Raw genomic sequence first — 60948 nt, forward strand, 5'->3', positions numbered from 1 at the left:
TATTCACAACTAATACTGACACACAATATTGATGGTGACACAAGATAAAGACTAGTTCACATAGGGTCCTGCTCATGTAAATGAAAGTTTTCTCACTCCTAATTCAAAGTGTAATATTTCAAATGACTATTGAGTGTGAAAGGTTACCACAAGGAGGAAACAAGCAGCTCCCTTCAGCCCGAGATGAAGAGGAAGGGAGAGGGGAGAGAGAGAGGCATTTTATTATTCCAAGGTGAAAGCTTTAAAACAGCATCCTAAATGTTACCCTGCTGTTCAAGATCATGAAAACCTTTAATTTCATGCAAATGAACAGCACGGAGCATGAAGCTTAATGTAAACGAATGCTCCTTTTGTACTAGTGTAGGTGCTGGAGGCGGGAGATCAGAGAGTAAGAGACCAAGAGGGAGAGTGGGAGAGAAAACGAGAGAGACATGGAGAGAGTGAGATGCAGGCCAGGAATAAAATTCCCAAGGATTCTTTAATTATGTAAATCCCTGCAGAAGGCTGTGTGCAATTATCCTGCTCCTTTGGCTGCCAGCTTCACTAATGTCTAACAAAATATCTGAGCTTGACATTTAGATGCGCTAATGCAAATGAGAATTAATTGTTCCTCCAAGACAAAGGGCAATCCAAAGATCACATCATTTTGATAAAAATAAAGGTCCAAAACTGGGTTTTCTAACACAAATCTTGTACAGAAGGTGAAGTGAAGCAGACTTTTCTAGATGGTTTATATATTTGGAAATACTGTAAAGTGTTGTTTGGGTATAATATCAAACATTAAAGGTTAATGAGTTTAAAATAATAATAATACATTTTAAAAAAGGTTAGGGTTACGTCCCTTTTAATCCTTAAACTACTGGTGAATGTTATGCATTTTGACAGAGGACACCTGAGTGAGTTTATCTTTAAAAAGTGATTCACACTGTAAAGTGCCTTTTGCTCGTGCCCTGCGAATTGCGGTTGCTATGTGTTTTCGGAGGGCTTCCTCTCCATTAATCTCTTTGGGTTACAGAGATGGATGCTCGTGCAGGTGTAGGGGCTCGGCTGTGTTCCCTAGTGAGCAGCTCAGTGCATGTGTCCCCACTGTGGGGGCCACACCTCCCATCTTTACCAGGCCAAGCAGGAGCACCATCCATCTCTACCTGCACTTTTCCGCTTGGCCCTGGGGACCTGCAGCAGACTAGGGAGGGGAACAGGAAGAATCAGCACCCTCAAAGGAAGAGCTTAGATCTTGGTATGCAAAGTATGTTAAACAGTAAGTGTAAAGGAAGGGAATTCTAACACTATTTTCTTTTGTTTTACATTATAAAACAAAAGAATATAGAAAACCAATTATTTAGGGAAGACATTTTTCTGGACACTAAATGTGATGCTTTGGCCATTCAGCTCACACATAAAACTTAAACGTATCCTATTTATCTAGTCAAGGCAAAATTTCTAATTTCCATTTAGTTTAACTTTGATGCTTGTTGTACTAGAAAGAAAGAAAGAAAGAAAGAAAACCTTTACTTGACACACTAAATAACTAAAAAAATTTATAAATGTATTAAAACTATATAGACTTTTTTAAGTGTCTATTTTTCCCTTTTAATATATAATTTTGTATTGATCCTATAGCGAAAATAAATAAATAAACAAATAAAATAAAAATATTAATAAAAAATACATTTTGTTTTTGTTTTTAAGGATACCATGCATAGTCCAGAGATAGACAGGCCTCCTGAAATGTCCCCCATCTTCTCTGGACCTTACAGCTCCTCACTGAGCTGTAGTGCAGCACAGAACATGAACGAAGAGAGAGATTAGTTGTAGAGGTAATGCAGGGCCGTAATGGTGCAATCAATCATCATTTTTAGGAGGAGGTAGAGGCAAGGATATACTCAATAATGTCAGAGGACCTTTCCTGTACACTCTCTGTGTTCAGTTGGAGAGTATGCAGCAAATAGGCCACACTGTCCCTCTCTCTGACTGCTGAAGTATTCACACCTTGACACTCACTGGACAAGGAGTATCCCATGAGACACCTGTGTGAGGATGACTTCTGTGCCTACAACCACTGAATGGATAACACACAGTTTAAAAGAATGGAGATCAAACTGGAATAATAATTGAGTGTATTCAATGAAGTTGGCATAAGTTATAGATATTATTCACAGATCATACTGTGAACAATTCATCAGTTTATTTATTTATTTATGTTTTGACCTTTTAAACGTTAATCAACTAATCATATCTGTGAAATTAAAATCAACAAATGTAATATATATATATATATATATATATATATATATATATATATATATATATATATATATATATATCCGTGAAACATTCAGTGAACACTCTGGTTGTGTATGCAGGATCACGATATGGAAGAAAAGATCTGTCAATATTTCAGTTTCATTGTGACTGTAAGTTTTAGAATTTTTTGTTGTTGGTTGTGTGTGTGTGTGTGTGTGTGTGTTTACTTACTTTATATTTATAAACTACATGTAATATTGATCCCCTTAAGAGACGGAGAACAAGAAAATTATTCAAATACATTATTTATGGTTGAAGTCTAAAGTTTACAAACACTTAAGCACATATAAACTGTTTTATAGACTCTTATTTAGAAAGTTTCATTTGTTTTCATCAAAAATGCAGCAAAAACAACAAAAAAAACAATAATAAAATAAACATTTAAAATAAAATGCATATATAAAATATATATAAAAAAGGGTTTATATTATACATTTTATAACAAAACACGGGTACCATAAAGATTCATTCATTCATTCATTTTTTCCAAAGATTTGACTACATATTTTCAATGCTATAATAATCATAGCATAAAAGATACAATAAAAACATGACCCCATAAAGCATCAAATATCATGACTTATAAAAGCTCAATTCATTGTAGTAGTGTGTGCAGCAGAGAACTGCCCACTCACAAGAGTCTCCACTCATCCTGTCATTTAGCCTCCTCTGAGCACTATTCACTCAAAGGTCAACAAATGCCCTGTGACAGCACACAGGCCCGTCCCTTCCTCCCCCTACAGCTCGGCCATTGGTCCAGCTCTCTGTTAGATCAAACACACCGCTCCCCGCGCGTGTGTCATCTGCCCTGCCTCCAGAGAGACTTCACTTAACAAGGCCGTAAAAGCGCGGCTCACAGCATTAGATGATTGTGCTTGTGCAGGGTATTGTGTCCAGGCTAGTTTCTGTCAAAGCGTGATGTCCTCGCTTTTGACGTTTTGGCTCCGTATGCCAAAATGTGAGTATATGAATGATATGGATGGGTGTCACAGGAAGTGAGGGACGGTGAGAGAGAGAGCATGAGTGAGACTGAGTTTATGTTTTGCTGAGTTTTTCAAATCGAGTGTCTTAAATCAAGTGTCTGAAGAATGGATTGCGGGTGCTGACCGTGAGAGCTTATCTGAGTTGTCTGTTAGACAGAGTAACTGTAACGCTGTTTGACACAGCAAACAGACAGCTGAGAGACAGTGCTGGAAGTGCAGTAAAAAAAAAAAAAGGTCCTGTGACCTTTTGTCATAATTTCATAGTCAATAAAAAATAAATAAAACAATTACAATTATATATATATATATATATATATATATATATATATATATATATATATATATATATAATTTATTTTAATTACGATAAAATAAATGTGTATTTATATATTTATTTACTTATTGTGTTATTATACTGTGCAATGTGTGCAATACCTGTACTGTAAATGACACTATGAAGATCAATAAAAAAAAAATACAAAAAAACTTTTTAACTGTACATAATATTTTTATATAAGCCTATATTATGTGTACCTTTTATCTATTATTATGGTTGTTTTAGTTTGTTTATGTATGTGTATGTGTATATGTATATGTATATGCATATGCATATGTGTATGTGTGTGTGTGTTCATTATTACTGTTATTATTATTCAAATGTATAAATCTTAAAAGTAGATATAATAATTAATATATATATATATTAAATTCTATTGTTCATTTTATTAGCAATAATATAAAAATTATTATTATTATTATTGTCGTTGTTGTTGTTTTTACTGTTGCTGTTGTTTGTTACCTTTGTGTAAAATAATATGTTGTGGTTGCCAGATCCCTGGGTTGCACTTCCTCTCCAGCTCTCGTTGTTTAGAAATCTGTCAGACTGCAGGTGCCTGTGGTGACATTCCCTCATTCCCTACCCTGACCTCCAGTATGCCCCCCCCCCCCCCCCTCCACACACACACACACACAGCTTCCTCTCCGGCCATCATGCCCTGTTCTCTTCTAACTTGAGTTGACACATCATAATAACTGTAAGTGGCCTCTCCTGTCCTGTGTCAGGCCTGCACAGATTAGTTCCTCTCCACCAAACCCAGGTCATTTTCTATCCCACTGCTGAATACATTTGGAGATCACACACTTTCTTTGCTGAAACTGTAAAGATTATCTAAACAGAGGCTTTCACCATTTCACTCAGGACAGATGTGTTGTGGAACAGTGATATTATGGTTTTGGCTGGAAGTGTGCAATTTTAAAAGTTTATAAACTGTAAATATTTTATATAGGCATATTATGTTTTATTATTTTCTAGGGCTAAACATAAACACACTGTTAACATAGAATTATATTAAAATAATAAAAATAAAACAAAATGCTGAACTATGTCTTATATTACATGAGAAGCTAAAAAATAGGCTTTTTTCCATTTGACTCAGTGGTTTTGGCACTAGATTTACACTAGATTCACAATTTCTAAAATGAAATTTGTAAATAAATTATTTAAAATATATACAATTAAATAGTCAATATACTTTTTTAATTAATAATTTAATAAAATCTTTAGATTATTGTTATTATTATTATTATTCATTTCTCTCCTTCCAGGATGGATGTGCTTTGGATTTGGAAGTTTTGACACAGGAAGTGTGAAACTAATTCAAAATTGTCTGATTTTGAATTAAATTAGTAAATAAATCAAATGTCTAATTTAGGAATATGTGTTTTATTAAATGTCATATATTTTCATAAATTAAATTTAAAATAAAACAAATATACATTTCATGAATTAAAAATATATTGTATTATTTTAATAAAGTTAAACATAAACACACTGTTAAAATAGCATTAAAAATGGCTATAATATATGACAAAAGAAGCTTTGAGAATAATCCCTTTCCTGAAAAAAAAAAAAAAAAAAGACAACACAAATGTGTAAAGATATGTTATATTTTGTACATGACATACTATATCTGTTCATGTTACATTATACAGAGTGTCAGTCAACTTACCTCTGGGGAGAAATGTTCCATCTCTCAAGTCTTTGTCATCTTCCCCCTCCGTGCCTCTGCTATAGTTACCCCTCAGATTAATAATGAATATAGTTAATCAGCATAGAGAGAGACAGTATAATTAAGTCACAGCTGGCAGAGGTAAGGTTAGGTGGCATTCCATTGGGTCACCACTGTTGTACCATGTGACCATGCCCCACTTCCTCTATGAAACCAATTCTTCAATTTCCGATTAGTCAGGCATTTGCAAAGCAATAACATATAAACCATTTCTTAAATATTTGTTTAAACGCTATGCGTGTCACACAATAAAACTAGAAATATGGATGGCTTCGGAAGCTGTATTAACAAACCTGGTCAAATATCTTTCATTCTTTATTCATCAACAAAGGGAGTTAATAAGGAACATTGAGTAATGTGAAAGGACAGCGTGAATAATTTTTTCGCTGGCTGCTAGATCCTATTTCATAAAGAGTGTGTTTGAATTTGTATGTACAGTGTATGCAATATTCATGATAAACTGAATATGTAAATGCGTAACCTTTATTTATGAGCCTGCAGTGTTATTCTGCTTTAAAGTATAGCTTTGGATGATAAGTAGATGCAAATGCTTATTAGGCGACTTCTAGTATGATTAATGAATAGCAAAGCTTAATTAGTACATTAATGAAGTAATAATTGTACCATGTGTTTGCAGTGCTTTATGTGGATCTGTGGAGGTTAACATATGCCCATCCAAAAACATGTTTACCTCTTTTGACTGATTTTGCTCATACCATGTGGCCGGGTTAAAATCTATGTTCTATCAGTAAAGGAATTTCCCCATTAAAATAATTAATATTTTCTGGCAAACACTGATAGATTTCTTTGCTCCTAAACTCAGTTTGACTTCATGAAGATCTGCATGTTTATTTTGATGACTCAATGGGGATCCAGCACACATAAGCTAATGTGTCTGAATCTTTTACACACCTATTTAATCCTAATGCTTCAGCCTCTTTCATTTCCTCAGCACGGCCCCGGAGAAATTACGAGAGCCGGTTGGAAATGCATTGCTCCTTAAACATTTTCACGTACAAACCAATATATGCTCTCATAAAGGTTTCGTAAAGACCTCAATTACATCAAAGGCAGTTTGTCCCACAGCATGTCTTGAGAGCCTCGCAGAGCCGTGTCAATGCTACCCCCTTGTGACTGGTTTAGTGCAGGAGCCATATACCAGCCTCTGTCAGAAGGAAAAGGAGAAAAAGATGGTATAAAAAGATGAGAATAGTCTTTTTTTTTCTAAATTTTGTATTCAGTTAAAATATACATATATGTATATACAATTCCAAAAACTGTGCGACATTGTGTTACGTTTCTACAAATGTTGCCCCAAAAGAATCGTTTTGTAAAATAGATTTGTCTAAAAAAAAGCTCACACCAAATGCCAAATGAGAGATAATTGTGTTATGCCACAGAATTGGTATATATGTATATAAACAATAGAATTGCAGCAGCTTCTCGCACAGATCTCTTTCATTAGGATGCAGGGACGTCATGCAACATGCTATGTTGACACACAGACAGGTATCTATGTCAGAAGCACGGGAGTGTGTTCTTTTCAGGCGGCACTTCCACCCGCTGTCCTTCTCCACGCAAATGGAAGGCACACAGTCTTTCATTGTGAGCAGTTGAAAAGACATAATTAGACATGGATATAATTCAGCGCTGCCGTGGAAGAGCTCACTTGTCAACCTAGGCAGCTGGAGAAGCACGCCACCCTTCAGAAGCGCAGCTTGCCAAAGGCCCCTGCTTTTATTCCCTGCAGTTTTGTCTACCTTCAAAGCACCCATCTTGGAATGAAAACTTAGCAGACTTTTCCCGTCTTGTGCCAATTGCGTTGCGGCGTCGGTGAATGCTTGATGCGTTCGTTGTGTTTCAACCTGCCGCGCAAAAGACAACAGCAATTGTGGCATAAGAAAAGCGCGATTTATACTGCGTGTATAAAATGACATATAGCGTATATTGATACATTAATTTATGTAGGGAACATGCAGTAACTCTTAATTTGTTATCCCCATCCTCATATATCAGGCCAAACTTAACATTTAGAGCTCTCGAACAAAGTGGCCATAATTTTCAGGCCCATCCTTACTCCATGACATGCTGATATGGGACGTCCAGTCAAGGCCATGCCGCTGTTCCTCTCTGACACTTCAAATGGGCCAGTGGCTCAGGATGTGTCAATCACAAAGGCGTGACACTGTCCAGCGTCTCCCATTGACTTTCTTTCAGCACCGTCAGCAGGGCCAGACCATTTCATTAAGAGCGTGACCTGCAAGGGCCTCCTGTAATGGACAGTTTGATTTGTGTCGGGCTGACAGGTCTCAATATGCTGCTAAATTTTATCTACTCAAGTATGTATATTATATGTGCCTGTCACTCCTATGGCCTGCCCCAGATTCCTGTTCTGTCCCTCCGATTCATTTGTTCTGTGTTTTGGACATCTCTTCCACTGTGATTCCATGGCACTGAATTGAAACATTTAAGATTTAAGTTTGTGAAAGATGCGGGTCAAAATATGTCTGATATCTTATAATGATAGAAAACAGTGGAACTGTGTTGAAAAGGGGATCTTTGAAGGGTTTAAACTCTCTGTTACTGTTTAGTGGCATCATTTATACAATACTCCAAATTAAAAGAACAATTCCAGCTAATTAAAGTGTTTGAGTTCTAATGAATGTTATGCCATTGAATCTCTATTCCCCCCCCCCTCTCTCTCTCTTCTCTCTCTCTCTCTCTCTCTCTCAGTCTTACTCTTTGCTTTTAAGAGTATGCACATGTGAATGACCTGCTACTTTTATTTATGGCTGATAATCCCCCAACTCTACCCCCTAAGGACACCGCCTGCCTGCAAAAATGACCAAAATACATATTTAGATTTATTTGTCAGCAACAGTCCAATAAAACATATCCACTGTATGCTGCTCTCAGGACTGGGGTCCCACGAGGAAGTGGCTAAGTGAAAAATGGGGGCCTTTCAAGTGTTAGGCGGAAAGAACATGAACAATGCTCAAAGCCTGGAGAAGAATAGTGTGCTGCCTAAGTGTTTCTAAGGAAGAGTGGTGAGAAGAAGAAAAGAGAAATGGAGAGATGTGGATTTTCACAATCGAAAAGCCTCAGAGTGCTTCTCTCTGAAGTCCCAGACACGGCGTGCCCATTGTTTCTTATTTCACATCATTTTCACCTAACTGTTTTCTCTCATTGCACTACGGCTTGACATATGTGAGCTAACTGAAGCCCATCTGAAATCTGTTTGAGTCGCATATGTGGACAATTTGAAATGAACCACACGGCCAAAGTGAATGAGGTTAAGGGTTTCACATTCTGTTGATCAATAAAAATAAAGTCACATAATGAAACAAGTTTTGCCTGTGTATGATCTCATAGCTTTTATTATGTGATTTTTATTATGCCCTTGCATGAAATTAAAGCCAGTTTTTGTGCGGAATCCCATCGTGTGCCACCCATGAATTCCTCTTGGTGTTTGTGGCAGAACATTGGTGTATCTAATGTGACTGCAAACCCAATGGAGAGCCAATAAACCAAGGTCGGACAGCCTGTGCTGGCAGGGGAACTCGCAGTGTGATGGCAGCCAGTTTGGTGGCCCTACTCATCCTCCGCACAATATCGCCCATTTTGTTCTTGGTTCTTTTGCTCTCTGACTTAACGAGAGGCAGCGCTGTTTGGAATATGGTCACCCGCAAATGTAAAAAAAGAATGATTTGGATCTGATGCTAATGGCGCTGGAGCAGCAAGCTCTCAAATCCAGCTGAAGGGTAAATGGGGTCTTTGTTGTTGTTGTTGTTCTTGCAGCTGTTCCTGTTGGCTCAGGTATGTTAAATCCACTAGCCAATTTTCATTGGCGTTTTCTCTTAAACTCAGAGATGATTGGCCTCCCAAGTGAGACCCCATATGTTATTCGACATAACGTCTCCATTCCCTCCATCAGGGAAAGAGGGTTATGTACGTAACCGAGACGTTTGACAGCCTACATCCTTCATAGATGGACGCTGCTGTGATTTAAGTTACAAACACATAAATACTCAGTACATATGTAAGCAAGACAGATAGTTGGGATTAGCAGAGTCTCACCTCTGTGTTCATTTGCTGTGCTTAAGAAGGCAGCTCTTGATGGGGCGCAGGTGTGGCCGCTCAGCCCGTGACGAGCAGGAGCAGGTGTGACTGCTCGGTTTCCAGGGCGACGCTGATGAGAGCTCGGGGCACGTGTCACACTATATATATATATATATATATATATATATTTATATATTATTCATATTTTATAAATAGATTGTATTTTATCTTTGAGAAATTATTGATAAACTATTTGTTTGTGAACTGATTATATTGTATTTGAAACTTTTGCTAACATGCAGGTGTGTAATGTTCCACAAACAGTAGCTGTGAACCAAAGTGTACATAATAAATTGCTTCTTAGCAAATACTTGCAGAGGAAGGTATGTAAAAACATTATTTAAAAAATACAAAACTATTTAAAAAAAATATATACAGTGCACTTTATTTATAAAACGATTTTGATATTCTATTAATTTTATGTGCTGGATAAAAAATGTAATTCATTACTGGCTGTAATTTTGTTCAAACTTTGAGTAGGCTTTCAAAAATATCATAAAAAAAGAAAAAGAAACACTTCTCTTCCATATGCAAAATGATCATGACTGAGATTCTTCACATCGAGAGAGAACTAAAAACTGCCTGTAGTCAAGCCATCTTCTCTGTGAACAAAGACACTCTGCCAAGCTGCTGTCACCTGAAACCATAAGAGTACCACAGAGTACCTTCTTATTTCAAGCTTAAGACTTTTAAAATCTGTTCAGCATCATTATCTCCAACCTGAAGAATCTTGTGGAGTTGTAGCCAAAACCATCTATGCCTCTTGAGGCTCACTGACTGAAATTATTGGTCACTCTCTCCTGCTATCTGTAATAAGTGTTGATCAAGAGGGATTATAAGAGGCGGCTAATGACAATGTGCAACTCGATGGTTCTGATAGATGGTCAATTCTAATGATCGGGTCAGGACGTTTATTGGATTTAAAGCAGTCTTGATGGGCCCTTCTTCGCCTTGCCAGGATAATTATCACATTCATGCATGATTTAGCACGACAGTGAGCAATATCAAGGGCCTTCCCTTTAATTTAATAATTTTGTTATCTCCGCATTTATGCAAGACTTAACAAAGGGATGTCAAATCAAGCAGATGAAAATCACTGTAATGGTGTGACAGAGCTAGCCAATAAGGAATGTGTTTAGTGATGTCACACAAGTCGAAGCAGAGACAACCCATCATGATTCCAAATATGATTAGGGCATGTACTGTATAACCAAAAGATTCAAGCTAAAGCAATTTGTCCGGTGTCAGATGAAGAAAATAAAAATTAAATTTAAAAAATATGTAATAAATATATAAAAAAAATATATGAACTCATCAATTGAAAAAAAATGAAAGTGGCTATAAAGAAATAAAAGTAATATTTACTTTTTGCATAAAACTTACTTTTTTCCAAAAAGTAATAAAATATATATTTAAAGGCAAAAAATGGTATATATAAACACTCAAATATATGTGACATTTGTCTTAAGTGTTTTTTATCATAATTCAGGTATTAAATCATCAGTTGAAGTAAAAGATGAAAAGCAGAAGAAAAAAAAATAATTTCTTTGCCTAATATTTTCATATTTTTATTTCAAATTTATATATTTACAAACAAACAAACAAAATATAATATATATATATATATATATATATATATATATATATATATATATATTATAAAAAATTACATGTAAAAACTTTGAAAATTAAAATTAATTACAAATCTAAAAGCAGCTCAGTATTTGTAAAATTCATTCTCTAAGGTCTTAGAGATCTTAATAGGAAACCTGGAGCTTCAATGAGCAGCTACCACAAGTCTGATCTCACAAAAAAAAAAAAAAAGAAAAAAAAAATCTTCTCCGGCCCTCAAGAGAAACCATTATTGTAAAGTTTTGTGTACTTCTCCAGTGTGCTCGGAAAAGGTCAGAGAAATATGCTGCACACCCCAGCAGAATCCAGCAAAAACCAACAAAACCAAACAGCACCATCCATATTTTAAACAACTGGCACTGAAGAGGGGGAGTTTTACACCTCCGTGCCAATTACTTCCCTCTCATAGCTCCTCTCTACTCTCTCAAAAATAAAAAAATAAAAAACTCCCTCTTTCATAATGAAGAGGCTGACAGGGAGTAAAGTGCAGTCGTTTTCCTCCAAATGTCCAGCTTTTTACTTTTTACACAGCTTGTACTGTATATTTACATATTATACACATATACATTTAAATACTGTAAATATCCTTTGTTATTGTTGTATATTTGTTTATCAGTTTATTTAACTTTCATAAAGTCAGCACTTTCTTTTCTCTGTCCATTACAGGTCCAGTCCAGCCGACTGCTGCTGAGTCTGACATTTTTGGACCTGTATAACTGTAGAAATGTCTTTCTATGTGTCATACAGACTCTCAGGTTTGACACTGAGTGAGTGAGCGGATGCATGGTGTCCTATTGACACCCGATCTGTTAACTTTGATTTTGACAGAGTAGTGAAGCGATGTTGGCTATCATAATAGAGATTTCTCCACCGATGTGAGTGATGGGGAACTTGACAGAGGAAGACATTCATCACAAATCAGAAATTTGGAGCCGGAATTGAATATCGAATATCAGAATCTCGCTTAACACATTCAGTCTGATGTCTTGAGCTTAAATGTGAAACCAGCATGAACACAAATTTGAATCACATAACACATGGTATCTTTGTCTTTCTCTCTCTCTCTCTCGCTCTCTTTCTCCCCCCCACCTCTGTAAAATGATAATCCGAGTCCGTCTGTCTGATAGACTGGAGTATGATTCAGAAAGACAGTGACTGACTGTACTTTCAATCTGTTTCAGCATGGGAGCAGTGGCCTATTATCTCAGCCATGTGAGACGCCCGCAGCATGAGAGAGCAGCCAATCAGCTGGCTCCAGTGGCAGGTTTGCTGGGAAAGTTATCAATAAGCGATTTTCTCTAGTCATTTAGGCTGTCACATTATGACAGGGCTGAAAATTAAGCTGGCAGATATTAATAATAATGGAAATAATACAATGCCGCAGGGAAGATATTGTGCGAGTTTAGGAAGAGGGTTACAGATAGTCTGAGTGAGTGGATTTGTGCGTATGTGTGGGAATGTTGTTTGCAGAGGTGGGTAGTAACGAGTTACATTTACTTCGTTACATTTACTTGAGTAATTTTTTGGGGTAACTAATACTTTTCGGAGTATATTTAAAGATGGGTACTTTATACTCTTACTTGAGTAAATTTTTGGGGAAGAATCTGTACTTTTACTTCGTTACTGTGGGCGACGCTCCTCTCGTTACTTTATCTTAATGCAATAAATGTTATAAATGCTTCAGTTTATTCCAAACGCGCCGTCTACTTTTCTCTGGGCAATGAGCGATGCCCATTCGTGAATGATTCATTCTTTTGAGTCAATTCTGTTCAAAGGCTTGATCAAACCAATTGGCAAACGAGTGAATTGGTTCATGAATCAGTTTGAATGATTCGTTCAGTTCCCTGCCGCACGCGCTGAGCGTCTGAAGTGGTTCACTCGGAGTTGTAACGTTTAACATCAGCAGCGTTGAAAACGTGGCTGGAACTGCATTGAATTGAAAGGAAATCTGCAAAGGCTATTATTTGCTAGTGATGGAGATCCTTATTAGGTGAACACCGTGTGTGCTGTCTGCTGTTTAACAGGTAATAACTTGGGCTACATTCGATTACAGTACACGATACCACTGTGAAATTTGTTTGTTGTACGTGTGTGGCTTATAACAGAGGGGAGTCAAGTTGAATGCAGCTTCCAAAAGACAAAAAATAGCCGATTAAGATTTTATAAATTTTAATACAATCACACCGGTCCGAGTACGTTCAGCAAGTCCAGCTGCTAAATTCAGATCTGTGATTGCTTGCTGGCGCTGAGCCAGAGACAGACGCGTTTTTACAGCGCTGCGCATTATAACCAATCACACATGATTCGTTTGAGCTTATTAAAGCATTGGCCAATCAGAGGTGTTCCGATGAGTCATCGCTAAAATGCCGGTGCTTCCTTCACTCACTCACTCACTGACTAAATACCTCTTTCTGGCGAATTCTCTCGTCAGAAACAACAAAGTGCAGATGTGTGTACGAATCTTTAATTAAGATATTGATTTCACAGTGTTAACAGTTTCAGTGATTTTAATGGGAGTTTCTGAGAGTGATTGAAATCTAGACTGTCAGTGAAAATTATCTTTAATAATGTAAATGTTATTTGCTCTCTTTCTGAACAATGAAAGATTAGTAGCAATATTTATATCACATTAACTTTCAATGTTAAATTCACATTTAATATAAAGTCAGTCGTATTAAAAATATGTTATGGCATGACACCTATATCTGTTACTTAAGTAAACAGACAGGGTTTTATAATAAATTACATAAATTGGAGTAAAGGCTGATGAAATATATACATTTATACACGCACACATAGATTACATACATTTTATCTATATATCTAAATAAAAATAGGCTCAGTATATATGACCCAAAGTAACTAGTAACTAACTACTTGAGTAGATTTTTTATCCGATACTCTTTTACTCTTACTCAAGTAACTATTCAAGACTAGTACTTTTACTTTTACTTGAGTAAATATTTCTAGAAGTACTTTTACTTTTACTTGAGTACAGTTTTTGGGTACTCTACCCACCTCTGGTTGTTTGTGAGTTTGTGCATGAATTTATATGAGACTGTATGCGTTTAAATGCAATGCAATGCTAATTGACAGACTATTTGTGATCATTGCTGTTGTGTGTGATAGATATTATATGCTGATTGAGGTCAAACTCACTCTGGATTTAACAGAAAAATAACAGAAAAAGCTGAGTAAAGCGTATATATTTATTTACTTTGTGACAAATATAGTGACAAATTGTGTACTTTGTAAAAAACAAAACAAAAAAACAATGGCCTTCATGTTACTAATAAAAAAGAACAAAGTTTCTATGCATTCAACCCTCTGGCATTTCTTAGTCATTGTGCTTTCAATCAGCATTTGTCTCTGTTTTGTTGATAGATTTACGGCTACCAAATGTAACAAATTTTGATTCAGTAATAGATTGCTATTTGGCACAGTTATGAGATACAATAAAGTAAAGCTTTCAGTGACAAAAATCCTGTACTAGTTGCCAGTTTGATATAATGGGGTCATTTTCAACCAAGACTTCTGAGGTGGCAATCCTAAACATATGGTGATTAAGCACAGTGGAAACACATTTTTGTTTCTTCCATTTATGTATTGTACACATTTTGTTACATTTCACAATTATTTTCAAATAAACAGCAAGTAACACATTGAATTAAATGCGAAATTTTGAAATAGAAAGACTGAAATAGTATTTTCTTGGAAAAAAAAAATCTCTGTGTGTGTGTGCTGAAAAACCATTCTAAATGCTAAACATTGCTTAACTTTATATTCCACATGCTAACCACAGTAGTTACTGACCTTCCGAGAGAAACAGGTGCACTCCAAAAACTGCTAGGAGTTCAAATAAAAGTTGGGTGCTTTGAACTGCTGACTGAGATGCTCTATGATGAAGAATTACAGGTGATAGCAGTAAGACCAGTAGTTGAAGGTAACTAGCGGTGGAGCAGATGGTTGGGGTTCATGTCTGGTTTATGAGGACGTCAGCGTTTTCCACGACTCTCCACTCCAGCAGGGTCTGTGTCACAGTCGCGAGCAAGACCCCCTCTCATAAGTCAGAGTACCGGGGGAATTGTCCCCCTGTGATATTAATGGCTGCCCTTGTGGCACAGGGCAAAAAGAACGGGGGACACTGGAGGGATTTAAGGGCAACATTGCAGTTTCCAGACTTAACTTTATACATAATTTAAGCGTAGAAACAAAGATCTGTAAAGTATTTATGTGCCTTGATCAGATATTTATACAATTGGATAGACACAGTTGGCTACTATTTATTTCTGTGATAATGCTAATGCTACAGCTACTGCTAACATTTGGGGGAGTAACGTTCAGATATGTGTTATCTCTTTATGAAAAAGAAGTACGCTTAACTGTATGAAATCTCCAGTAGTAGTGTACTCCAAAGTATTTTTTTTATTTACTTGCAGATAATATAATATACATTTAATAAAAGACCACTTAAGTGAAGAGAGTACAATTTTATGCAACACACTTAAGTTGTCTTTTAAAAAGTGAGCTTTGTAAAAAATAAAAAAAAGATAAAAAAAATACAAATACAAATAAAAATAAATTGTCAAGCTTTAAAGATGTACACTTTTTTTGATGTGTTGACTAACATATTAAACACATGTAAAGTACTTGATTGTATTTTTAACTGTAGTGTGTTAATTTGATATTACTTTTGAAGTTAACATTATTTAGGTACTTAACTTTACTTAATTGTAACTTCATCAAATGTATAACTGCACATATATTTAATCACACCACATACAGTTTTCAATATAAATTGTATTAAAGTATATTTTAGTTGACCATAAATTGTTGTCAGTACATTCAGTAGTACGCTTAACCATATTTCAAAGACAATAGAATTAATAATTAAATTGCATATAAAGATGTAAATCCTACTTAAGTGGGTCAAGTTCAACTATTTACATTTAATATGACTTTAAACCATAATATAAACTAAAACATTTTCCTTGAATTGTAAACAAGATGAAATTAAGTGTGCAAAAATTTTACATTCAGTTCACACTTAAGTATTTTCTTTTAAAGTATAATATTTCTATAACAAGAAATATATGAATTAGTATTAATTAAATATATTATTTCCTTAATAAATACTCTTTTTAAAAGTATACTAAAGTGTACTTCTTTTTCAGAAGGGTTGCTATCCAACTCCATAAACATTCTTCTTTCTTTCTTTCTTTCTTTCTTTCTTTCTTTCTTTCTTGTCATATTGCCGTCTGGATGACTGGCACCTGAACATGCCGTATTTGCAAATCAATAATATTTGTTTACAATACACCAGCCACGTAAAGCTATTAAACATCCACCTTTATATGCTCTGGTATCTTGATAGATGAGCATTATTGATTTCAGCATTCGCTAAAAATAATTGTCTATTTTCATAAGCGCAGAGCCTAAATGTATGAGGCTCATGAGACCAGAAAAACACAAATATTTAAAAGTGCACTTCATTTAAATGCTGATTTACAATTGGGATCCACTGCAGCTATGTTTCTATAGACCCACAATGGCTGACAAGCCATCTGACAGCTGACGCCAATCAGATAAGCCCTTACACAGGCTTGAACAGGAAGTGACACGAGTGGGAACGCAGTGACAGCTGCTTACTGGAGAGTAATAAACTGGCAAAATAATTCTGCATTGGACACACTTACCCAAGCAGAAGGAGCCTGAAAGGCAAGACAACATCTTGTGTCATCCATCTTCCTTAAACGGTGAAGCTGCGACAAAGTGAGAAGGAGAAATTATGATAAATGAAAAGATATATTTAGTCAATACCTGGTTTTCTCCTTCGTCAACCCCCCCGACAAGGGCCTGCTTGGAATGAAAGAAAATGAGAGGTAAAGCGCCTGTGGTCAAACACACACACACACACACACACACACTGTACACACACTAGGGTAAATGTATGGAATTAATTTCTGAGTCATCATGTAAAAGAGCTGAATCAAATTAACAGTGAACTGTAATCAGTTTTGAGAGCCATATTGCTTTAGTGATGAAAATGAACATGACAAGTCAACATCACTTTCTCCATCACATAGACAGACCACTCTTTCTTTGTTTCTTTCTTTCTTTGTTTCTTTCTTTCTTTTCCACTCACAAGGCAGTCTGCTCTTCCCCAAAATGCAGGCATCATTTATTTTACTGCCTCATTTGAATATGATGAATGCTAGAGTAGTTTCTGTTTTCACAATAAGCGTATAATTGTGAATCTTTCGATTCAGGTCCAATGAATCATTCTCCACACTGCCTCCTCTTGCCAGACATGATAGTTCATGAGGACTTTAAAAATGACGAGTGACGTATTTGTTGTTGTCATTCTTGTTGATATTTCTCATTATTCTAAACAATTAGCAAACTGAGTGATAAGAAAGCAATTAGAAAAGAAATCTGTTTACTGTATAATTGACCATTTGACACTGTAGCACCCCTCGTTTTAAATGCATTTAATGAACTGTGGACCTTTTACAGATGAAGCAACACTTACACAGACACACTAATAAATATATAGGCTACATTTTTTTATAATAATTATTTTATATATCATATTATTTCTATACTAATTGTATAAATGTGCATTTTGTGCAAATTACTACAACCCGAATTCCGGAAAAGTTGGGACGTTTTTTAAATTTTAATAAAATGAAAACTAAAGGAATTTCAAATCACATGAGCCAATATTTTATTCACAATAGAACATAGATAACGTAGCAAATGTTTAAACTGAGAAATTTTACACTTTTATCCACTTAATTAGCTCATTTAAAATTTAATGCCTGCTACAGGTCTCAAAAAAGTTGGCACGGGGGCAACAAATGGCTAAAAAAGCAAGCAGTTTTGAAAAGATTCAGCTGGGAGAACATCTAGTGATTAATTAAGTTAATTGATATCAGGTCTGTAACATGATTAGCTATAAAAGCTTTGTCTTAGAGAAGCAGAGTCTCTCAGAAGTAAAGATGGGCAGAGGCTCTCCAATCTGTGAAAGACTGCGTAAAAAAATTGTGGAAAACTTTAAAAACAATGTTCCTCAATGTCAAATTGCAAAGGCTTTGCAAATCTCATCATCTACAGTGCATAACATCATCAAAAGATTCAGAGAAACTGGAGAAATCTCTGTGCGTAAGGGACAAGACCGGAGACCTTTATTGGATGCCCGTGGTCTTCTGTCACGTCGGGGATTCAAGAAACACGGAGAGATCCAAATGCAGGTATGCGGTTTATTTAGGGGCAATCCAAAAAGCATAAACAGTCCAGGCAGGGTCAAAACCAGAATATCCAAACAACATGAAAACAGACAATAACACACGGCAAGGGCAAGACTACGGAAAGCATGAAACATACACAAGGACTCCGTGACACAGACTCAGACAGACCGGGTATAAATACACAAAAGGATAATGGGGAAACAGGAGACAGGTGGGGAACAATCAATTACCTAAACAAGGAGGAAGGTGACCAAATAAGGAGACAGGAAGTGATAAGGTGACAGACACCGTGAGAAAGGAGGACATCTAGTGGAAACCCAGGGACACAACCCAGACACTGTGACATCTTCGGGCTCTCAGACGACACTGCATCACTCATCGGCATGATTGTGTCAATGACATTACTAAATGGGCCCAGGAATACTTTCAGAAACCACTGTCGGTAAACACAATCCGCCGTGCCATCAGCAGATGCCAACTAAAGCTCTATCATGCAAAAAGGAAGCCATATGTGAACATGGTCCAGAAGCGCCGTCGTGTCCTGTGGGCCAAGGCTCATTTAAAATGGACTATTTCAAAGTGGAATAGTGTTTTATGGTCAGACGAGTCCAAATTTTACATTCTTGTTGGAAATCACGGACGCCGTGTCCTCCGGGCTAATGAGGAGGGAGACCTTCCAGCATGTTATCAGCGTTCAGTTCAAAAGCCAGCATCTCTGATGGTATGGGGGTGCATAAGTGCATACGGTATGGGCAGCTTGCATGTTTTGGAAGGCTCTGTGAATGCTGAAAGGTATATAAAGGTTTTAGAGCAACATATGCTTCCCTCCAAACAACGTCTATTTCAGGGAAGGCCTTGTTTATTTCAGCAGGACAATGCAAAACCACATACTGCAGCTATAACAACAGCATGGCTTCATCGTAGAAGAGTCCGGGTGCTAACCTGGCCTGCCTGCAGTCCAGATCTTTCACCTATAGAGAACATTTGGCGCATCATTAAACGAAAAATACGTCAAAGACGACCACGAACTCTTCAGCAGCTGGAAATCTATATAAGGCAAGAATGGGACCAAATTCCAACAGCAAAACTCCAGCAACTCATAGCCTCAATGCCCAGACGTCTTCAAACTGTTTTGAAAAGAAAAGGAGATGCTACACCATGGTAAACATGCCCCGTCCCAACTATTTTGAGACCTGTAGCAGAAATCAAAATTGAAATGAGCTCATTTTGTGCATAAAATTGTAAACTTTCTCAGTTTAAACATTTGCTATGTTATCTATGTTCTATTGTAAATAAAATATTGGCTCATGTGATTTGAAAGTCTTTTAGTTTTCATTTTATTCAAATTTAAAAAACGTCCCAACTTTTCCGGAATTCGGGTTGTACAAATTACTGTGAAAACAGCACAATTCTTTCTGGTGACTTATGCAGGGCTTCTTTAGTTACTGAGTCTGCTTGAACTCACCCCTGCAAACTCACGTTCATCTGCCTCCACTTTTGAATGCAAGACCCACATCTTAAAATCCAGTCGGCAACTGATGCATAGTACAATGTCCCAACCCACGCATTATTTTCTTTTTCCATGATGATCTGTTAAGCTCAGATGTACGTCACAAAAAGAAAAGATCTGTCTCAACTTCCAATACCATACAGCTTTAACAATGGCATTTCCCCTTCCTCAGAACATTTAGACATTAAACATCTATTTGTGATCATGACATAAACCAACACAGATCAGGTGCAAGACAAGGCAGCGTGCATGAAAGCACTTTTGATGTAATAATTCAGATTAATAACATATGACAATGCCAAAATTTGGCATAAAAAAAAGTTCCCCAGTTTCCTCAAAAAACTTTATCTACAACCAAAGAAGTAGGATGGTACTTGATCATGTTCGGATTAGCACTTTTCACTGCTCTGCAAAACTGCAGCAACAGGTCAAGCAGCTTAACGGTAAAGGATGATAAACGCTTGCTATTATGCCAGCCGCAGAGAGGAGAGCCAATTGAACTATGGGATGATGGAGGGAGAAAAGGCTAAAAAAAAAGTATGACATCGTCCAAAAAAAACAAAAAACACCAATATTGAACAGCATCATCGGCAGGGGCTATTATTTATCTCATGCCCGCCAAGTTGGCAAGCACATCTGGCGCCGGGTACTTAGTGCAATTATTTATGATTTCCTCCAAGATTTAAAAGCTCTTCGCCGGGTCTTGTAATGCAGTAACTGATTGCAGTGCTAATGTAATTAAGGGGAGATTATGATGTCCACGTGGCTCACCAGATGGTGGTATTCACAGCAATTGGGGGGAGGCACAACTGGCACACCGCTGCACAAGGGCAGTGAGGCGCAGCCAGTCGAAGAGAGACAGACCTCCTGCCACACGCTGGAGTGTGAGCGTGTGTATGTATGTGCGAATACGCGAGTTCTGTGTGTGCGATGTGTCCGTGTCAGTGTGTGTGTGACTGAGGCAAGGTTGGCAGTTGAATCTATCAGCAAACGAGTATCAGTGACCTTGTTAACTCAGGTTAAAATCAAACAATGAGGATGTCAGGAAATATTATGCGAGGTTCAGTCCGCATTAATTTTGATTCGAGTGGAGCCCTGATAAATGTAATTGAATCATTTTGCAGCAACATTCAAACCGTTTAGTCTCCTTAAGCATTATAACATTCGCGATGAAATGAACACCATAGCTCACCTGATTAAAGGCAATGGAGTTGGGATGGTTTATTCAATAATAGCAATAAGCAGAGGTGGGTAGAGTACCCAAAAACTGTACTCAAGTAAAAGTAAAAGTACTTCTAGAAATATTTACTCAAGTAAAAGTAAAAGTACTAGTCTTGAATAGTTACTTGAGTAAGAGTAAAAGAGTATCGGATAAAAAATCTACTCAAGTATTTAGTTACTAGTTACTTTGGGTCATATATACTGAGCCTATTTTGATTAAGATATATAGATAAAATGTATGTAATGTATGTGTGCATGTATAAATGTATATATTTCATCAGCCTTTACTCCAATTTATGTAATTTATTATAAAACCCTGTCTGTTTACTTAAGTAACAGATATAGGTGTCATGCCATAACATATTTTTAATACGACTGACTTTATATTAAATGTGAATTTAACATTGAAAGTTAATGTGATATAAATATTGCTACTAATCTTTCATTTTTCAGAAAGAGAGCAAATAACATTTACATTATTAAAGATAATTTTCACTGACAGTCTAGATTTCAATCACTCTCAGAAACTCCCATTAAAATCACTGAAACTGTTAACACTGTGAAATCAATATCTTAATTAAAGATTCGTACACACATCTGCACTTTGTTGTTCCTGCGAGAGAATTCGCCAGAAAGAGGTCTCCAGTCAGTGAGCGAGTGAAGGAAGCACCGGCATTTTAGCGATGACTCATCGGAACACCTCTGATTGGCCAATGCTTTAATAAGCTCAAAAGAATCATGTGTGATTGGTTATAATGCGCAGCGCTGTATAAACGCATCTATCTCTGGCTAAGCGCCAGCAAGCAATCACAGATCTGAATTTAGCAGCTGATAATATGACTCGCTGAACGTACTTGCACAGGTTTGATTGTATTAAAATTAATAAAATCTTAATCGGCTATTTTTTGTCTTTTGGAAGCTGCATTCAACTTGACTCCCCTCTGTTATAAGCCACACACGTACAACAAACTAATGTCACAGTGGTATCGTGTACTGTAATCGAATGTAGCCCAAGTTATTACCTGTTAAACAGTAGACAGCACACGCGGTGTTCATCTAATAAGGATCTCCATCGCTAGCAAATAATAGCCTTTGCAGATTTCAATTCAGTGCAGTTCCAGCCACGTTTTCAACGCTCTTTCTGTTCTTAAACGTTACAACTCCGAGTGTACCACTTCAGATGCTCAGCGCGTGCGGCAGGGAACTGAACGACTCATTCAAACTGATTCATGAACCAATTCACTCGTTTGCCAATTGGTTTGATCAAGCCTTTGAACAGAATTGACTCAAAAGAATGAATCATTCGCGAATGGGCATCGCTCATTGCCCAGAGAAAAGTAGACGGCGCGTTTGGAATAAACTGAAGCATTATAACATTTATTGCATTAAGATAAAGTAACGAGAGGAGCGTAACACACAGTAACGAAGTAAAAGTACAGATTTTTCCCCAAAAATTTACTCAAGTAAGAGTATAAAGTACCCATCTTTAAATATACTCCGAAAAGTATTCGTTACCCCAAAAAATTACTCAAGTAAATGTAACGAAGTAAATGTAACTCGTTACTACCTACCTCTGGCAATAAGTGTACATTTTTAACTCATGCATTGGTACTGCCAAGAAAACAGATGGCTTAAAAAAAGACGTAATCACATTTGCCAAAGCATCACAGCTGATGTGAGGAAAAAAGAGCAGGAGTGCTTCTTTCCAGCCAGGCAACTGTAGCCTAACCCAAACTGACCTTTAATTACTTGCAGAAAATACATGGATATTACATCCAGGCACTCAGCTGCGTCCTCTGGGTGCAGTAAGGCTGTGCTTCTTAAAACACATTATTATAAGCTATTCAAGAGACATGGGGCCTTTTCATATGCCTGCTAGTAAAAGGGGGGACAATGGAGCAGGGCGTATTAGCAGGGAGCATATTTGAAGCGAGCATGGCGGATTTTTCACTTTCCGCAAGTAATGGCTTGAGCGTGGAGACGGAGGTCACCAGGGCTTCTGTAGATTTCCCAGGTCGTGATAAGGGTATTATTACACTGCCTGGTAACAAAGAAATCTCCATCTCCATAGGTCCCCAGACAAGTGTTGGTAAATTACATGTATGGACGAGAGGCAATTGCAGCCTTTTTCAAACACTTCTCTTAAAACTTGACAGCATTAAACATTCCCTGAACATTTAAGAAAATAGCTGTTGGAAAACATGCAATAAAGCTGATGATATAACATTAAGATAAATGATTTAATTTAAGATTATTCTACTTATTCTACCTAACAATACACAAATTATAAATATGGCATGGGCTGTAAGAAAAAGAAGTAAAAATTGTAAATAAACCAAAAAAAATAGTTGTTTATTTTGCCATTAATTGTTTGTTTTTATTTATATTTCTGTTCTTCACACATTGTTATGGAAACAGACCTGTGGCCTGTTTTTGGATTGTAATATATATGTTGTAATATGTGTTAACATTGTCTATGTGACTAAGGGTTGCATTTCTGTAAACTGGAATATTGGCATGGAGACTCTTTATGGGCTTCTGGATTTGGAATTCCTATCCTTATTCTGGATACTTCTATTGGAATTTTGAGCTATGTACAATCCAGATTAAATCTGCAGACTTGTTTGCATATTCTGCACTTTACTCTGAAAATCTAAGAAATTTTAGAGCTGATTGATTTGCTTGTGATAAAATGTGCTAAAACAGATCTGATAATTTTACACTCCTGTTAGTAACTAAACACAGAGGACACATGCTCTACATGCATAGACATTTGTGTATTCTGCTTTCCCATTCATGCAGAAAATCTGGGAATTTTCTAAAGAAACTATTTATAGATGTAAATATGCCATTTTATTGTTTATTTGAACTCCATGGCATTTAAACAGTATTATATGATTTTTGCGGGTCCTTATTATCTAGTACCTTTCACAAGGTCTTTTGTAGGAACTTTAGGGCTGTGAAAGTGAAGTGTTTGGGTGGCATTTACTGGACCTGAAGAGGTGGTTTATTGGAATGTAAGAAGTGCAGCGCTGCAAACAAAGCACCCTCATATCTAATGATCCCCCCTCCCATGTACCATCTGCATTGCTCAGTGGACCATCTCCACCCCCATCACACACACACACACACACACACACACACACAAACACGGGCATCATTCATTTTACCCTCAAATCCCCAGCATGCGTCGAGGCATGCATTAAAACCAGCCCATAATGGCTGACGGCTTTCACAGTTAGTGTGAGAATGCTGATCGCTGACTGTTTCGCACTGAGTGCTTCACCACCTTTTCCATTATTAGACCATTACTTTAACAGGTGTGCCACTTCCCTGCTTTCCTCTTTCTTTCTGAAAACATCTCTCCACACTCCATGTTTTATTTCATCAACTTCAGCCTGTCTGTGAAATCTAGCTGAGGTTTTAGAGGAAAGCTTGTAGTTGTTTTTTTTTTTTTTCACCTTGTCAGCGGAGTCAGATGTGACATTGAGAAGTTCAGCTGACACTATAACACAGCTGGATGAAGGAAAATAGCTCAGGGAGGTAGTGAAGATGTTTGTACTGCAGGAAGTGCATGAGATATCGCTAGACAGCCTGTGTTAGCTACCGTATGGTTAAAGTACCCAAGAAATAGCTTTTACTATGTACAGTGCTGCACTGTTACGGGATGACTTGCATGATTCCTTAGCATCTCAATGGGCTTGGAAATATTGACAAAGGCTTATTATATCACTCTACGCATTGCAAAACTTTGCAGGTGGCACTGCTGCAGCGTGACCTGGCGTGTCTCTGTGCTGTATATGCACTCTGATATGAAACACATGTAGCGCTCTCACTATCTGCCACGCATCTTTCTCCAGCTTTTGGGTGGTTTGGTTGCTAGCCAAACTGACACAGCAAATCTCAGTTGAGATGGCATCCATTAGTCTTATTTACACGTCTGTAGTGTACACTAGTGACGGGCGCCTGCTCTGGGCCACAGGCATTGATTCATTGTTAGTTTCACATAAATGATGTTGAGCGTAAGAGGTCACATTAGCTTATTATGTTCATTAAATCTCGTTTAGTTCTTGTGTGTTTGATCTTATTGTGCATTATTAGCTTCAGCAGAACACTGGGTTAATAACAGATGCTTGTTGCTGTTGTTTCCGTGTTCTTTCTCGTCTCTGAAACTTATTTCAACGCAATTAGAGAGTCAGATCCATCAGGTTTATGCCACTGTGTGGCTGCCATTAGATGATGCAGACTGATGTATTCTTATGCCATGCAATTGGCTGTGGCGTAATCTGTTCCACCTCACTGTGCATCATGAGGGTATACGAGCCTCCATACACATGTACAAAGATTATTCATCTTCTACTTTGCAAGGATGGTATTGTGAAATGTTTATTTTTTTCCCTAGTATTTTCAATGCTTTAATGGGTAAAATGAAAATTTTGTCATTAATCACTTACCCCCATGTCATTCCAAACCCGTAAAAGATCCATTCACAAAGTGTCCCTGTCACTTCATACAACCCAGATTGCACGTCTGATGACAGATGGAGTATTCTGATTACGACTTTTCATACGTTTTATGGACCTTTACACAGTTATTTACTGGGCAGTCTATGGGACAGTCTCAAGCTTCCAGGTTTTCATCCAAAATATCTTAAATTGTGTTCTGAAGACGAATGGAGCTTTCATGGATTTGGAATGACATGAGGGTAAGATGATAAAATTGACAAAATTTTCTTTTTGGGGTGGAGTAACCCTTTAAGGAATAAAAATGTAGTAAATGATTGTATGGACCAGTGTTTTCTGAGGAACAATTTTATATTAATGGTTATTGGTTAAATATATGTGTGTGTGTGTGAGTGTGTGAGTGTGTGTGTGAGTGTGTGTGTGTGTGTGTGTGTGTGTGTGTGTGTGTGTGTGTGTGTGAATTGGCCATTTTACCTGTTAATATATGAGAATGATGTTCCTTTTCAATGACAAAATTAAAGTATTAAATATGACTCAGTACTGGACATTTGGAGAAGTATTTTACACATTGCATGTTGCAACAATTTAGCAAATCGAGGGAAAGAATTAATAAATTGTGCGCACAATTTATAAATCGAGTGAATGAAATAGTAAATTGAGGGAACGCAATAGTAATCGTGTGCACTTTTTAATACATTAAGGGATTGAATAAGTAAATCGTGCACACGATTTAGCCTACTATTTTTTTCCTGCATGTCATGTGCGGGGCTCCGTACACTACTTACTCATATATTGATCATTTATAAATCTGAATTCTTATTCTACAAATATTATATCTGATAAACCAGTTCATTCGACATTTTACATGTAAAGTAAATGTGCTATGCTTGCTTCTATAATACTGGTGAAAATAGACGTGCATATCATATCAAAACAAAATCAGATTGCATGTGCATAAATACTGGACAAATAATAATAGGGCCAAGGAGGCTATATAAATTTAAAAAGACCTGCGTCTTCTTTTAGGTAAATATATATATATATATATATATATATATATATATATATATATATATATATATATATATATATATATATACAACAGGTGTCAATTGATCCTTACCTTAACATTCCATTACATTAATTTATCATATCTATAATAGGCTACTTGTGGAAGTGAAAAGGACAATGTAAGGTTTAGTATGTTATCTCAGTAGGGATATTCACTATGCAATCTGTGCTGGTTCCCTCAAGCAGGCTAAGAAAAACTATGAATTCACGTAGCTAATTCATCTAGTATCTGCTGCGATGATGTTACAATGGATTTTGTGTGGCTAAAGAAAGATGCAAATAAATGACACTTGTGTTTACAGTAGTACGTTCTGACAGTGAAACACTGTTTCCAGGTACTGTTTGACCAACTGGATGTATTTTTAAAATGTTCATACCTTGTAAATGGCTGACTCATATTGATTTAAATAGTTTGAAAATGTATAAAAACAGAACAAATACTTTTAAAAAGAGTTATAGAAAAACCATAGATTTAGAAGAAAAAGGAGAAACTACACAATTAAAAAACAAAAATTCTATGGTATAGAGTGATCTTGAAACTATTTTCTGATTTTCAGCTCTGTTCTTATTTACACTAGATGTTCACATGAAATATAAAAAAGTCATTTTCATTCATATTATTTTATTTATTTTTTTATTTCTTGAGCCATAGCGGGTTCGCTATTTACATGGCGGAATGTAATTTTTAATTTTTAAAAATGTTTGTGTGCTGCTGCGCACCCCTGTGTGTAATAAGCAAAGTGTACTGATGTTGTGCACCTGCCTACAGGCGTATATTATTAACGCACTCTATAAATAACGAAGAAAAAATATTGAACCAGACTTTAGACCAGGTTTGAGTTGGTGCAGTCTATTTTCAGTTCCTCAAAATAGCAACGTGCAAACAATGCACCTGAACACACCTCTTTTTTTAGACCAGCACACCCATGGGCGCACAAATGGGCGCAATTGCATTTGCTATTTAAACAACGCAGTGCAGGACGGGAAAATGAGAACTGTGTCGGGCTGAAACTAGCAAAAACACTTGAGCCACGGCTTGCGCCGGGAGTATGATAATGCTCTTTGACTTTAAAGTCAATCGTACATTTTGGATGCAAATGTTTTAGTAGCAATGCTGTCTGGTAAATAGTAGTATTTAGTGGTTATTGTTGTTGTAATTTATGGAAGAATGTTATGTTCAAAAGTAGGTAGATTTGACTATGCCCATTGTTCATTCTGTCTGAGTGTTTTTATATGCAATGCAATGGCTTGATGGTGTAATCAAATATGGGGTGTGTTGCTTCGTCCATTGTAATGCAAGCCTGATCCACTCCATCCTCTTTCATCTTTAACATAAAGACATTATAAGATGAGTGTGCATCATTAGTGCCACAAAAAGTCGCCCCCAGTCTGGACAGCCTGGCCTCCATTTTTCAATTAAAGTTGTTCTACAATCAAATAGCCCAGCACAGCTAGGAAAAGGCTGCATTGATTAGTGTACAAATTAACACAAGAAAGATATCATTCTCCCTCCATAAGCTAATTTGCCATCCTAGGTTCTCCTTAATAAGTCCCTCCGACCAAATTTTTATGCACAGACCCTCCACTGCCTCGGTAAATCATGTAGATTTAATAACCATAATTGCAATAAATTCGGTAAACATTTAGATTGAATGCAATAACTCTGTCATTTACTCCAGTAGGTTGCTTTAAACGTAATTTAATAAAAGGGAAAAGGACCCTCCACATATGGCTAGTTACTAATCCTCGGTGATCCATGAGTACACATTAGGCTGAAGCATCTCAAGACGAAAATAAACTACGATTGATCTAGATTTCCTAGAAAATATCTGATCACCATGGCTTGTTGTTTAGAGAGAATTCACTTGGTGGAGTCTAATTATGTTTGTATTGCTACTCCATCTTAGGTCATTTGTGTTGGGTCCACTGGGTCCTAACATAGGCATGTTATCATTCAAAGCCTTAAAGGTGTACCACAACCTGTTTAGTTCTTTGTCTTATGGGTGAGCTAAGCAGTTGCGCCATGTTTTTGTGTTCAGAATTTGAACACAAGAACAAAATATAACATATAAACCACCAGATGTTAAATGTAATAAAATAATACTTAAAAGGAATGCTCACCCAAAAATAAAAAATAAAAATTCTGTTAACATATACTTCAACTCATGTCCCTCCAAACCTAAATAACTGTTTTAAAACTCTATTAAAACAAAATTGGACCCTATCGACTTCCATTGTGTGGGAGTCATTTTTCATAATATCTTCTTTTTTCTTTAGTGTTGCACAGAAGTCACGAGAGTGAGTAAATAGTGACAGAATACGTTTTTACTGTCCTGTTAAATAGCTTTTTGTTCAGGGCAAACATGTATCCTTTATATGTAAATTAGCAAATTATATTGCAGTGTACACATTTTTGCCATTTTAAACAGCTGTTTCAGGTGTCTTTATTTTAATTTGCTGAATGCATTTGCATACTTAACTGATTTGCGTAATTCCTTTAGCGAATCAGGCTCTAAAACAACTCAGACAGCGAGTGCAAATAAATAGTATCGTCATTCTTTTGCACAATTAATTTTTAGTTAATTCCTCCATAATGTATTGTGCTTTTTAGATAAACATCCTAATGCTTTTGCATAGCTAATATAAATAATTTTAAACAACATTCTGCAATGTTCTAACATCTCTATACATGTACAAGGCAGCAATAAATAAGGTAGAGGCCATAACTACTGCAAGCACTACCTAATTTCCAGAGATTTGCTGGTGGCATTTACACTGTGAAAAGTTTACTCCCACTAATGTGAGAATGAAAATCGCTCATCTTTAAATACAGCTGCCACTAAAACCATTTCATCTGAAACAGTTCAGAACATAATGTCAGCCCACTCCATATATCTGAAGCTCATTACAGGGGAAAAAAGGTTTGCAGTAATTAATTACCCTGCTAATTGGGCCCTCAGCAGTATTATTGTCTGTGTCTGTGCAGCTTATTTAGTGTACAAATGAGACCTGCCGCATGATTGTTTCTCTAGCTTTAGGAGGCTCATACACTCGGCTATTAGCACAATGACTATCATTCAGTTCACTGACACTGAGGCATGTCCTGATTTTGCTGAGTTAGATGTGTTCCTAGGTCAACATATTTTGTTGACCCTGGAACAACATTTTACTCCAAAAATATATTCTTGACCATATCCCTACACCTAAATTTAACCTTAACCATGAGTAATCCCTAAAATCAGAGGAAATGATAGATGAATGACACTGATGTACAAGCACCAAACAGTGATTTTAAGCATAAACTTCACAAAATCTATAAACTGGTTCTTCAAATCTGATTGGTTAATCACAATGTTGTTCCAGGGACAACAAAGATGTTGTCCCAGGAACATGTCTCACTTGGTAAAATCAGGTTCTGCGACACTGAGAGTTCAGTCTGGTACTGAAATGTTTTATGAGAGAGTTTATTTTGATATATTTATATCTTCATATCTCTCGCTCTGTCTTTCATTCCACCTTTGCATATGTGTGTGGGTCTGTGTTCTTGTGTGTTTGTCTGCCAAACCTATTTTTAATATAGAAAACCACATATACTTGAGAAACTGTGCTCTGATTCCAACTAGTTACATCAAACAAACCAAAAAAAAATCCTGGAAACAAACACAAAATGTTTTATTCTACAGTGGGTTTAGAAAATACACACACACACTTTTAAAATTATCACATTTTGTTGATATGAAGACGGATAAACTTTTTGTTTTTTCTAGCTGAATTTAGTGCAATTGTATAACATCCAAGTGAAATATATAATACCAAAAGTTGGAAAAATGACTAATCACCTTCTCAATGGCACACCTGCATGGGCGGATCTACAGGGGGGCAAGGGGGGGCAGGTGCCCCCCCACTCTAGAGCCTTGCCCCCCCCAGCTGCCCCCCTAACTTTAATGATCCAAAAACTGTACTTACAAAAATAACCCACCACTATGTCCAATACATTTACCAAAAGTGAACAATTTAATTTTTAATTTTAAATGTATTATTCGCCCTTCCCCCCTGCCCCTCAAATACTTAGTTACGTCCCTGATTCAAACGTGCAGAGCGGTGTTCGCTCAGTCTGGCTCATACACACAGCGAGTCTGCTTCGGTGCGGTGGCCCTGCAACCAGAGAATGAACTGCCCCGGACAGATCCTCTGAAGGTGAAGTGAGTTTCCCCAGGTGTAGTTTAAACACACGTTTAACTTAAAGTTACATTTGTAATGAATGTATTGTATGCTAAAGACGATTCAGCATCAGCAAAAACAGCGAGTCTATTACGTTAGGCAAAATCAGCGGACAAATCGCTCCCTCGTGATTTGTAAGAGCACTCTTCTCTTTGATTAGCCTGATTTTGATTTTTAGTAAAGACAAGAACAGCTTAATAAAAAATATAACATATTGAGGGGCAGCGCTAGGGCTGGGCTAATGGGGCTTAAGCCCAGAAAGTTTTTAGTAAAGCCCCGAATATTTTGTTAAATTGTCTTTCTCACAGAGCAAAACAATTCATCAGAAAAACAAATGTGAATAAGATTACAGCGGCCGCGATTAACTAATCATGAACAGTGCATATTACATTTTTATTTATATTTTTCCCTTTGCATTAAAGGTACTTTTGACGTGCTTTTGCAACGTTGAGCATTGTAGCCAATCACAGACATGTATGTTGATCACATCGGCCAATCAAAGGCATTTAAATGAGTCGCTGTGCTGAAGATGTGTTTTGCGCGAGCTCACCGAGTTCACGTTCGCAAACCTGTCATTATTATTGGCAATAAACTTAAGATGCAGATAAGAGATTCACTTGATATTATTATTGATGCTGCTCTGATGCACTACATTACGCAACGCTCTGTTTGTTGTTAGGAAGACTAAAAGTTCAGCGGTCTAGCTCATCAATGTCAAAATTATTAAATAAGTTAACAAATGCCTGGTAAAATGTAAGTAGATAATTTAATATTTGACTGTTTTACAATAGAAAAGTTCAACTTTTTTTATTTATTTATTACATTTTGCCTTTTTGAATTGAAAATATGCTATAATTTCCTTAATTCATGTAGATTAAAAATAAAATATTAGTTGTAAATAGTTACAATTATTTCACTAATACAACAAGCCTTTCTTTTTCTTTATTCCCTTAAATCGCTTTAATAATTAATTAATTACTTTAAATAAAAATACCCAATTTTAGTTTGGGCTGTTACGTTACAACACACAATACAGTGCCAGTTAGGAGATCGATCATTTGATTAGCTAAGCCTAAGCAGTCCTATTAAATCCAATTCCTCTCAGATATCACAGCAATGAAACCAGGTTACAACTGGGGAAATAACAAATACAATAGAATTAAGTAGTCTAAACATAACTGGTGTGTGTGTTGTGAATTAAAAAACGTTGTAGTGTGTAAGGGCATGATTAAACAATAACTACTGTAGTTTAAATGTGTTTTTTGTGTTTTTTTTTTTAAAGCAATTCATATATAGGGATTCCATGTACCCCTGCCACCCTGCCAAGACCTCTTGCCACCCCTTTGCCCCCCCATGCAAAATTTTCTAGATCCGCCACTGCACACCTGTGATCTGTGTGTCAGCTGTGGTCATTTTGATTCTATCAGCATGAAAGTAGCTTTCCTGAAGCATTTCAGTCCTTGGTAGTGCAACTAAAGCAAACAACTATGGGTGGCATGGCACAGTCAAAAGCTCCCCAGAATAAAGTTGTGCAGGCACATGTCAGGAGATTTTTTTGTTTGTTTGTTTTGATGGTCATTATCAATGCCTAGAAGCACAGTGAAGTCTATTATTAAGAAGTGGAAGGTATTTGGTATAACACAGACCCTCCCTGGATCGGGACATCACTCCAAACTGGATGAAAGAGCCAGGAGGAAACTGCTCAGAGAGGCGACAAAGAGGCCTACAGCAACTCAGAAGCAGCTGCAGGATTTTATGACACGGACTGCTCATTGTGTGCATGTGACAACAATATCACAAAATCTCCTTCAATGTTGCTTATATGGGAGTGTTGCAAAAAAATAAAAATAAAAAACTCCCCTAGAAAGGCCACATGCAGTCACGACTGAGCTTTGCCGAAACACACCTTGAAGATTCTGAGGTATACTAAAATTGAATTATTTGGCCTCAACTTGGATGTTATAAGTTGCACTGAGTAAATGCAGCTGGATAAAACAAAAACCGTGTCCATCTTCATTTCAGGCTGCAAAGCAACAAAATGTGATTATTGTAAAGAGGGTGATTCTTTACTATACCCACTGTATTTATGTATTGTTTCAATATGAAAATAAAGGACTCAAGTCTTTATAGATGCTCTGGTGGTACTAAATTGACACCTTATAGACATTGTTTTGCATTTTCTTTCTGTACTTAAGCCTTATTTATTCCCAGTACTGTGTGTTTTACTGGTGGTAAAGCAGAGCTGCGGCCTGAAGCCATCACTGATATTGGTGTGCAAATGTAATATTTTAAGCCGTTCTTGAAACCTCTTTTAGTGTATATTATATGTATATTATATCTTTGAAATCCTTTACTTTAATTTTAACAATGCTGTACTGTTAAATTACATGAATTGTCTTTTTAAAAGTAGCATAAACCTTCACTATAAATGAAACAGTAATCCATAGTTTTGAACTTCCATAAACTATTTTTGTACTATTTTGCAGTAAAGTACACTTTTTGTAAGGTCCTAAGGTCTTGTTTTTTATTATTATTTTTTTATTATTATTTGTTCAGTTAATAGCTATTCATGTTGTTCTGGATTGTTTTGTATAAATAAATGTCCATCTCCCTGGAGCCTTGTTATAAGTTTGTTTTAAAATTGCATTTTAGCTCAAAATTAAACAATTATAAAGTATAATAAAAAAAATTGTAAAAAGTAAAGTTTTTAATTTCTTCCCTTCCCAAAATACAGTATCATAATTTATTGATACGTTTAGGTTTTATTTCAGTTTTTCCTCTGAAAAAGCTATGAATTCTAAAGCTTGAGGATAGATTTGAACAACTCTTTCAGATGAGGCCTCCAGCAGAGCTTGGCACCAGTGCCCTGTGTTTGTTTAGGACTCAGATGGCACTGACTCAAGGGACGCCGCTGCTTCTCCGGCGCTTCTGCAACTCTCAGCAATCCCAGACCGCTGAGAGGGGAAACTAGGACAACAGTATCAATGGCCTCTAGGAAAGTGTTTTGTGAGTGTGTATCTGTTGTGTATGTGGGTGTGCCTCGAAAAGACTGAGAAAAGAACCAGGGCGGAAAGAGAGAGGGGAAGTTTTGTGAATAAAACAAAGCACAAAGCAAACACTGTATAAAACAACTCTGTGTTAAGCTCACGGGCAGCTTGAGTTCTTCCTCTCTGCTTTCCTCTTCTCCCTGTGTTTTCTTTCTTCTCTCTCTCTCTCTCACTTCCCGCCCCACGCACCAGTCCCCAACTGTTGCTGTCTCCGGCGGCTTGTCTGTGGGTTGGCACGTTGTTGGGGTTCTGCCCACTGGCGCTGAGGATCCGGTGTACACCACATGGCACCAACGTGTTCTCAGGGGCACTGTTCCGCTTGGCCTTTCCCTCTATCACACACAGTAGGATGCAACTGCTTCACTTTGTTCGCACAAACAGACACATTTATTTATTAACAACCTTTAAATATAAATGAAAATTGACAGATTTGTCTGTTTTAGTGCTAGTTTTAATGAGTGTTCTAAAGTTTGACCATTTTAAACGGATTATCGGTAGCATCTAACAGTCAAATCTGTCCTATAATCTGTAATAACAAATTATTAACCTTTAAACAACTAAATATAAAAATTAATCCTTCAGTTGTACTTTGATTTTTGGTTGCTAGTTTTAGCAAGTTTTTGGACTAAGACCATTTAAATTATTAACAGCTTCTGTCAATCCATGTCTCACGTTCTTTGCACGAATGAGCATGTTTATTAAAAAAAGATGTTAACTAAAGTTAGCTAGTGCATTTAACTTTGAAAGATGTAAATCTTAATAACAGCTTTCAACAATACTTTTTTTTCAGTGCACATATTAAAAAGAATTAATATAAACAAAAACAAATAGGAACATTAACCAAATAGATTTTAAATATTTTGTTTTTAGTAGCTATATTTATCAAGACTTTAAAGCTTTCACTGTTTTAAACTCTGATTATCAATAGTTTTTACCAGTACTTGTCTAACCAACAGAATGACATGATTTTGTTTTATTTGCTCAAACATAACAACCTTCGCATTTTATTCTATTTTAACCATCATCATTCAACTGTTTCACTTTGTCTGTGCGAACAAAAATATCCAACTTTATGTTGTTTATTTGTTAACAAACTTCACTTTGTTAAAAAAAAAAAAAATTAGTTAGTTTTAGTATTCAGAACTTTATCAACAACCTCCAAACAGACAAATTATACATCAGCAAATAACAAACCACAAGGCACAGAAGAGTTATACTTAAGTGGCACTTGAGTAAATACAAAGTTTCTTTTTATTTATTTATTTTTTTTATTTTCGAAAAGGAGAGATGCCGCTCCTCCTTTTACTAGTCTCAATGCTTAGCAACTGTTTCCACATTCAGGCTGCGTAGCCTGCCCTGGTTGCTCGGTGGCATACAGACTCCTTTGGTGCCTGGTTCTTCCCTGTTTGACTTTGGGCTTCACAGCTCTGGCTCTTTGTTTACTCTTGACAAGAGGAGTGGGGCACTGACCTGGAAAAAGTGGCCAGGACGGGTTGTCTTGTAAATGGAGGAGGGAGCTGGGAAGGAGGGGAGGATATTGTGGATGATGTATAGACTCCTCCTGAGAGTTTTCGTCCTAGCCAACAGCTGCTGAGACTATAGCTCCACCACACTCTTGCTGTCTCTGTCCAGCAGTCTGTTTTCCTCAACATGCCTTTTCCTGTCAGGTTGTCTTTCTTTTCTGAAAGTTTAATTTACACCTATCAAGACCTCACAAAAGATCACTTCAGAGTTGTGGGCTATTCAAAACTTAATTTAAGATGGCAATTTAAAGGAATAGTTCACCCAAAAATGAAAATTTGTAGAGAACATATTCACCCTCAGGCCATCTGAGATGCAGATGAGTTTATTTCTTCATTGGAACAGATTTGGATAAATTTAGCATTACATCACTTGCTTTGAAATGGATTTGTTTCTAACAAACGCACTAATTCTACATTTCTCCAAATCTGTTCCAGTGAAGAAACAAATTCATCAGTATCTTGGATGGCTTGAAGGGGAGTACATTTTTAGCAAATTTTCATTTTTTGGGTGACTGGTCCTCTAATAAAAATAAAAAAAAGAACTGAGGTAAACAGGATGCAGAAAAGTACTTTAAATTCTTATTTGAAATGAAGCTCCTATAACTGCTGTACGTGTATTTGTATATATATATATTTGATTATTCTGTTGTAACGACTGGGGTGAAGGAGTGGCAGGAAGCAAGCACGAGGTTAATGTAATTTAATGAATACAATGATACAAGACAATACTGAGATACAAATAACACTGGGAGGAATGCACAGTCAAAGATGATGGTGATGAATGATGAATGCGGAAGGCGGAGCTGAGTTGGCAGCAGGAGAGGGTGACACAGGAACTATGGGGAAGCGAGTCGAAGGTAAGTGGTGTTGCTTGGTGGTGGGTTGCGTAGAGTGGACGGGGTTCCGGGGGGACACGGACATCCAACGCAGAAACACACAAGAACGCAAAGCATAGGTCACAAACATGAAACAACACTCTCACGAACACAAGACGCTAGACAAGCCAATATATAGGGATGAGTAGGCCTAATGAGTGACAGCTGTTGCTGATGACAAATAATGGAGACGCCCACAAACTAATCAGTGCTGATGCGTAACACACAGACTTCACCCACAAAGTGCAAAACCCAGAGATCACGGTTTACCAACCGTGACATCTGTACAAATTACCCTTACAAATGTTATCATACATACACCAAGTTTGATTTAGTTTATGTAACCATTATACTTTATAATATTTATTTTAATGAGTTTAAGTTTAATAAATAAATAAAGGCAATGCACAAATTTACAAAGCAGAACACTTCATGATTATATTATAATTATTATATTATATTATATTATATTATATTATATTATATTATATTATATTATATTATATTATATTATATTGAGGTTTTGGTGGCTGTGAAGGGAAAAAAATTAATATGTTAAATAGTAATAAGTAGTAATATGGTAAATATGAAAATGTATTCTAAAAATAAAAATATGTCTTCCACATCTATATATATACACACACACACACACACACACACATATATATATATATATATATATATATATATAGATGTGGAAGACATATTTTAATTATTTAATTGTGATTGCATCACTATAGTTGTTTTAACTATTTTCAGAAAGGTAACTGCTTGCTCTCTACAGAGCACAGTGAAGTCTCATTTAGCTTGTTCAAGGCATTTTTGTGAGGTCTTGTCTCATCCTTATTGTCCCATGGGGGGAGGGGGTATTTTTACCCTTTTTGGAGGCTGAAGATTCTTCTCCACTTGCGTAGGGCTCTAATGAGATGGAGTGAGAGCTCAAGCAAGCTTTAATTATGCCAAGTATGCACAGAGCAGGGCAAAAAAAGGAAACACACACCAAACGGTCCATACATTAACTTGATCTCACCTCAATGCACACTCTCCTCTCTGTGTTTTTTTTTTTCATGTAGGTTGCACAAACAACAGATGGCTTCGACGCCAACCTGTGGAAGGACAGCATATTCAAATCCAAGGTCACACGCTATTCTAGCTTCACCCGAGCTACCACAATGCCAAATGTAAGTGAAAACGTGTACATTTTGACATGCTCATTGCAAGTTTTTTTCCAGTTTTTTCACATGCCGTCATTGACTGTCCAGTTTGCTTCAGTCCATCCCTCATTAGTGAAGTATCTAAACCAAATGCAAATACTAATCAAAACTTTTTATTTACTTATTTTTTTTTTTTTTTTTTTTTTTTTTTTTGATGTATGAAGTCCCCCCAGCAAGCTTGCATTTGAAAATTTGTTGATAATCTCTGGTTTTCCCGAGGGAATTTGGTTTATGATTATTCATAAACGCAGCTTTGCGTGTTAGTAGTTTCCGATTTCATTTGGCTAAATTAACCTGGTCCCTGTAGACAGTTTGGATACCTCCAAGCCATTCATCAAAGATGGAGAAAACATCCAAAAAATTTCAAACTTTTAGTTATGGAGATTCTTGGTTATGAAATATGACACATCAAACAGCCGGTTTGTGAGGATGATGAAAATAGGCTGTGGCTAATCAGCTTGTTTTGGTGGGTCATTGTTATTCAGTGTTGTATCTCACCAGTGAATCTACTTTTTCCTTTTATATGCACTGTTACAACAAAACGGCTTCCACTGATTAATTAATGATTATATATATAAAAAATGTCTTAGCCCATATTTTTAAAACATTTCTTTATGAAAGTTTTCTTTCACCTTTATAAATGGATATAGCTGATTTGATATGTTAGAAAATATCATTGTAGCATCAAAATGGTTGGAAACTCCTGTTCTGTAGACTAATAAATGCCATGATATGTGTGGTATTTCATTCCATATTCAAGGCCACTAGTACCCTATCACACACGTGTGGTTATACATTCAAGACTATCACATGGTAATCTCAGGTTAATCTTTGATCTCAAAAATGTTTCTCTTTATAGGATTTTTTTTTCTTTTTAAAACGTGTGAATGTCTCACAAGTTTACTAATACAGTTTGTAGGACAACCCAGTAATTTTGGGCAATATTGAGCATTATAGGCCATAACCAGATTCAGTTAATAATTTTATCAGTTAGTTATTAATTTGACAAATAATAATAATAGCAATAATAATAATAAAATAAATAATAAAAAAACAATGTGAAATCAAAATGTACTATATTTAATGCATGATTTTAGTCTTTTTTCCACTGAAGAAAAAAAAATTGCTAGTAAATTTCACAAGTAATTACAAATAAACAGCAAGTAACACACTGAATTAAACATGAAATGTTCAATGTACTGCAGTAATATTTATGTTATTTAGTACTTGAAATATATATATTTAGACTTCTTCCACTCAAACAACTTATTTTTTGTTTGTTATTTAGTACTTTAAAATAAATATATATAGACTTCTTCCACTCAAACAACTTTCCTTTTCTGCTGATGTCACTTAGAAAGGAATCAGACTGTAAAATTTGGTGTAAGTGTTTTTGAAGTGGAGATTTCTGACTGATAGATAAAGTGCAATAAAATAAACAATTAAAAATGTACTTTTGATTTTATTTTTTCACAACATGTGACCAGAAAAGATAAATAAAATAAAACACCTGAAAAACATTGTTTTTGTCTGTTGCAGTGTTGTATTGTTATCATAGCAGTAAAACTACATCTCCTACACCCTGTAATGGTTATGATATTCAGAAAAGACTTTGAAATCGGCTGTGGCTGGTTTTCCCTGGCCAATTCCAGCACGCTTCTGCCTGTTGATCAAGTTCAATGATAGCTGCAGTTTTAGTATGTAGCACATCATTCCCCTCTGCCACCTTCCAAGCGTGGAGTCTTAAAATGTGTGTCTGCACTGTTTTGAAGTCCTTGACGCTAATAAAACATGGCAGTGCCATCAACAAAGGCTGTTTTGTCTGTCAGTCAAAGTGGCCCCCACTGTAATTGTCTATGACAAAAACAGTGAATAGCCAGTGAATTATGTGGTGGGAAGTAAACAGTTTGTGATTTATCATACTCAGGGTTGGAGGTAGATGGCCCTTTGCCAGGTCCTGATTGGAAAACTATCTCCTGCATCTTTATATATATATATATATATATATATATATATATATATATATATATAAAGTGCTAAAAATAGTTATAGCATTCATCAATGTACCCTCAAGTCAGAACTATGAATACAAATGGTCTGTAGTGGTAATTACTGCAGGGTAACAGTAGCGGCGGCATCCAGAATGTCGGACTCATCAAGTCACGCCACACTAGCTGCACTCTTTCAGGGCGTTTGCCGGATTATTGCTATTTATTACTGCGGAAAAATGGAACCATAATGAGTGTGGGCTGGGGAGGCTGAGGAAAAAGTCATGCTTGAAAATGTCAACTAAACAGCTCCTGATTGTTTTCAACTACTCCCTGTTCTGAAGCACAAGCAATTTGGCTTGCCACCGAATGGCCCAAGAGCTGGGCTGCCATGTCTGAAGATGATGGCTAGCACACAGGTGCTTGCATGCTTAAAAGAGGGCAGCGATTCAACAAATTTGTGTGTGCGCGTCTGTGAAATACTACAGTGGCCTTTTCATTGTACTGTAGGTACGGATCATGCATAAATGAAAGCCGCCTGCTTCTAGACATAATTTTAACCCTGAGAAGCACTTTTAACCGGTTCATTGTTATCATGGTTTGAACTAATATAGTCATTATTATATCACTAAATTTTGTGACAGAAGCATTTATGCAACGTGATCCTGGACATGAAGCTGATCAACTTGAAAGACTGTTTGCCAGAGGGCTTCACTCCGATCCAAGACACCACGGATACCCGTAAGCATAGTTTCCTTCTTTTTTTTTTGCTTTCATCCTCTCGTTTTCTCTCTCTCCTCTCTGTAGTCGTCCTGAGGGAGCGCTTCTCCAGAGGTTGTGAATGTGAATGTTTCATGGGCTCAGGTTTAGCTTAATTTATGATTAGTGCGAGAGAGTAAAATAAACAGTTTGCCCCGGAGGTAGAAGGAGAGGAGAACGATGAGTCATTGTTTATCTCTGCCAGAACCCAGCTTTTCTTTATGATGTGCTTATTTATTTATGTATTTATTTGTGCAGAGCGGGAGTGGATGGTGGTTATCTAATATTAATGAAATGCATTCCCTTGATGCTTTAGTGCTTTTTGAGTGCTATGTATTTCTCCCCTTCTCATCTTCTCTCTTCTCCTCTCACCGCGCCTTTGAGAATGCTGCAATATTATTTTGGCATTGGGAGTGAGGGCAGCTTTATTATTTTCATTATTATTGCATTTACACGGCCCTCGCCCTGGTGTTGCCTCGAAGAGAATGGGGTGGGCTCAGGAGTAATATGGCAGAGTCTGGTAGCAGATTCTAGAGGAATGACTACAAGGAAGACAGAGTCTCATTGGGTGCTGGTTTTAATGTGCTACTTTATTGTAGTAATGCCATGTTTAATAGATGCCTCAGCCACTGTGTTGCTATTTCACGCTCAGTCAAGTCCCTCATATCCTTCTTACACACGTATCTGATGCTGAAGATTACCCTCTAGCACCCAAAGACACTTTTATGTAATTATGATGGGCTTTCATATACTTATATGTGCCTGGAGCCTCAAAACGTCAGATAAGTTGCATTTATATGGTGTTCAAATTAATGCACATATATATTTAGCTTGTCTATCTGAATAAATTGTTAGGAAATAGGTAGTTTTTATACATATATTGTTATGTCATTGTTGATAAGGCTTCCAAAGGACAAATACAGTAGGTCAGGCAATTTGTTTGTGGGGGAATTGATGCATAATGTAGGTTTTAGTTGTGAGTATATAGGACTGTGGGATATAAAAGCACTCTGGTTTAAATGTAGTTATACCGCTGATAAATGAAAGACATAATTAGGGCTGTTTATGTTATGACTGTTATATCTCTTTCTCTCTCAGAGGAGCAGGCTTTGAGGAAGGAGAGACTGTGTGTGAAGTTGGTCCCCAGGCACAGTGTTGATACAGCTATATGCAATGTGGTTATACAGGGGAAATCAAAGCACAGCCTCACTAATTATACATTTATAGCGTAAGATATCATATCTTTGGCTAAACTGAGTAAGTTGGTATGACAAGAATGAAATGAATGTTTTTTGTTTTTTTACTTATTTGTGTGTATTTAATGCAGATGGTTTGGTCACTATTCCCTGTGAGGGTAAAGAAGTATCAAAGTAAATGTCCTTGAGCCACGCTTATTATGATGTCTGGAACTTAATTTTTAAAAGCTCTTGGTGCATAAAGAAGATCTGTAAAGTTGTAAAGACTAAAGTCTCAAATCTAAAGAGATATTCTTTATAAAAGTTAAAACTCGTCCACACACCCCTAAAATGGCTCGTTCTAACATGCCCACACATCTTTACATCACTGTGTGGAAAGATTTTTATAACGGCCCCCAGATGTTCACGCAAAGAAAGAAGGTGTACCTTTTATTCTCATTGTGGTATTGTTGTTGACAATGCCACCATGTCGTATAGATGCTGTGTGTTTCACTGTGAAAGCGAAGCTACTTTGTTTGGCCTTCCAAAAGAGGACACGACTAGAAATCATGTTTATATCATATTTATAATGGGTTTTATGTGTATGTCTTGTCGCTCCGGCCGGACATGGCATAACAATATGTTAAGGGGTGTAACATTTCTGTCACATGCTTGAGGTATTCGGCCAATCACAACGCACTGGATAGCTGGCCAATCAGAGCACACCTCGCTTTTCAGATCATTGAGTCTTGTAAAAATTTATGTGTTTCAGAAGGCACGCATAGAGGAGAAACAATAATGTACAGTATATGGAGAATTATGCATTTTTTTACATAAATGTTCACAATAATGAAACATGTTGTTTTTGTCCACAGTGAGCTAAATGGTTTGGGGATTTAGTATCAGCTGGGAAAAGCCACAGGATACAGGATACAGCACACAAAACCTCCTCTACCTCTTCAACTGATATTGGTGTCGCCAGGTAAGACACTTCACCAAAAATACATATACTATATTGCTTGTTTTAATAGAAATTTCCTTAAAACAGGAGGAGAAAGTGTTCATTTAGTCTTGTCGGATGAGAGATTGTCCAACAATCTGTAAAATTAAGTTTCTAAGTTGAAAATTCCTCAATTTCAAGTTCAATGAGAGAATTTACAGTAGCATAAAGTAACAGAGTTTGTTTCCACTGATAACCTGAAGTTCAGCAGGGACAAAACAGCCACAAGCCACAAGTGCTCAAGCAGGAGAGACCGCCTTGAGGAGAGCGCAGTCTGTTGTCTGCTCTGACACACAACACAAACACATAGTTTGCCTAGCGGTCTCACACACAAACACATAGCCTGAAAAGAAGAAGACAGAGAGGGAGATGGCCTTTGTACCTCATCCAACTCAAACATGTCAATTATTAATGAGCAGGAAGTAGGGTTTTTCCTCAGTAAATAGTAAATAAACAATTACTGCTCCCATCCTATAGGTGATAGAGCCTGTGAAGGTCCCAGCACTGCAGTTAGGGCCAGTACACATAAAACTTCTGCAAGCTTTGAAAACATTGTATTTCAGTACCTTTACGAGAAGTTGCCATCTCTTTAACCTCAAGACATTGCTGCTGAACAAGATTTGAGATGGTAATATAGTTTGTTCAATGCATCATACTACTTTAGAAGTTACAGTTGTTGGTCGGTTAGTCCACGAAACATTAGCTTTGTTCCAAAACCTAGTAAAATAACATCCTAACCTCTATGGAACCGAAAGTGACTGATGAGGAAGACTCTACATAGGCAGAAACTCTGTCAGCCACACAAACTGGACTGAGCATGCAATTGATTTCAGTACATTTTATTGTTAGCATGTTGCTTAGCTAACTGTGTAATACTAATAAGCATTAAAATATGCTTATTCGTTAAAGCATAAATACATAGTGCACACACATATTTGGTATTTGTCAGTTGTGTTCTTGCTTTTTATTCAGGTACGAAGGTGCTTTAAACCAAATCATTGTATATATTGTAACTGTCAATACTATCATATTTTATATATGCAACATAGCTAGTTTTGCTGTTAAAGGGGTCATATAATGCAATTTCTATTTTTCCTTTTCTTTAGTGTGTTATGTAGCTATTTGTGGATGTATAAGATCTGCAGAGTTACAAAGCTCAAAGTCTTCCACAAGAGGATTTATTCTATCTAAAACAGAAGGTTGATCCAGACCGGGCTAAACCACCTCGTTCAAACATGCCCCATGTCTACATCACAATGTGGAAATATTTGTGTAATGCCGCCCAAATGTTCACGCAAAGAAAGAAAGCATGGTAACAGGAACCGCAGTAGTGTTGATGCATCCATGTCAGGGAGACGCTGTGAGTTTCTTTGCAAAAGCAAAATCACTATATTTGGCCTTCCGAAAGTAAATGCAATGAGGAATCATTTTGTTAAGATTTTTTTTACAACAGAACAGCACAACCCAGATATTCGAATTTGTGCAACACATTTTATGGACGACAGTTGAACCTAGAGTAGTCTACAAGGCTGGCTGTGCAAAGGCTATTTAAAAAAAAAATGGGTCAATTCTGACTTTGCTATGACAATCTGGTGCTTCTGAATCAGCTACTGTAAGGCCCCATTTACACCAGTGAGTTTTCATTTTAAAAAGTCGTTTTAGAATGAAAACGATCCTTGTCTACACTGGCGTTTCTGCTGCATTTCAGAAACGATCTACATTACACAACCTAAAACGCATGTCACATGACCATTCATGCAGGTACAGCCATAGATATGAATAGGTAGATTCCCTATTATTTAGATCGTTGATGCGTCAACGTGCTTGACAACAATGATGCTATTGTTTACATGGTTGTCAAGGATACACAGAGCGAATATGGGAAGCCATGCCATAGTTTTCAAAAGTCTCTGTTTTGTTCCATTTACACTGAAATGCAGCCCCAGAGTTTTCAAACTAAAACGGGGTCTACAGCGTTTTCAAAAGTCTCAGTTTTCGAGGGTCGAAGAGTATTTCAGTATCCATCAGTACTATACAACTTTATATTTTTTTCTGTCAGTTTTGTTCACTTCAAATTAAGTATGGCATTGATTCCAATTCTGCCAATTCTAACATAAATTCTCCGTCATCATTGGTTGCTTTCATCCCATGACGAGCATAAGATGTTCTAGTGGGCACCACTCGGAACATTGTCTGAAGTTTTGCTCTTTGAACTTTTGCACAAGGCCAACCTCTGCAACTTACCATGGTTTCGTGGCTTGAATAAAGCCCTTTGTGCAGTGTATTTTTTGGAAGGTGGCAGCTGTAGAAGAGAAGCGTTTGATGTCTCTGAGTCATCCTACATCCAGTCCCACACATTCCCACACTTCGTCTCACCCTGTTAATTCCTCACTCTTTTGAAACCACTTTTCAAGTTGGAGAAGAATAAATTGTACCTCCAAGTGAGGATCCACGCCTCCCCAGTCCGATACCTGCTGTGATCACAGACTGTGCACTTTTGTGTTGTTATTATATTTCATGCTTCTACATCTGTGTGAATGTCCAACAGTAATCTGTGAATCTGTGAAAAAAGAACTCGGTTTAAGAGGTACAAGAGGTAACCAAGTGTTTTATTGAAAATGTTGTTGCACTTTCCCTGTTTTCAAGACTTTTAGCATCCTGTTAAATTGAATGTATCTGCTATAGAATAACCCTTTTCTGACTTTTAGTCCATGTCAGTTAGGTTTGAGAACATGGTATTGTTCTTCTAAAAGACAAAATTAGCATTTAGCAGATGACCACCTTTTCTGGCAATTCAAATTATGAATACATTCTAATTCAAAATATTATTAAATACTATACTAGTATATAAAGATATAAAAATAAACTAAATGCTGGTAAAATTTTGGCTTCTTTATAATTTGTTTAAAACATGTTCATCAAATGATTTGATGGGATATTTAAGGTTTGATTTAATTTTTCAGAATAAAATGTGATGTGCTTGACATTCCCTGTGATATAACATGATCAATTGTATTAAAGGCAAGAGAATATATTGTTAAAAACAAACGAATAATCGAAAATAATAAAGGTTTTAGAATAGGAAACCCACGTGTCACATTACAAGGTGTGATGCTGTTCTTATCTCATTTCACACAAACTACACAGTCCCATCAATGTTTTACTGTTTGTATGACTCTTTTAAGATGCCCTCAAATTTAAATGTCTTTTACAGTAGATGTTTTAAACATGGTCAATAAATAATAAATGTTTAATGACCCCTTTAACTTTGAATGCTGGTGTTTCTGCAAATAAACCTTTTTGCCTCAGGCTGCAAGGACACTAATCACTGTGTGTGCAGACTACTGAGTGTAAAGTTGTTTCCCTTGCTGCCTGTTTGAAATTTCAAAGTGTTTCTATGAAGTGTTGATGTCAAAATAAATAAATAAATATGACAATAATATAGTAATTATCTCAACTCTATCAAGGAGATTAAATACTTGTATGACACTTAGAAATATAAAGTGTGTATAAAAAAATAGAAATATATTTTAATACAGTTGTCTTATTCTTTGGATGATAACCACCATTCCATTCAGACTGGGCCTGGACAATCCAGTTTCCAAAGCATAGGTTTTAGGGTTGTTGTTCTTCAGGGTGAGCTTCTTCTCTCATCTGTGTTACCATTTGTCATCCTGATAAAACTGTCATCTCCCGCTCTGATATCTGACCTCTAGATTGACAGAGAACATAAAGTTGCCTTGTGGTAATATGTCGGTTTCTCTTTTTCTTCATAGAATCAAGGTTTCAGGCATTTCTCCCTGAATGATAGGGCCATATACAGTAAGGCAGGAAAAGTTTTTATATCTTTATATTTTAAAGGTCAAGCACAGTTTCCATTGTGAGCAGGAAGCTTTTCTTGTGCCATCCCATGATTCTTAAAAAAATAAAGAAAAAAAAAATAAAACCATTTAATATTAGCGGCACTAAATAGAATACTTTTATATATATACTTTTATTTATTTATTTATTTATTTATTTATTTATTTATTTATTTATTTATTTATTTATTTATTTATTATCATTATTTGATAATAACAGATGAAAAATTAAACAAACAAAAAAATATTCTGTGTAGATGTCTTCTGTTGCCAAGATTATAAGACTTAAGGTTGTGATCTCAAGAAAACAGCAATGATATGTCAAAAATAATGAATTGTTGAAATTATCAGTAATTTGTGATACTGTTTGATTCCCTCAGTGTTGCAATGATAACATGTATCAGCTAACAAATGCTTCATGATAAAATCAGCATATTTCACTTTGTTCTGTGGCAGTCCTACATGGATTTTTGTATCGATATATTGTCTCAATATTAAGTCATCTGTGACTCTCTGTATGACAGTGCAGGTGCTTGCTGGCACAGGCCGTATATGGGAACATCTCCGATTATGAGTACTCTATACACCATATGAGTAGCACTGATGGCTGGGTGTCAGTGTTCCCACTCTTTGTTGGTTTCGGTGACCTCTGTGTCACCTTCTCAACATCAGCTCTCCAAACAATGGCTGATCTACCAGTTCTCAGGGAAAACAGGCCTGAACGAGATCTGTTGTGACACCATCCTCAGATGTGTTTTTTCAGACACTTCTGTGTACCCTTTCCCAGAATGTTCTAAAAAACCTGCAAATTTTCATACACATCAAGTAAACTCAAACTGAGCAGTGCCATAAACAATAGAATCATCAGCAAAGATCTGTGGCTCTTTAGAGCATCTACACTCCCATATTCCGCCGCAGATTTCTTCATGATTCTTCATTCTCTGCAGCTGACATGGAGCTTTAAGTGAGGTAATGACAAGCGAGAAAGCCGCTGCTGCAGAGAGCAGCTGTCTACAAGCCATGGTTTGTGTGGGATGCCTGCTAAGAGCGAGCGCTGAGGTGTTGTCATCGAGGATCTCGGATGAGTGTCAAAACACCGGCTTCCAGATTCCTTTCAGTTTGCACCATATTATTTTTAGATACCAATTTTATCCCAGTCTTTGCCTCACTGAATGCTCTGGAAAATTTGTCCACAGTGTGACAGATGTTCCCAACGTCTCCTCCCAAGATGGATTTGTGCTTCAGCTTCTACAGTGATGCTTTCTTGAGTTTCTAATCAGCCACCCATGTAGATTCCAGCATGTGGGATTGGGCTTTTGATATTGAGATTACCCAGACTAATTAGCTCCTTTATTAGGCTCCTCCAAATTTCCCAGGCTGTAATTTTGCCTTGCCAGTACTGTAAATACTGTACAAGTTAGCATCCATTTCCGTTCATGCAACAGTACATGAAATTTTGTTCTGCTTCATCACTGATGGTAGTCCAACAACAGTTCGGTCTTATTTTAGTCTGCCTACACTACTAGGATGTGTTTGTCTTTTCATTTGAAGAATCTGTTCTAATTTGTCCAGTCCTTCATCCCAAATCGAGCATCTTCCTCCACCTACCAGGCATTGTGATATTCTTGAGTGCTTGTCTTTGTGTCCACTTGTCTTCCATTTGGCCTTATTAGGAATCATCCATCAACTGTTCTCCGAGTTCGTGCCTTGAGACCCTTGTCTGTCTTCAAACTCCCTTCTTTTTTGGCTTCATCCCTGGATCTAAGTGGAGAATGTTGAAGATCTAAAATGTCATACAGAAACAAATTGAAGCTTGTGCTGTGGTATACAAGCTAAATTGTTTACGTTTTATTCACAGTTCTGTTGTAAGTCTGGGAGGTATTGTGGTATCATTTATTATTCAAAATAGAGATTTGTGTCAGTGTGGCTTTGATGGGTTTGAATGATGATTAATTGCAGTCGAAATTCCAGTGGCCTACGTAATGCAAGCCTTGCGCTGCCGTTGATTATGTAGCCATGTTTGTATTTTAAGAATTAGATGTGTGATTGATATGCCATATGCTACCCAAAGCCAATGTACCCTAAACCGTTAAAAGCAGAGAATTGGGATTGAGTATGGTTACACTGTTTGACAGCTCTGAAGATAGGAAAATGCTTGCTCCTGAAAATTATATTGATTCGAGCATATAGTTTTATTTCACTTTTTTGAGAGGCAGCTCAGATAGAAAGTATTGTAGATGTTGTTGTTGTCGGTGGGTTTTTTTTTTTTTTTTTTGTAGGGGGTGTCGGGTGCTTTATACTAGCACAATGAGTTGTTCTATTTAAGTCCTGTATTTTAAACATATAAAAGACATTAGATAATCTTAAGATGGTTGATTTTCTAAAGACCAACTCTTATCTCTATTTTGACCTTCTCAGGTGGATTTGTCTGCCGTAAACAGGCTTTTCACTGAATATATCTCATTTCCATTTTCTGTATCACTAGGTATCATTCACTATTGTTTTGCCTTGCTCCAGTGACTGGGGTAGTTGAGGCAAGTTTGGACGAAAGAGCATCTGGACTGTCTTCTTTCAGTTTTATGGCTGTTTGTGAAATGTCTGGATGCGAGTAGAGCCATGTCCCCAGCTTTCTCTTTCCCCTGCATTCGAGGCAACCTTTGCAAACGAAGGGAAGTCTTCATTAAATGTGGCAATCGGTTCCACAAGATTGATGCAAACCTTTTAAAAATTCACCATTGGGCCGAATTGAACATGGGCAAATGCTGATGCAGATGAACATAGAGAAGTTGGCCCCATCGAGAGAAATAAATCTGAGTTGCAGGCTTCAGTTCATAAATACCACAGGCTGTCAGGGAGCTTGTTTTATGGCCCCTGATAGAAATTACTGCATTTATTTATCGCATCACACCTGATAGATATGCAGAGTAGCCACTCACGGCAGACCTGTCTTCAGTTTACTCACTAGTTATATACTAGAGCTGACCCACAGTTCTCATTCATTAATTCAGATGAATATATAGTAGATCTCTGGTGGACAGAGTGTAAAAAAAAAGAGAGAAGCGATGACTGTGTTTTGCTAATTCAGTTTTTGCTTAGCGGATTTCTACACCAAAGTAACCAACCAGATTTGCATTTGCATCCTTTGCTCCTAATCTTCTTCCAAACATGACTCTGTCTGACTTTAATGCATCAGATGCATCCTGTAACCTGTTGGAGATGCTCATTTGGTCTTCAAAGCATCACTAAAGCAGAATTATGCAGCACTCTTGATGCAGAGAGACTCAGGCAGCGAGGCACTGAATTTATTGATTCCTTTGAGTGAGTCAAAGAGTGTAATTCACCAGCACCTGATTGATGAGGAGAGCGAGTTCAAACTGTCCATGAAGTGCAACACATGCTATTTTTGCTCTTTCCCAAAACTTTGGTGTGGTCAAGCAGTTTGACTTGAGACCAGTAGAGGATTCTTATGTTTGTGCAAAGTGAATGATAAAAATAATGATAGTAGTTATTATTATTATCATTGGCTCTTAGACAAATTGCTTATGTTCCTCTTATCAGTCATCTAAATGCATAAACTTAATGAAAATGTATTATTGATAATAATGTTAATAACAATAATAAATAATGATAGTACAAATATAAAATATATCATAGTAAAATGCATTTATGAAAGTATAAATGTAGTGCTAATCATTTTAATGCAAGCATTTTATTATAAAATCCCTTTCTGGACTGCTGCTGTCGTTTGTTGTGTGTGTGTGTGTGTGTGTGTGTGTGTGTGTGTGTGTGTGTGTGTGTGTGTGTGTGTGTGTGTGTTATGCCATACTGGCTTAGGAACCCCTTCTTATTACCACCGACTCTATGACATTCTCTCACAGCCTCCTATGAACTACAGCAGGGAGGGAAAGAAAACAGGAGTTTAATGATCAGATGAAGTCCGTGACTCACAGTGGTAAAAGATGGAGACCCACAATCCCTAACATCATTGATTCCTGTTACATTTATATTATATTTATATTCCAACACTCCAAAGTGTTTAAAGAACTCTTTAAAGAGCTGATTCATTTGTGGAGCACAGTGTTGTACAGTCCCAGTAAAGTATGCCAAATCTCATCAGTTTGCTTCGTTGTTCACAATGTGGCACTTTGAAGACAATTTGAATTGCACTGTGTGAATTGTGTTCATGACAGATTTTGTAGGGCGTGTTTGTGTTGTTTCTTGATTTGTATAATTTCTTCATAATTCTGCACATGCAAATAAACAGTGCTGAAATTCTAGAAAGCAGAAAGTTTTCTATGAAATTGCTGTGTGAAATTTCCTTCCAAAATCTGTTCATTGAATACATTAATTCATTTGAACATTTCAATTAATTATTTCCAATTTCTTTGTGCATTGTTAACTTTTTGCATAGTCTCCGGCCTCCAGTTCTACTAAAAAGAACACCGTCAGGCCAGGCTATGAACACCAAATCTACAACTTCTACACCAAATCAGTTCAGTTCTCCTGTATCTATTATCTCAAAGGTTCAACATTCATTTTATCTAGTGTAGCAAACGTTTACAGCATCTCTACACAACCTTCTGTGACAACCTTGACTTTAGAGACATCGCTAAGATTATTGTTAACCCTTCAAATGGCAGAAAAAGACACAGTCACACCAATGACGTGTACACTCCTATTGAAACATTAGGAGAATGAGATTTGGGTGCTTCAGTAAATCCCATAGACCACCTTGCCCTGCAGACCTGTCTTTCAGGTCCAAAATAACTTGAGATTGGGATGTGAAGGTATGCTTGTGTGCTATTTTTCTGGCTGGAGAGAGACACCATGTGGTGAGGATTAGCTAATCTGTAGCATAAAAGAAGAAATCATACTTTACTGAGGTGAATCCAGGTCCAAAATTGACATTTGGTCACACCTGCTAACAGCAAGTGAATTTAGAAAAATTGACCAGTTATAAATATATCTTAAGTGCTTTTTTTTTTTTTAGATACATTTGTATACATATGCATGTCCTTATTATATAAATAAATAAATGTGCAGGTGATATAATAGTCTTGGCCTGTGATACGGAGCCCAGCACATGATATGCAAGAAAAAATAAATAAATTGTGCGCACAATTTACTAATTCGTTCCCTCAATTTACTAAAACGTGGACACGATTACTATTGCGTTCGCCTGATTTACTATTGCGTTCGCTCGATTTGCTAAATCATGCGAAGAAAAAAAAAAAAAAACTCATGTTTGTTTGTTTTGTATATTCATTAGTTGCATTAATATCTCTTTAGTATTATCAGCCTTAAAGAGCCTTCCGTAAGTCACGTATAGATTTTATGCATACTGTAATTGTTGTTCATATCAAGGCTTCAGTGGTTAAAATAAGTGACTGACTCGTTAAACTCTGCCACTTGCCTTTGACATGGTTAAAGTGACTGCAGATTGACTTGTTCTTGAGTGAAGCCAAAGAGAGAGGAAAAGTTCTGTCAGGATGAGGGCTGATGCATTCTGCTTCCCTGTCGCCATGGCAATGCCATTTGACTGACAGACAGACACCTGCTCTGCCACCAATCATCACTCTGTCACCACAAGTAATGTGTTCTATTGATCCTACTTTAGCAACTTCTCTGTAATCATCAGGATCTGTGTTCACAGGCGAACTTAGCAGTGGAACAGTATGCGGTAGTTATACAGTGGATATTTTGATATTTTTATTTATGGAGATAGTAGAGAGGGAATGTGTACACAAATTGCTATGCCAGAATGTATAATGCTGTCTTGAATAAGATGTAATTATACTATAATGTATTTATAATAATATTTATAATAATAATAATAATAATAAATACAATAAAATACAATACACAAACATGTAATAATTAGTATGTAAATTAGCATGCACACATATCTTATAAAATACAATTATAATATAATTAATTTGTATAAATATGTATAATAAGAAGAAGAAGAATTATCGTTGTTGTTATTATTTTTTTTTTTTTTTAATTTAAGTTAATTATGCAACTGTTTTTACTTGAAATAAATGTAGGTTTATTATTATTATTATTATTATTATTATTATTATTATTATTATCATTATTATTAGAGACTTTATTAAATGTCTTCCTGAATTGAGTTATAACCCGAAGAGCAAGTGTGGGGTTTCGAATAGACAATGGATTTACCTTAATCACTGGGGACTCCGCGCACCACACATATGTGCATATATGTATGTGCGGGGATGATGACAGTTGGCCAGGTTCGAGCTGGACTAAAATCATGTGTGCTCTGTCAGGCTCGTAGCACCAGCTCCTTCAGGATTGATGAATTGCCTGCTTTCTTGATTAAACCTTGCGTCATTTCTCAACAAAACACACACACACAAAAAAGACTAGCGCATTAAAGACTAGCCCAGCGCAGGAGACTCGACATGTCTGGAAATCTGTCATCGTCAGTCACATTATGTGCGGATTTGAGGTGCCGGGTGCTTTGACACTTATTAGCAGAGTATTAAAAACTAATTCTCATAGATTTGGAAACCTTCATTCACTTGACAGTCCACGCTCATTTTAACAAGTTAAGTATTTCTAGACTTCTAAACCTCTTGCTTTGTTTCACCACTGCCTCTTTGAAGCAGAGCAGATTTTTGGTGTCATTTATTTGTCATTTACTGTAGCTTGATGGCTTGAAGGAAATACTTCCTAATTAGCGAAGGAATCAGTTTGAAAAAGAGTCCGTTTGCAACATCTGTGAGGTGATGGATTTGAATGCATTCTTTTTTTGGGATTATTAATACTAATGCTTAGTCACAGAAATTAGAATATTATGTGTGGTTGAAAGCTTGACTTTTGTAATTTTTTTGACATTTTCGTCTTTGTCTATAAACAGGGAACAGATACTCATATCCCCTATGTAACTTACATTAACATATCTATTGCAATAATCAAGAAAAGTACGACAATGCCTTTATTAAAGATAATATAACTATTCTTTGGTAGATTAAAAAAAGATCAATTAAGAGGTGAATGGAGAGAGAGAGAGAGAGAGAGAGAGAAATTCAGAGACGTTTCTGTATAGCCTTAAGTTTGTAAAATATCAGAGCGAGTGACAATGATTTTGATTTTCCGGAACTGATATTAGTCCTCTTATTAAAGTATGTGCATCTGCTTTTAATTTGCTCCAAATAATTGGAAAATGCAAGAGAGCTTTCCAATTAAAGCACCACTTTACACACTTTAATAATACCCCCATAATATTAGAGCTTATGAAATGACAGGTGAGCTGGTGTATGAATAAAACATAAAGGCTCATAATAAGAGACAGGGAAAAAATGGCAGACAGTTGTTGGGGGGGTGGGGGTTAAAATGCTTGACTTAATTTGCATATATTAATCTCTTCTTTTCAGCCTTATCGAATATTTGTGTGTATTTGAAGTTAAAATAGTGATGACAGGCCGGGGTACGCTTCATTTTTCCACTGATTTATTGCTCCTATAATTCAGGATCTTTAATAAGCCAATATGACTGATCCTCCGAGTTCTGTGGAATTTTCGTTAATTGTTCCAGATGGTGCTCACTGATTATGCAAAATTACTTCTCTTTTCCCCCGACTTTTTTTTTTTTTTTTTTACCATCCCCGACCACACTGTTTTTTGATTGACTAACAGAGAGAAAAAAAGATTATTTTTTGGCCGAGCACTTTCATTAGGAAGCCTCTCATCAGGTTTCAAACAAAAGTTCCATCTTATCTCCAGCTGCAGACTGCACAGTGACTAGCACTCCAGCTAGCGCCTGGCAGTCGAGGAGGATCCCATAGGCTTTTTATCGTAACTCTAATCTTGTGTAGCCCGGCAGCTCTCTCCACCCGTGTGGCCATATTTTACAATACCAAAACACTTTATGGTGAAGGATTAGAGAACACACACTCAGGCTAGCGACACAAAAACTAATCTGCTAAGTGCCCTGCTCCATGGCTGGATGACTAGCCTTGAGCAGCTAGTTGATTAAAACCCCCCAAAGCTATGCCACTATTTCTCTGCTCTTCCTCTCTCATAGCTGAGAGCCCATTGAAAGTTCACCTTGATTCTGTTTAGCATCAGCTAAATTGCCCTAAATGAATTGTGTATGGATATTTGATGGGTGGTGGTGAGGGGACTAGGAGGGGAATAGACATAGACCAGATTTACAGCTATGTTTTACTTTCGATGGGTACACGATTTAAGCCATGCAAATTCGGGGCAATAAAATCGTTCTGAAAGGGAGCCAAGGACTTCAGGTTGGTGACAGGGTATGAAAGACTGCATACAGCTTCTTTTCCAAAAAGCCATTAATGATTTATTCCCATGGCCTGCGTAGAGGAAGCCTGGGGAAAATGCAGAGGGGGTTTACAACTTGCTTGGCTTGTGTGCATGATAGCAAACACCACTAAACCTATAAATGGTGTGTCATCTAAAGTTTTGTTTCTGGATTAATCTGGATTTAAGACTTAAGTCTTCCTTTAGGAGATTTAAGTCTTCCTTAAGGGGGTCTTTTGGCATTACTAGAGTATTGGGACCTTCAGTAATATGCACATTGTGCAACAATGAATAAAAATGCGCTCTTCTATTATTTTCTAAATGTGTCTGTACTGTAAGTTTCTTGGAGACTTAAGTCAAGCATAAGACTAATGAGAGGCACGTGCCTGTGGGCCTAATCACAGTCCGGGGTATCATTCCTCATCTGTCCATCTCCCAGCCCAGAATAAGTTCTGTTCCTTCATTAGTCTCCAGCCTATCAAACATGGCCTCCCTCAATAGATGGGCCTGTCTAGCCTTCCCATTGCCCTCATGTTCAGCAGTCTTTGTTATCGCACATCTAATTAGAACTTGATAAAAATATTTCCCTCGAAATCCCGCCATTAAATATAGGTTAAGGAGATTTATGATCAAATATGTTCTTAAAGATCTTTTAATGGGTCTGTGGACTCGTTAAGTTGGTTATTAACGAGCCCCTAATACATAGTGCGATTTAAACTCACAATGAGATTCCGGGGAATGGAGCCATTTCTGATAAGGGGGAAGTGGGCCCCCCAAAGGCTGATTTGAAGTGTGCTGCCTGCTTTGTCTCAAAATTTATTAAGAGACTCATCTATAGCTATATGAATAGTTTATTCTCTGAAACAATGTTCAAATTCCCACATCAGTCCTCTCAAAATAAATGTTAGTCAGCATGCTATTGTATGTGTTGTCACTTCATGAACATCCTTTTTTCTGTTATTTAAGATTATACGACAGTTTACAATAAAGAAAAATCTTCATAAAAAAGTAATAATATACATGTACTAAGTTTTTAGAAATGTTCTATTTGTATTCATCTCTGGTTTTTATAGTATTTTCAAGAAAAGTTGCACTTTAATTTACATTTACATTACATTTACATTTAATCATTTAGCAGACGCTTTTATCCAAAGCGACTTACAAATGAGAACAACAGAAGCAGTCAGGTCAACAAGAGAACAACAACAGTATACAAGTGCCATGACAAGTCTCAGTTAGTCTAGTATAGAACGCATAGGTAGGTTTTTTTTTTTTTTTTTAATTAAAAGACAAGAAAAGGAAAAGTGCTAGTGTTAGTTGGTTAAGTGCAGGCGAAAAAGATGAGTCTTTAGCTGTTTCTTGAAAATGAGTAAAGACTCAGCTGTACGAATTGAGATTGGGAGGTCATTCCACCAGCTGGGCACAGTCCAGGAAAAGGTCCTTGAGAGTGATTTTGAACTTCTTTGGGATGGTACCACAAGGCGTCGATTTAATTTGAAAGTAATATTGTGTAACCAAGTAAAATAAATAAAGTTTTCTTTAGACCTGAAGTAAATACATTATGTGCAAAGGCAAAAGACCATAACTTCGATTTTTGTTGAAAATTAGGTTATTGATATTTTTGGGAAAAACAAGACATCCTTTATTAGGTGTATAAGTATCTTGAGTCAATTTTGTTGTTTTTCAGAGGAAATAATGGATAGTCTCAACCGTAACTTTGAAAAGCCCTGGAGAAACCAAGGCAGAACACTGTATAACACCAGTTACCACTCTTTCACTTTGTTTGGAAAGCTCAAACTGTGTTTCGGCATTCTGCCTTTGTTTAGCCTTGCATCAATATGAAGTTACCGTGCCGGTTTGGTGTTATACAGTGTTTGCCTTTGTTTTACTATCCATTAAAGTCTGCCGCATTTTAATTATGATGCAGACAAACTAATTAGATAGTCTGCGATCTACCAAACAGCTCCATATAACAAAGCACTGTAAAGACTAGATACCTTGGCAGCAATATGTAATCGTGAAAAACCTTTTAATATTTTTTTTAATTTGTAATGCAGATTATTCATCAGGCTGTCACTTTTAGTTGGATGCATGTGGACTTGAATACCATGATCAATCATAAAATCAGTAGCCTACTAACAGTTCGCAATGAAAACCATATCTTACCTTTTCTTTTAACCTGATAAAATCAATCCATGGTGATCAACGTCATTGGACATGTTTAATCCACAAGCATTCTGAGCATTATTCCCATTTGTTGGCATTGACATCAATCCACAAGTTGGTCTTTTAAGTTAGTCTATTTCATACAAATCAATATAAAAGCAATTTTGCTATCTCTATTATCTTTTACGTTACTGAGCATAGCAAATAAATTGGTATCCATGGTATCCACTCATGTTTAACTTTTATTCTGCTTATTATGATAAAAGAATAATAATAATACAGTCACATTACTACAGTACATACAATAGCCTATATGAGACAGCCTATGATCACTAGATTTTATAATGTGGAACTTATCGCCTTTTGCCTTGGTGTGACTTCTCACGACAATGCAAAGGCAGCGTACATTAACTTCAAAATAGGGGTAAAAATCAAGTTTGAGCTCACAATTTTTTAATGTAGATAATTTCCATTACTAAAACATCTAATTGTTAAATTTCCAGTGTCCTATCTATAATTAATTTGGCTGGACAAGTAAAAAACTTTAAAGTCGTTTTTCTCAGTTTCACACTTTAGCGAGTTAATGTCTTTTGCCTTTGTAGGCCAGTATAGTCAATGAGGCTCCTGCTTCCTATCCGTGATTGCCTACACAGTTGCTTCAACCGGGGCTCAATGTCATACTTGCACTGTTTGTTAGGCCAAACTGCACTCTAAAAATCTTGAGTTAATTTTACCCAGCAAATTAGGTTGTTTATTTAACCCAGCATAAGGGGTTGATTTAACCCAGATAAAGTTTATTAATTTTACTATATTGCTATCTTATTTTTTTACTTCATACATTAAATAGTGTTTACAGATTAACTTAAATCCTCTAAACTTTTCTAAAATAATCTACACAACCACTGGTTTGCATGTTAACGTCCTTTATTTTCCTTTTATTATCATTTACAGCATTGTTTATATCGTTTTTAATAGGCTATACATATTGCCCATATTTAAACTCGTTTAACAAACAGTAAAACAAAAAATTAAACGTTAAACAGAAGTAATTTACATGTTATTAACCAGTCTCTGTTGTTCTGTTTCTCGTTAAAGGTGATTCATACCATGCGCCTATATGTTGCTCTGCATAAAATTGAACGATATTCAGCACAGTAATGATTTTATAGATAAAATAAAATATATACAAACCTGTACTTTACCGACGAATGCGTCAATTCGATGGCGCTAAGAACTGCTCTCTCCAGAAGAGAAGCAAATCCCCGCGATAAATAACTCAACCGCTGGGTTAAGTCTGACCCAGGATCTGAGTAATACAAAAACTACCCAAACATTGGGTTGTTACATTTGACCCAGGAGCTACAAAACTAACCAAATACTGGGTTGTTATGTTTGACCCAGGAGCTGGCTAACACAAAAACTACCTAAACACTGAAAAAATAACCCCAAAAAATTACCCAAAAGGCTCAACCCAGCATTTGGGTTCAAAAAATAACCCCGGGTTTTTTTAGAATGACAAATCTGAGCTACAGAGTCTACTGAGCCTTATGTCACAACGAACTCAATGCTACAATGATTAACATAATTAGAGGAAATGGTGGTGCAGGATTGGTAGATTGGTTTAAGGAGATGATGAATGATCCTATGACTGCATCAGTGGCTGCCAACGAGGCCTTTCATGCTGTCATCCCTCCTGCCTGAGTCCTGGCACACATCATTACTCACCAGGTCGAGGTGCCACTTTACATCGCCCTACAGCCACCAACATGGAAAACTTAATAACACTCCCCAGCTCTGAGGGGATCTATTGGGGCTCTGTGCCAGTGATTGTTTACTGCAGGGTGCCACAGAAACTTAAGTGGAGGTATGGGATGCTAGCTCAGCTCAAAATAGCTCTCTCACGGACTGTACAAATACAGTCACTGACCCACTGTCAAGTCAAATACAAGTCACTGATTGCATGACCCTTACACCACTTTCTTGCCTTAATTTGCTTCTCTTTCTAGTATGGTTCAAGATCCCTTTCGAATTCCGCCCTACCTCCTGGTGAGTTAGCATACCCACAGAACCGCTAATTAAGAGGGGATTTGGTGTAATTGTGCCTTCTGCTGCGGCCCATCCGGCACACGCAATTTAGCGGTGGGTCCATTGCCAGCTCTGCCGCTCATGCGTGCTCTGGAGAGGCCGAGCTCATTTACTTAGAGTGTCAAAACAACTTCAGATCACTATGCTAGCATTATAGTACCGCTAGACCTATCACATACCAGAGCTGGTACTAATCTCTCTAGTATCCTTGACTAATCTATAGACCTCTTCCCTAGGAGGTTTTAACACATGGTTCAATTACTTGGTCCAAATCGGAGTTTGATTACACCCCTTGCTTTTATGTTTTTGTTTTCATTACTCAGTTATTGTGTTTACTTTTAATACTTGCTATCTGAATAAAATTTATTCCGAGATAAGCAACTGTAATAAATGCATTATTCTATAATAATTAGTGTCCCTGCTAGGGCTGTCACAATATCAGATTTTTCAAAGTATATATCGTCAATAGCTAGGTTAAAATAGATTGTGTTCATGCCAACTGTGCACTATACTGGCGTTCACATGAAACTTACTCCAGACCACCTTTTCAAATAGACTGGGGTCAACGACTTGATTCAGACTCTTTTACCTCAAAACTTTTAATTTAAAAGCATCAAAGTGTTTAGTATTTCTCTCTAGTATTTCTCTCTCCATTACATGGAGATGAAAAAATATGGAGATAATTTTTATCGTATCTTGACCTCTCTTAATGAATAAAACGGGTGATAGGTGCTAGAATTACATTACATTACAGCATTGCTGAAGTGTGGGCTTGATGCCAGGCATCCACTGGAGCATTTTCACTCTGAAAGACAAATAGATCAGTGCCCAGTGGGTGATGCCTACTGGCACCCAACCCACTGCCAGATTTCAAGGGCCACTTGTCAACCAGATGGAAAAATAACAATTCTCTGCTAAATAAACTTAATACATCTACCTTGCCCCCTTAGCTATTTGGTCTCTCCCCCTAACTCTTTCACTTTTTATGCATATAAAGGTTTGTCCATAATGACAATACTGTCATCATTTACTCATGCCATTCCAGACCTGTTCGACTTTGTCTATCACAAAAGGTGAGTTTTTGATAGATATATTGGCCATTCTTTTCTTTCTAATAAAAGTGAATGTGAACATGGATAGGTCAGCCATGATTTACTGACCCTCACATTGTTCCAAACCTGTATGAATTTCTTTCTTCTGTTGAACACAAAAGAAGATATTTCTAAGTGTGTAGTTAACCAAACAGTTGCTGGTAGCCATTAGGTCCCAAATACTGTGTAAATCAATGGCTACCAGCAACTTTTTTGGTTACAAACATACTTCAGAATAACTTATTTTGTATTCAACAGAAAAAAAAAAAGGTTTGGAGTGATATGACGGTGAGTAAATAATGACAGAATTTTCATTTTTGGTTGAACTATCCCTTTAACTAATTGAAAGATTTAGTCACAAGAGTTAACAGACCAGTGGAATGGAAGATATATGTGAATAAGATAAACTTTTTTTCTCACACAAAACTGTTATACGTAGTCACACATATTATAAGTTTTGTGACCTTTATGAACATTGAAACCTCACAACCCATTTGTTGTAACAGCATGGGAAACTAGCAACCAGTACATTTATTTTAAATGTGTGTCACCAAAAAAAAGAAAGCAAAATATAAATTCTTCTCACTTTAATCTTTTCTGCATAAGTGCGATGCACAATGTAACGAAGTTAAGACAGAAAACGAATAAAATACGAAAATCAGACAAAAGCAGGAGGAATGGCAAGGGCCACGACAGAGTTATTAAAAGGTGCTGAAAATAGCAGTGAGCCATCATCTGTTCTCATAGCACGGGTCGGGAGCACTGACACTTCCAAAACTCCTCCTATCAGGGCAGGGGGCCATTTGTATTCTCTCTCATTAGGCAATTTGACTAATGACCAGGCTGGGCTTTGGAGGGGCTTGGGCAGACCTCCTCGCCCAGGCTCTGGCTTCACCAGGCACAGCCTCTATTGGAATGGCACAGATGGCAAACCCGGGTGACAAAATAAACGATAATATGTCTCTGAGATGTCTTCAGGCGGCAGGCACAGTTTTTCTTTAAAAGCTAGAAGGTTTGTCGCTGTTAGACAG

The 60948-nt window shown here is 36.8% G+C and overlaps 1 pseudogene; it reads left to right on the forward strand.

Annotated features, from left to right (window-relative positions):
* Positions 1-36201: 36201 nt before the first annotated feature.
* LOC132114889 (multivesicular body subunit 12B-like) lies at positions 36202-50982 on the forward strand (annotated as a pseudogene).
* The last annotated feature ends 9966 nt before the right edge of the window (positions 50983-60948 follow it).

Source organism: Carassius carassius, chromosome 34, assembly GCF_963082965.1.
Source record: "Carassius carassius chromosome 34, fCarCar2.1, whole genome shotgun sequence".
NCBI lineage: Eukaryota > Metazoa > Chordata > Actinopteri > Cypriniformes > Cyprinidae > Carassius > Carassius carassius.